Below are 72089 nucleotides of genomic sequence, written 5' to 3' on the forward strand. Positions count from 1 at the left end.
CATCTAACTTCCTCATGCATTTACCCATGTGTCATGACACCCACATGTACACATATAAATACACCCACAGTGATATACAGAAATCACACAACACACACACACACACACAATGTATCATTAGTTAAGTGAGACAGAGAAACCTAGAATTTCATTTTAGTTTCACTCTCCATCCTGTGGATCCTTGATTTCACTCCCTGGATCTTCTGAGTAAATCATCTGTTAGAAATAATTCATATACTATATTTATAAATGTCAGCTCTCCTGTTACTATATAGTAGCCACTTAAGTCATAGGTTAGAAAATAATGATCATAGAAGCTCAGATGAAGCTTTGATCTTGCACACCATTTTCCTACATTCATTCAATAGGGAAGAAAGACAATGTTTTGACCCTTTATGATTCAGCATAACCTTTCAAATAGCAGTCCTTATGTTAAACAAAAGAGTTACCAAGATATAATGCTGAAAGTTTTCCAATCAGAGATTTCCATCCCAGGTACAAAACACATCACCAATATTTGGGAAAACATCATGGCAACTGCCAATGGATTCTGGTGTTTAGTAAAATCTATACAATTCTGAATATTTAAATATTGATTATTATGCCTATTCATTAATGTTTTCCTGTTATGAATTGATGGGATAGATAAATTTTGTACAATAGGAAAGGAGTTTCATGATGTCTACTGTGTATTCTGAAATTGGTGGACAGACTGAGGACTTTGGTGGAAGTGACTTAGTATCATACACTTCACAGTTTGTATCAGACCCACTTTCTATTGTACTCATGAAATCAAGACCCATCCTCATCTTTTTTCTTCTGTTTTGAGGCAGGGTCTCAATGTATAGCCCAGATTGTCTTCAAAGTCATAAACCCCTTGCCTCAGACTCTCAAGTGCAGTAACTACAAGGTCTACCATAATGTTCTGCTTCAAGAAACAATTTCAAACTTTTGATTGTCTAGCAATTTACATTATTTGAAGCTATGAGTCTCCATTATCATTAATGTTATATTCTTTAGTAGGAAAACTCACAATTAAGCAGTATCTTATAGATGGGAAAACTAACCCTATAGTTATTAATTAATTTATAGTTATTATGACAGCAGGAGAGATGGTTCAACAGGTAAGAATACATATAGCTCTCCCATAGGACCTGAAGTTCAATTCTCATCAGGTTCCCATCAGGTTTTACAACATTCTGAAACTTCAGAGGATCTGATGCCCTCTTCTGTCCTCTGTGGGTACCTGCAGTACATTTACATCACATACAGAAACGCAGCTGTACACATAGTTAAAAAAAGAAAATCTTCAGAGCAGGTGGTAGAACCAGATGATTACAGACTCTCTTCCACTGAAAATCAGGTCTTTGTAGTCCACTGTGGCATTATCCTCTCCTAATGCCACCCACTCCATTCACCACAGTTCTCCACACACAGCTCTAATTGACTGAATATGACTTGAGCAAAACAAAATGCACCTTCCATTCAATTCCTGCTATTAGTCATTGTTAATAAAGCTGCCTATATTTGAACCTCAATTCAAGTACCAACCATGTGTCCCTCTATCATGGCACAGTCTTTAAGTGGTCAGCCCCATATTTACTGGGACTCTGAATATGTGCCACCCTGATACCCATTGAGGTTTCTCAGCCCATCATGTTCCAGCCTGGAGGGCTGACATTAAGAGAAAGTCCTCAGTCAGGTGACCTAATTTCCCCCTGCTATTCCAGACAGATGTACTGGACAACATGGGGAACTGACTGTATAGCAATGGGAGACCCAGTCACTACAACTGAGCTGATAAATGTTCAGTTCCCTTCTCTAAGAGAAGCTTAACATCCTCTACATCAGCGGTTCTCAACATGTGAGTCACAACCCTTACAGGGGTCACCTATCTTGCATATCAGATATCTACATTACAATTTATAACAGTAGCAAAACTAAAGTTATGAAATAGCAATAAAATAATTTTATGGTTGGGGGTCACTGCAGCATGAGGAACTATATTAAAGGGTCCATAACATTAGGAAAATTGAGAACCACTACTCTATATGGTAACTACAGTAAATTATTGTAAAGGGTGTTGTCTGTCTATATTTCCATCAATGCATAAATTTTGTTTTCTTCAAGTTATGTCATCTGTTTCCATTGTTAAGCAATTTATTTAAAAAGCTATTGCACTGTATTGATGTATTAACCACCAATTGTTCAAAAAAAGTCACATACCCGCAACAACAAAATCTGAAATGGTGAGCATTTCAAAAGGAAGTGGAGATCACACACTGATTAAGAATTCTACCACTCTGTCACTCAGGTTATGCTGTATTCAGTCTATAGTGGGCTGGTTTAATGTCTTAAGTCGTGAACCAAAGAAAAGATCTATTTTGAAAGTGTAGAAAAAAGGCTGAAGGATTTTGAGAGAATTAATTGACTTTAAAAAAATAATATAAATGTAAATCCTTAATGAACAAATTATGGTTGTTATTAAAGGTAATGTTTAAACATTTTTAAATAAAATTTTTGGTTTATAATTGAATAAATTATTTCCTTGGTTGGTATAAAAACTAAAATCTTTAAATTTTAGTTATTCTTTGTATATATCATGGCTCACAAGTAAGAATGCATGCTAACTTTATTATTTTCAATGTAACTTTGGATTAGACAACCTGTGTGCCTGATACATGACTCACATATACTTTATCCTACTTTTCTTAGAAATAAAATAATGAATTTCAAACATCAAATGCAGGCTTGAACAATTCATGACTCCAATTATCTGCCACGCTTGAATTCTTCAAATAGCTGTATTGGTGCCTCCTTTCATTCTCATTTTAGGGCAGCACTGCATTTTATAATTGAATTACCAATATATTTCTATAAAATTGTGATCTCTTTGTGACAAAGGTCCTCCAAATATCCTTTGCATGAGAGATCACACTAACTTTTTAGAATGTTCTTTTCAATAACTCAAAAGGCCCTAGAGTATTCCTAACACAATACTGAATTTATAAAAAGAGATCCAGTTCCTAAAGTAAATATATCAGTATATTAACATGCAACAGGCAGTAAGTTTCAAATCCAAAAGCATTTAGCTTTTGCCTTTGTGTTCCTACTTTTATGGCAGCAACAATCCAATGGGAATATTTTATGCACTTTAGTGAGCAATCTAGAAAAACATCCCAGAAAATCTCAACATCTTTAACCAGGAGTTCTAAGAGAAAAGTTGAGATAATTGATGCAAAAATAGCCAATAAGATTGCAGTAGCTACCCACTTATAAATCTTACTAATTTTTTTATAGTTATCTCCATGATTTTGTCAGTTTCTGAGAGCAAGGTCAGGATTTTCTTTGATTTATTGAGGAGTTGACACAATATGATCACAATTCTTTCATTGTTTAATAGCTTTGTGTACATCTATGCAATAGTTAGGGATTACATTGCCAATATATCCCAATAATGATGATCTCAACCTCCCCCAATATTTCATATCCCTCTCGAAGTTCCTAGAGCCCTGCAATTTACACAGCAAGTTTTTATTATATTACTATGTGAGTCAATGCTGAAATATTTTAATGAATGAAGAGATGGATTAATGTATTTTTTTCTGGCTGTAGTTTTGGAAGTATAGTGAATTATATTAAACAATGTTTATTAACAGTGTGCCCAAGAAATACCATATCTCTGGATAAAATTTTCAAACTTTGAATGACTAAGTTCTCTAAAGGATATATGGTTACTCAGAATGTCATGGCAACATACAATATTGTGGCAAATACATAGACACTGCATGACATCCTTTAGCCTTCTAATTTCTAGTCAATGTGTGGCATCCTGTAGTTCGCTTCTCATTTCATCCATGTTTCTGACTTTTCTCCTCACTTTTATTACAAAGTTTATGTACAGCTGTTAACTCCTCCTTGGAAGCTACATAAATAACAATACATTATTGTTAATATTTTCTGATTTTCAGTTCCTAGGATTTGACTGATAATTTTTGGTGTATATATTAGTAATGTTTCATTTCTTCAATGTAGGTTAAGAAAGTTTGAGTATATAGCATTAGCAAGAGACATGAGTAGGAAGACCTGCCTTGGATTAGAAATACTATATACTCAAGGTAAATTTTGGCTTAGCATCATTCTATCTGTGATCTTAAGCAAGGCGTTTTTCTCTTGTTTCCAGTCTTATATCTAAATATCAAGGCAGTAATAGATATCCTTGAAGTACATAAAAATAACCAAACTGTGTTAGTAGCATCATGTATACACCTGAACCATGAGCGATGATTGTTTATCTTCTTATTTACTTGTCTGAGCACTTTCATGTCTAGAAATCTCATTAATGTATCTATGGTGAAAACATTCAGTAAAAATGCTTTACATTGCTGGCAATATCCTATATACCATTTAAGATCTAGTGATGGATTAAAATAGAGTCTCAGTGTGCCTTAGACTTAAGTGGGAGGTTATTTCCATGCAAATAACATAGCATAAATCGTGACAGAAAATAACTGTTAAGTGGAGGTATAAGATCACTGCTACATACAGGTATAGAAAAAGGGACCATCAATTCTGGCTAGGGTGACTAGGGCTTTTTTATTGAAGAGCTCACATTGAATATGAACTCAGAAAGTCTGAGAAAGATTTTTTGAAGATGTGTGACATAAAAGAAAGAAACTCTTGACATAAAAGTAATAGACTTTAAACATATAGGAGTTACAAAGTGTTTTCATAAAACAATGTGTGGTTTAGATGCTGAAGTCTGAAATCATTATGGGGGATGGTGCCAGTTTATAGAATAGCAAACTATGAAAGACTGAAAAAAAATCTAACATTTCTAATTGAATTCCTTGATTCTTAACTTCCCACAGGTTTACAGTTTAAAAACCATAAAATTATATTTATATAATTGTTAATTTGGAGTAAATACATCTGCATTATAGTACACATCAAAATAGGCCCATAAATGTGCATAACCAGTGTACAATGAGAACAAATGAACATGGGAATGTTTTTAAAGTATAAATGTTAAAAAATCCCACAAAAAAATTGAAAGGCAAAATATTGAGTTCCACATAAATAGCAAAATGTTTAGTATTTAGGAAATGAACAGCTTTTATAAATCTGTAGAATGAAGTTATCATTCTTGAAGCAAAACCCCTATAAGATGCAACAGTTTTACATTAAAGTTTTAGAGATGACTTTTAGCATTTATAATGTGGAACAGGAAACTTCAGCTGATAAATAAAAGGGACAAATTATACAAACACTTATAGGATGTTTAGCACAAATTGTGCCCTGTATCCTTTATATTATTATATCTTCTTGTTTATTTTTAGTACACATATCGTATATTTCTGGGGTATCATACAATGTTTGGATATGTGCATATAATATACAATAAAACATTACTGAGCATCTTCTCATAGGATTCTAGTTTCATTATGTTGGGACTTCCAAAATCCTTTCTTCTTGTTTCTTTGAAAATTTCCATGTAGTGTTGTTAATTATGGACACTTTAGTACAAATAAAACAATATCACATTTCTACTAATTATGGTTGAGCTTGTTGACCAACATATTCCTCATCCATAGCCTTTACCTAGCAATTCACAATATACACATTATGACACATTAGGAACCAACAGCAAGGGAAATTATAGCATAAAGGAATTAAAAAACTCACTAATCTACTACACTCTAAATATTGACTTATATGTTTGATATCTTATTAGCTAATAATAGTATACAATTATTTACAAAATTATGTCATAATAGCATTATATAACAATACATTTAAACTCTTTTTTACTACACTGCTGTTACCATTAAAACATACAAAAGTATATATATGTACATCTTACATACACATATACCTTAATGTATATATTATGCAAAACTGTTCTTATATGCACACACAAGGAATATTTGAAAGTATATACACAACAACATGGGTATTTTTGAGATTATCATTTCTGTCACATTATTATCTTAAATTTTATCTTAAATTTTAATTAAAATTCAATTGATTCTGCAACTTCAAAGTATTTAAAGTATTCTGTTTGCTTTAAAACATGTCTTCTAATTCCTGGTACATAATTAATTGCTTTAATAATACTATGTGTGGTTACTGCTCTCTCCTTTTTTATCTCCTTGAAGGGAACATTAACAAGCACATCAGTCTACTGATACATTCTATTTGAAATCATGAACAACCACATGGATTTGTAGATATGGATCTTATTTTGATTTGTATATTAATTTTATATTTTGTTGTCAGTCATTGGGACATGATGTGCTAGTTAAAGAAGCATTCTCAAAAAACTGACTGCATCTGTTTACTATAGGAGTCAGTCAAGTTTCCTGGGAAGTGTGGTCTACAAATATTCTGCTAATGGGGATGGGAGTCATGCTTTCTTGCTGTTACTGCCCTTATTTTGTGTGCTGGTGATGAACACAGGGCTTTGTACTTGTTATGCAGCCAGCTGTATCATTGAGCTGCCCATCAGCCCAAAATTTGCGTGCCTTGATTCTTGCAGTGGGGAGAGTTGGGAAAGCCCTTAAAGTCAAATCTCCTGTGATCTGGTGGTTTCACATCATCACACTTGAAGAGAATAGAATAAGGAGGGATTAATAATAAATTATTGCAAAGCCAATAACACAAACTTTTTCTCTCCTTATATGGGATTAATACCTTTTCAAGCAAATGAAAAGAAATTATTTCATTGTGAAAATATCTATGTAATGTATCTGATATGTCTAAGGAAGACCCCATTTATGACACTGATAGTCAGACTACCAGTTTGAATAACATCATGTGAACATTCTGAAAGTTTGAGGGATATTATTTTAGAAATAACATGCAATAAAAATGGCTTGTGCAGAAATAATTTGTATGTTTCATTACCTGTGTTTACAATTTACTTTAAATTTATGTCAATAAAGTATCCACAGTATGCTTTCCCTTACCAAGAGAGGGAAGCAGGAATGCTCGCCTGAGAACTAGCACGGCAGATCATACATTTGCAGGTACAGAGTGATTACAAACACCATGGGGGATTTTTTAAACTAAAATTAGAGTTAGAATTGATAGAGGATATTTGAGAAGGATGATTAGAGGCAATGTAAACAGACCCTAAGGAGTCTGACTGTTCAAATAGAATATATTTAAATTTAGATAAGATATAGCAATGAATGTGACGAATATGAAGATTTTCACTTTTTTGGTAAACTTTACTCCTAAAACTGTACTTGATGAGAGACAAGGAAATCCTCACTGGTTAGACCATATGGCTCAACTTTGATTACTTTGTTTAGCAGTTAAAAATCGATGTGCTGTGTGAGGCAAAGAAGCAGATGCTGCCTTATAAGCACTCAGGAAATGAATGGGACAGAAAGATGCATCAGGTTTCAGACCAGGTTGGTCTGTATAGATTTGTGGGCCATCCAAGGTTACAAAACCTCACACTGTTTATTGAGATAAACACACACACACACACACACACACACACACACACACACACACACACACACGATATTTATTTGCAGTCTGTGTATTAAATACCAAGTCTTAGGGTTTCTATTGCAGTGGTGAAACACTGAGGTTAAATCAGCCTGGAGAGGAAAATGTTTACTCAGCTTATGCTTCCACATCACAGTTCATCATCAAAGGAAGTCAGGACAGGAACTATTGTAGGGCAGGAACCTGGAGGCAGGAGCTCATGTAGAGGCCATGGAAGAGTCCTGGGTACTGGGTTGTTCATCTCAGCTTGTTCAGCCTGCTTTCTTATAGACCCCAGGATCAGCAGCCCAAGGATAGCACCACCCATAAAGGGCTGTGCCCTCCCTCAAGAATCACTAATTAAGGAAATGCCCATAGGCTTGCCTACAGCCAGATCTTAAGGAGGCATTTTCTCATCTGAAGCTCCCTCCTCTCTGACTCTAGCTTGTGTCAAATTGAAGTATTAGCCTGTATAACAGGGAACAACATAGTACCTGCTTTCATAATGACAAGTTAAGTCTTAAATTAACAAAGGAAAAGGCAGAGCCTTAATACATTGTATAAAACCTTTCAAATAGTTTAGAGCGTCAAGTAGCAACCAATAGATCAGACCTCCAGATTCTGCCTAGTTGAAGGAAAAACGGGTTTATTTTTTTTTTATAATTTTATTTAATTTTACATAGCAGCCACAAATTCCCCTGCCTTCCCTACTCCCACCCACCCCACCTTCTTCCCAGCCTACCCCCCATTCCTATCTCCTCCAGGGCAAGGACTCCCCTGGGGATTCAGCTCAACCTGGTAGATTCAGTCCAGGCAGGTCCAGTCTCCTTCTCCCAGGCTGAGTGAAGTGTCCCTACATAGCCCCAGGTTCCAAACAGCCAGATCATGTACTAAGGACAGGTCCAGGTCCCACTGCCTTTCTGGATTTAAATTTAAAGGGGTCCTTGGAGGATGGGTCAACGAGGAAAGGAAAGAGCTTCTCTTACAGGGGACTGTATAACACAGTTGCCTCGATAGTATAAAAGGTGCTGTTGGGTCCTGTTGCAGATGCGGTTATGTTTATGTCATTGCCATTTATCATGGAAAGATGTGGTGATAAAGTGGCATGGTCAGTAATGATATTTTGAGAATAACATAGACTTGAGAATGAGTAAAGTCAAGATCTATAGAATGAAGAGAAGTAGTAGTGAATTTCTTTTTTCCTAAAAATCATTGTGAGAAGGAGGTTCTTTGATGCCTTATATATAAAGAGAGATCTGAAGGAGGTGAGGAATGCCTGATATAGGAGAGGACATATTTTAATTAGAGAGAACAAAAACAAAAACTATACAAATGAGAGAGTATGTCAGTTATGCGTAAATAGCAAGGAGGAAGCAATCAGAAATGCTATGGTCTGAAAGTTAAAGTACAGGGCCGGTAATTAAAGGTAATTTTGAAACTGAAGGGATAGCTTTCCTGTGATATCTGAGGTCAGGGAAGTATAATATGAGCATTTACAACAATGCAAGTAAGATAGATGTTAGAGTTATTGATATCTCTAACTTCTGTGGAGACCTAGCAGGGATCACCATTAGTGGGATATGGAAGATACACAGAAGGTAGATTCTGAACATGATTCCACGATTATGGAATCTGAGGATGATTCCATGATTTGGAAACAGGAATAAGAGAGTAACTCTCTATCCAGATGGCAAAGTGGGGATATGGGGGAAAATATGGAGCAAAACTGATTTTGTTTTGGACACATGAAATGTATGCACAGGCCTACATATCAATGAGGTATTCCTAGTGTAGGAAGTAACATGTTAGACTAAGAAATTGTGTATGTATGTGTGTGTGTGTGTGTGTGTTTATGTATGTATGTGTATGAGTGTTTGTGTCTGTTTTTGTATGCTCTAGTGAAAGGTAGAGTTTATAGGCAAAATTCACAAATTCTCATTACAAAGTTTATTTAAATTTTCACAATTTAATAGCTGTAAATGCACTTACTCTTTTTGTTTGTTTGTTTGTTTTTTGAGACAGGGTTTCTCTGTATAGTTTTGGTGCCTGTCTTGGTTCTTGCTCTGTTACCAGGCTGACCTCGATTTCACAAAGATCTGCCTGGCTCTGCCTCCCAAGTGCTGGCATTAAAGGTGTGCACTACCACTGCCCGGCACATTCTCTCTTTTATGACGCAGTTATCTACTCTCTTGCTCTCTTGTTTAAAATAATTTCATTATCTCCTTTGAAATGTGCACTTAGTGAAGAGTCATTCACCTTCTCTTCATGACTCTCTGGAAACCATCTGTGATTTTACCTATAATACTTCCTATAAATGGAATTGCACAAGGTTATTTTATCTTTGTATTAATAAGGGTAACCTACAGTAGAATATGTATATATATATATACACACACACACACACACCATATGCATGCATTACCCACAGAGCACAGAAGAAAGCATAAGATGCCTAGAACAAGAGTAACAGGTGGTTGTAAGCTGCTACATGAGCATTGGTAACCAAACTCATGTCCCCTGTAATAGCAGCAATAGCTCTTAACGACTGAAAAATCTCTATAACTTAAAATTACTGTGTTTTAATTTAGAATATAAGTCACAAGTTGGTTAAATGAGAAAAGCAGTAAGCATTTCATTAATTCCTAAAGGTCAGATAGTGCAATAGGATATAGTTATAAAATGCACAGTGTTGAGAAATAATTTCTACCTGAAACTTTTAATGTTTAAAGATATTTGTAAGAGTCACTGATATATTAAAGTATAGAAATATAATAACAGTGCTATATTACATTTCTGGCATTTGTCAAAAAATAATTTAATAATTTAATAAATAATTATAGAGCCAAGATCAAATCAAATTTAGTTTATTTAAGCATTACTCATATGACATTATACAGGAAATCTCATATATATGTATATTAGTATTAATATACTCAAATTTCTACAAATTGCTACAAATTGACTTAGATTCAATTATTGAAACCTAATATCATATTCTCTTAAATTAGAACTAAGGAAGTAACTATAGATAACATTTCACCCTTGATGTGTGAGGGGGAAGGGTTTGATACAAACATTGCTCAAAATAGTGGTGCCATAAACCTATATAAATAATGTTCACAAAAGAAAGCATGCCCACCTTGATCTTCCTTCCTCCATCCTTTGTATTTTCTCTAAAACATCTTGTTTATTACCATGGACAAAATTGTATTGTACCACTTCAGACTTTATATGTTGAAACCCTGTATTTCCTAATGTTAAGGTACTTGTAGTAGACCCTTAACAATATGGTTAGCTTCAGGTGACAATATTATGGTGAGTTTCTTATGAGAAGAACTAACAAATAACTTTTGACCATACTCATTCTACTATCTATCCATCTATCTATATATCTATCTTTATTTCTATCCATCCATCCGTCTATCTATCTGTCTATCTATCTATCTATCTATCCATCATCTATCATCAATCCATCTCTCTAGCTAGCTTTCTATATACCATTCTATGTTCCATTTATCTCTCAATCTCTTAACCACTGTATCACTCTGTATCATTTCTTAAATTATGATAACTTCGCACATATATACTGTGAAATATGATAAATATATATTTCCCCTCTCAAATTTTCCACATATAGCCTCAAACTCACTTCTTTCCAATGCCATGACTTTCTGTTTGTTCATCATAACTCACTAAGTCTTGTTTATCCTCTTCATACATACATGGTGTAGGGCCAAGCATTGGAGTGTAGGAATCCTATCACCCAGTGGCTACATCCTCAAAAAGGAATGAATATCCAGAACCTATCAACTATCAATATCTCCTCAGTAACAGGTTGGACCTGTAGTCCCCATTTATGATGGACATTTGGCTGGTTTGATTTTGTTCAGGTCTTGTACAGGTTTGTGATTTTACACAAACCTGTATGGATGTGCTATGCTATTGGTTTGTGCTATGAGTTTGTGATTTCATAAGCTTGTTATGTTCATAAGACAGCTTTTCATACTTTTCATTTTCTAACTATTATGTTCTTTCCACCTCCACTTTTGTGGTATTTTCTGGACTTTGGTGTATGGGTAGGAGGATTTATTATAGGTGGCTCCTTTAGGGCTAAGCACTCATTTTCTTATTCTCAGTAATTTGACCTTCCAATAAAAACTGCTGGAAACTTAATCTTAGATAATCCATTCTACTCCTGAAAGAAAATAAATTATTCCTTAAGTCATACTTGTATTTTGTGATTGTACCCTGACCATTACAATCTATATATGCATTTATACATCTCTATATAAACATACACCCATGCAGACATGTGCATGCGTGCATATTTGAAACTTTATATTTTTTGTAGATTTTTTGAGACAGGGTTTCTCTGTGTAGCTTTGGAGCCTATCCTGGAACTCATTCTTTAGACCAGGCTTTCCTTGAATTCACAGAGATTCATTTGCCTCTGCCTCTGGAGTGCTGGGATTAAAGGCATGCACCACCACACTTGGCATGAAACTTCACATTTTATAGTATTATTAACTTTAGCAGTATGACAAAAGAAATAGTAAATGTTTTATAGTGAATTTATCATTTCAATAAGATACAATATTTTCCTTGGAAAGCAAAGGGACAGCTAGATGTATAAAGTTCTATATTCTTAAATCATTTAAAATAATCTGGAATTAAAATCTAAAACTCTTCCACATTTAATTTTTGTGTTTACTGGTGTCTAGGGTGAAAGTCATTATTCAAAAGCAAAATAGATTTTTTTATTCTGTGTTTTGTCAAAATTGTCACACTGAAAGAACAATTAACTCATTCCTCAGAGAATGATCCCCATGTAGGAAAACTTATACTATTATAGGCATGCAAAAAAGAGGATTTGCTGAGATGGTAGTTTAGGCCCAGAAAGGACACACATATAAAAAATAAAACAAAATCAAAAACAAAAACAAAAAAAACTATCTTGCTATTTATCAATCCTCCAAAATAGAGAAGTCAGAATGAGCTCTCAAACTTAATTTGACATTTATTTGCTTTTTATTGGGCATGTGCATGGGATCGCAGAGCAAGACATGCCACACAATGGAGGTCAGAGAACCATCTCATTACCCCTTCAAATGATCTTTCTTTTGAGAAGAAAGATATTTGGCTCATTTTTAATTTTACACTTTCCTTTTTTCTGTTCCAAATACTATTATTTATCTGAAAATTTTCCCAGCATGGCTAACATAAATCCATATAGGGATTGGTAAAATTATGTTCTATAGAGAAAATGGCACATATAGAATTTGTAAGAATGTACTGACACGGATAAAGGGAATGTCTTTATTAGAGCTGACTTATGTCTCCAGAATCAGACAAAGCACTAGATGCACTTAGTGCTGAGTGGAATAACATGAACCTCAGACACTTAAGTTCTCTGAGATCCCGAGCTAAGGGCTGCTATGTCATTTTGAACTGATAATGTGGAACAAAATGGATTCAGTGAAGATGGAAGCCTAGAAATTTCTGCCGATATCATCTTTCAATGCCAGGCTGACAGATGAATCATTTGCCCTTTCTATATCAGTTAGCAACTTTCCCAATTCTTCAATGGAAAGTAAAGAGAGGAAACAGGAAGGCCACTGCATCTGGAGAAGCAAGGTTGTCTTTCATAGCAATAGGAAATTTCATATTTTGTGAAATAACTACAGGATTCCTTAAGAAGATTCTCCATTTGTAGGAGATAAAGACCTTGAAATCTTGTATTGTACTTTATTGGGGCAGGAAGATGGTTGATTGAGTACAGTACTTATCACACAAGTTGATCACCAGAGTTGTTTAATCCTCAAACTCATAGTAAAAGGAGAGAACCTGAAAGTTGTCCTCTGACAAGCACAAAGTATGTCATAGTACACACACACACATACACACACACACACACACACACACACACACACACACACACACACACATGAGCATACTCAGATACATGCATGCACACACATACAAATAATGATAATAAATACTTTTTTAAAGTTGTCAATCACACTTTTGTAAAGTGGTATGTATTTTCAATATATCAATAGACTATGAGACAGAGGCACAGGCTGTGAACCCACAAAGCAAACCAACATGAGAGTGGGTTAGAAATCCAACAGGAATCACTAACATTTTATGGATGTGTCTATTTCTCTGATGAAACATACAAGTGCATAATTTCAAGTAAAGTATATGTTTTATGTCAGAGTCCTTACCCACAGTGAAAACAAAGTCTTAATTATTAAATATCTACATAGAAAATGTCAGTTAAAGCACATATTTTAATATTACTAATAAAATAAGCAGTTATTTATTTAGTACATATAGAGGATTTAAATTACATAAGATATCTGAAAACATTGAAAAAGGATGAATTCATTTTATTTGAATAAGACATTAATGTAATAAAAATATGTAATTTACATCTACATCTTTACCTTCTTTACCAGATGGATTTCAAGTGAGAGATGAGTACAAATAAGAAGAGGCACAAATGCATTTCTTACATACTTTGGGGGACAGAAGAGACATATGCTACTTTGTCTTATTCTGCTAAGAGAGCCAATTCGTGGTCCTCATTTGATAAAAAGATATTCTGGAAAACATTGCTCTGGATTGCCTGAATGCTCTTTAGAAAAATAAATCTGTACTCCATAGAACTGAGTTAATATTTGGTATGTCTGCCAAGGACTGGCCCTCTGACCAGCCAGAAACGACTTTGTCATTGTCAAAAGCATGAAGTGATGGCTATTGCTTTGTCAATCATGGATTAAAGAACAAAAATAAATGATGTTGAAAATTCCCTTTTGGAAAATGAAAAGAACAACTCATGCAGAGAAGAAACAAGTATAAAGAGATAATGAGACTGGCATTGATTGGAAAAACAGTCTTATTATATAGTGATACTTTCCTGCAGTATTGATTTCTTCATCCATAGCTCTTCAGAAGATCTGAAAGTACACTTTCACAAGAGTTCTTGAATTTTCCACTATTCTATCACCTTTCAAGTGTATAGATCTAAAAATTAATCAAGTATCAGAAGATACTTGAGCTGTGGTTTCACTTAAAAAATACTTACATTTATTTCTTTATTTTAATACATATGTATATGTTTGTGCCTATTTTATAACATATAAATGTGTTATAACATAACATAAAATAAAATGTGCCACTGTACTCGTATGGCAGTCAGAGATTTTTGGAGTAGGTTCCCTTCAGGGAGTGAACTCAGGCTTTTAGATTTGGCAGCAAGTGCCTTTAATTAATGAGCGATCCAATGTATGGGTTTCTTGTTGTTGTTTGTTGGTTGGTTGGTTTTATCAACAATTTCCTCAAAAGCTGAAAAGGCTTAACTTTGTGCTTATAGTCAGTTCCACGGACCAGAAGGTATGCCATTATTTTTTCCCTAGACACGTTTTTAATTCTTTTATTTCTTTGCTCCCTCCTTTGTAGAAGTCTACTTTGTCATTTAATTGTGGATATCTTGAAAATATCTTCAATAATATAACGTAGAATAATTCATTATGTATTATAATTTTGTGGTGATTTAGTGGAACTTTGTTGGCTAAAGCTTTTGATATCATTATGCCTCACATAGAGGCTAACAATCATCATCTCTAACTCCAGTTCCAGAGTATCCAACACTTTCTTCTGGCTTCTTATGCCACCAGGCATGGATGTGGGGCATTGACATGCAGACAGGCAAAAATTCATATACATACAATAAATGTTTAAAATAATTATAATTAAATGAAAATTAAAAAATAACCAAACTGTTTTGCTACTTGAAGGCACAGAAACCTATTTCTCCCTTAATGTCCCTTTCTCCAGGCTTTATTTATTTCCCTTTATCTCTGTCTGAATTCTTTAATTTATATTTGAGCCCCTGCCACTTTTCTTTCTAAAAGTAATAATGAAAACTGAAATAACAATCTCTAATTGTTAAATATTTCACATAATTGAATGTTTCCTTGTTCATCTGAGCCAAGCCTAGGACTCTGTCCCGTGTAATCCATCAGTGGACAGAGTAACTGCAGATGTAGTTTTCTGTGAAGGTCTGAGGTCTAAGGTTTGAAGGTTGACATGGATGCCAATATCAGGCTTGCAGACACTGAGAGATAGGATGGAGAGGAAAGCATCATGTCATATTTCTGAATATCTTTCTTGGGCATATGTTATTTCCCTGTTATCTTTCCAACAAGGAATTGTAGAGTGGACTTGACCTCATGTTGTAAGGAGACTAAGACTTGCAGTCCCTTTGCTTGGGAACTTCAAGTCTAGGGCTTATTTGTACTATCAGAAGAGCCATGGATCTTTGGGCTCAGTTAGCCATCTCTGTTCCCAATATTAACTTAACAATTACGTTCAGTATAAGCTTTGTGTGCTATTTCATCTCATTTAATGTTTACAATAAACTTTGATATAGGAGTGAAAAAAAATCATCTTCTTGTTTAATCAAATAGAAGCTTAGGCATATTAATTTATTAACTGTGGTATATTCTATGTGGTAGTATAGAAAATATTGGGGTGAGAACCCTTACCAATGTTTTATAGATTCATGTTATTTTTCTAGGTACTGTACAGAGAACGGTAGTTTCCATTCTTTAAACTGTGTGGCAAAAACAACTTCCTGAGTCTTTATGCAAATTCATCCTGTTTCCACAGCCACAATTATCACTCATCAATACTGAATGTCTACATTATGCCAGGGACTGTGTCAGGAGCAAGGCTGAAGACGTTAAGTAGTAGATAAAACTACTTTGAAGATAAATACTCCGATATATGACTCTGGAAGAATGTACAGCTCCATTGGAAAAGGTCAGTCTAACCAAGGATAAACAATGCTGATCTCAGGAAACTCATAAAATTCTTGAGGTCATCTCATTTATCACAGAAGCTAAATCTTCCCATTCTGGAGTGAAATGGACTGAAATTCACTGCAGAGCACACTACACAGTTGAGATAGTCTGTATATTTTAACATGTTGTTTCTAACATTCCAGTTTTCTCTCATATGAACAAAAATACAAGACAAGATAGCAGAGTAGGCAGTTGCAGGAGACCAGAAAAGGTGTAGGGCCAGGCTTAGGTAGTAGAGATCTTATTAAAGTTCACACTCTCCTGAGAGTTCTTGTCTTTTTCCCTTTGAGAGAGAGAGAGAGACAGAGAGAGACAGAGAGAGAGAGAGACAGAGAGACAGAGCAGACCGACAGATAGAGAGAAATACAGACAAAGAGACAGAGGGGCAGAGAGTCAGACAGATATGCAAAGACAACAGGGACAGAGAGGGAGGAAGAGGTATTTTTATTCTTCTAGAGTTTTCCTTTTCTACTGTTTTAGAAACCACAATCTGATAAAAAAAAAAAAGACGACTCTAGACACATACATAGCTTAGATACAACTTCTTATATACATTATATCAGCTTTATTCTGACTGCTCACTGATACAATCATACTTTGATGTAATAGGAAACAACACAGATATGATTTACCTTAGTAAAATTACATATTCACAATTATTTTTCATCTTTCTAACATTTTCTCATTCGTTCATTCATTCATCCATTCATCCATTCACTCATTCTCCAATATGCTTAACTGTCACTTTGTATAAGTTTCATGTAAGTTAATTATGAGGAACATAGAGACATATGAAGTTTGGAGACATAAGGAACAACAACAAACTTTGCTCTTAGGAATGAAACAAGCTTGCAGGCTAGTTACAGAGCAGAAATAGGATGGTATAAAGGGTGAATTAAAATGAAAGATAAAAACACACTGAAAGACAGAGAGTAAGCCCAGGATTCCTAGAAGTGACAGCTAATAAAATAGCCCTCCACCATAGAGAGTGGAACTGTAAGAGGACAGCCATTCTGCATGAATGGGAATGTGAAAGAGAATGATATAACACGAATTGCTAAATGGTCTTATTAATAATAATCCCAAAGCCAGATATTGGGGTGAAGGCTGAAAGATCAGAGAAGCAGAAAGAAGCCACCCACATTCTTATTGCTAGGAAACCCTCAGCCCAAGAGAGTGCTACTTCCTGTATACTCATACCTTTCTGTGCCCTGCCATCTTACATTCTCTCTCTGCCCAGCTACATCACTTCCTCTTTCTACCCAGCTCTATCACTTCTTGTCTAGCTGTACAGACCTCCAGACCTCTATAGTTAACTAGTGCTGGGATTAAAGGCATGTGCCACCATGGCTGATTCTGTTCCCAGTGTGGCCTTGAACTCAGAGATCTGGATGAATCTCTGCCTCCTGAATGCTAGGATTAAAAATGTGTGCTACCATTGCCTGATTTCTATGTTTAATATAGTGGCTGGCTTTTTCCTCTGATCCCTAGATAAGCTCTATTGATGTGCACAAATAAAATATCACCACAGAATGACATGAGCTAAGATGAATATGTTTCAATGTTGCCTTACTATCAGTGGAAAGGACATGAATTTGGGAACAAAGCCATGGACCATGACATGGAGTACTCGAAGAGATTTGTATCTAACTTTTCAGACAACTTGGGGGTATATATAATGTTGTTGCTCCTCTGGGGCTGATACTTGCCAAGACATGTGAGGTGGGAGTAGTTGGAAAGTTTTCCTGTATTCTGGCTAATCTAATGTGTTGATGTGAGAATATCCATAGTTATTACAAAACAGCAATCTACTAGAGGCAAGTTGCTTAATGGAACTTTCATACATTAATGACCAAGACTCACAAGTGTAGCATTTCCTAAGAGAAAATCATTAATGCACTGGTAGCAAGCCATTAATTATGATACATTCTTTTGTTAAATTCTGGTATTCTTAAGCATGTAATTTATAGGTCAAATCTCACACACACTTGGTTCAGAATAACTGAAGTACTGCTGAAAGATGCACTGCTCATATTTGTAAGCTCATTAATAATCTTAAAAATGATGACTAGACATTTGACATAATCCAAATGGATTTCAACCCTGGTGATTCTCACATAAACAAATTGCCACACAATGTTAGGCTTAGGTTTTCTCCTCATATGTGTTCAGTGCCTGAATTTTGGGACTCCATAAGTGGTTGTAGCTGTTATAGAATGAAACAATTTGAATTAAGGAAAGAGAACAAGATCAAGGTATAAACATCAGGGTGTCCTGGAGAGCTTATGACTTTAAAATAGGTCAGAAACCCCAAATGGTATGTATACTGTATAAGAGGAAAGGATGGGGGCTGCCCATGTGTTCTCAGCTTCTTCATCCCTTTCACCCTAGTCTTAGCTCTAGAATATGCTATATAAAGAAAAAGGAGTTTAAGTGGTCCTAATCTGAGCAAGGTGATTGGAGGGGGAAAATCACATTATTTTTCTTCAAACAGAAAACTGAGAACAGTATTTGTAAAAAAAAAAAAAAAATGAAATAGGTAAAAAGAAAATGATCCAACATTGTACTAGGGAGGCATGATGTAAAAAGATATCATGAAGTAGTAAGTTTGGTGTGGTAATTTATTGTCTCACAGTTTTGCAAGATAAAAGGCTAAGATCAAGTATCCATGGATTTGATTCCTTTGAGGGACTGAAAAGTTGAATCTAATATTTGAGTTTAGCTCAGATGTCATTCTCTTTCATATGCCTGTCCCCTCAGAATGGTTGCCCTCTTACACCTGAACATCTCCTACCTCCACCTGCATGTTGCGGCTCTTGGTTGATCAGCTGCATTTTCTGAGAATGTCTAGTGTTCTTTGACTTTCATTTATGCCTCACCTTTACCAGATGTTCTATATTCACATCTCTATCCAACTATATACTAATATACTGGATTGGAAATTTCCCTAATGTAGTCATTTTAATTTAATCACTGTGAAAAGTCCTTGTCCACAAATGAAGTCAATATTGAAGTACAATCTGTATCTTTAGAGACTCTCATATGCTCACTTAATGTAGACAGAGGACATTTGAAGCAGTGAAGTAGGGAGCTGGACAACACAAAGTAATTATACTGTAGTTGCTAGTGTTAATTCAAGTTCTAGTCTTACTTATAGATCCTAACATTTACTAAATGCTTCTTGTGAACTCAGGACACTATTAAATATTTTATAACGTGAATACCCACAATAGCCCTATTAAGCAGTCTGATTCTCAACTACCAGGGAAATAGTAGAGACAAGTGGGAGTCAGTTACCCAAGTATCAATGCTATTACACTAGTGAGAAACAGAGTCAGGGTTAAGGTTTGCCTTAATCTTGACTTAGCTTAGAACTCATGCTTACCCCTTCCACTCTGAATTGGCTTTAAGTTTGTACTATCCTCTCTCTCTCTCTCTCTTTTTTTTTATTCCAGTCCATTTGAAAAGTAATCTGTACCAAACTGTGTCTATTTTTTGTTTAAATATATTTTAGTCTCACAAAGGGACTTAATGTATTTTTGTATTACTGTAGTAAAGAAGAAAAAAGGGGAGAATGGAGAAAAGAAATTAGAGGCAAGTGTATTTGAAAACCAATCAGAAAGACTTCGATAAAAGAGGCAAATGATTCATATAAACTGAATGGGCAAAGGGAAAACAAATGTGATCTACTATGTCAGGTGACTGCAGTCAAAAACTAAACTAGAAGTACAACTGGTACAAATCCTATTCAGAGGATTTTCATCTGCTTGGAATAAATGATTAACAAGATTCTCTTCTAAGCCTTTAATCTCACAGTGTAAAATTATAGCCCCACAGATTTGAATAATACTGAATAAATTATAAGAAATAATTGCAGTTCACCAGCTCACTAAGCCATCAGGTAACACACAGTGGTCACGAAGACTAAATTTGTCTCCAACTTAGACTTTACAATGGATACTAGCAGTCCCACTAAGTCTAGAGACCACAGCAAAATCAGTAATTACCCCCACAGTAAATGTAAGTACTTCATGATTGCAGACTATATGCCAAGTACCCATCATCTGATACTCTCTAATCCTTCCTAACATTATCCAGGATGAAGAGAAGGCTTATATATCCCATAAGATGAACTAATTGTATAACTCTACCATTGCAAAATTTACCTGGATTTCCCACAAATAATTGAAAAGTTTCACCTGTTGCCAATATTCCAAAATCTGTCCTTCCCTCTGCCTCCTCCAAGTAGTTGAACTTAGGTTGCTAACATATAGCTTCTACACTTTTATATGCCTCACTTGAGAGAGAAGTAGCTGCAAGACTTTTGGGTACTAGCTTGAGCTGCACAATGGTTATTGCTAATCTGAGTATAGTCCCACCAGTGAACAGGAAAACCAACCAGTCAACTTAACTAACTATAAGGTCAAAACATCCATGTATCCCACAGTTCCCTTCTCTATTGCTTTTGTGTGGGATGGAGGAAATGTAATTGTGCATCTTAACACTGTATTGATACATTTCACAAAGTTCCTCTCATATTTCCTATGTCCTGTGGGCCACTTTCCACTAGCCTATGACTCTAGCACTAATGCCTCCCCTTTACGTGGTGTTAATTATATTACATTTCCAATGGGCACAGTGGAATAATTAGATAAAGTATGCAATGACTTGTTACCTCCTAATCTTTCATATGCACACAGCCCCTGAGACACCTTACCTCCCAACAGAGCCAGTCTGGGTCTCGGGATCTGCATTTTAACAAAAGTCTAGCCCTGATCTTGTGCTGAGAACTGTCCTCCCATTCCTAACTTGTCAACCTTCACTCTGACTAGCACCCAGATTAATAGTTATTTAAATGCTGAACCATTATGACAGGTGATTAATTCATCTCAAGGAGCAGCCACTTGCACTGCTATTAATCAGCCCATCACCAGACAGAAGGAGAAGGAAAGCAATCTGTATTTGTTTCAGAATGGGCTAGGCAGGCATTACTCAGGCAATAAGAAAAGGTCATTGCAGAGCTGAAAGCACAAGAAATAAGTTTGGTGAGATTGATGAGAGAGAATTATTTTTTGTATATATTATACTGGGGGAAAAATCTGCTCAACACAGTGTTTAGAGAAACTTAATGCATAGAGAATGAATTTCTCCAGATGTGCAAACGACTTAAATCTTACACCCTGGGCATAAAACTGCTATTTCTGAATTGCACCATAAGATAAGGTGGTTGACTGTTGTCCCATCAAGTCTGCAAATACCATAATGATTTCAATTGTTGTATTGAAAATTACATAAATAATTCATTTATGCTTAGTGATCTGTGCCAGAAACCCACAAGTCACCTTTCGTTTTCTGATTGTCCTTCTTCACTGCAACCTGCCTCAATGCATCTCTTTAATGGCACTCAAATCTCCCTAGGGCTATTGTGATATCACTCTTACAATTACATACCTTATCAATTTTTCTGTCAACATCAAAATAACCTTTTTCTTGACTAGTTGTTTTGTTTTCTATATTATCGTCTTGGGGTTTTCTGTTTCATTTTCTCCCTAAAATTAAAATTAGATAGTGGTAACCTTCTGATTAAACCTATAAATGAGATCCTGCTCTTCTGCACACAGCCCGTGATTATATTGCTCTGAGATCTAACTAATTGGCTTGAGTTCTACATCAATTTCTTTTTAGTTGTATGACTTTTATGTAAGTCTCCGCCTTCACTTTACTTATTTGGACAAAAGAAGTGCTATATAACTTGAATTGGTTAATGATTTGAGTGCACAGAAAGGTAGGTGCAGTACTGTAGGTCCCTTGTAGGTTGTTATTTAAAGCCATGGGCCATGCCTAATTTTTGTGACAAACCATGCGAATTCTCAACCCTCACCTTTCTTCCTGAAGTAAACTCTACTACTCATTTTAATTTCCTTTGAATGTTTATGTTTGTATAACACTGCTCTAGGAACATGGTTACTTCTGTAAGATGTTTGTCTTGAACTCCCATTCTAGGTCTTTGGAACTGAAACTCTTCACCCCTCACATCACCTGATGTCCTACTATGAGGTTTTCCTGAGCCATCTGAAACATGGGATTATGCTAAACATCACTGGTTATAGAGATTCAGATGTTTGTGGAGAGGGATATTTTCTCCAACAATATTGCTGTACACAATTAAATTATCATGTTAAAAAAATTAAAACTAATATGAGTACATGAATGCAATATTGTTTGAATGAATGAATGAATGAATACTGGAAACATTTTCCTGTCAAGGAAAGATGATATCTGGAGGAATAATCATAGCTCCATCAACTAAAGATGAATCAGGGAGCTGAGACACTAACTGATCCAAAAGCTTAAATGGATATTGACTCTCTTGGGCATTGCTGTAATTGGGCCTCTGAGAGAGTATTCTAGATTGGAATAATTAGCAACTTGAGACAAATTCTTTGAATTGCACTGTCTATTAAAATTATCATCATGCAGGGAATGTGCTAAAAAATAAAACTAAATAGATGAGGCTTCCTTCTGGCAAATTGTCAGATGCTGCTGCTCATTACCAGATTGCTGCTTTATGAGGCTCTTTGGAGACACAAGGGACTATGGGTTATCTACAGCAGGGGCAGGTAGTAATGGGAGCTTAAGATTCTCATTTAACCTAAGCTAAGTACAGAGGGCTTCTTCTGCTCAGATATGCCATCATGACAACCAAAGTGTTCATCTCTTACTTCCCTCACTTTTTTTTAATCACCTTTCTGGTTTGATAGTAACACCTGTGTGCAAAAAGCACTTTTTGCCCTATTTTCCATATTAATTATAATTTATACAGTGAACACTTGGTGTGTCACAAGAACAAGCATATGACTTCAGGTGGGTAATAAACAGCAGAGGCACATGAACTTTATATAAAAAGGATGCTATTTTCACATGGTTCAATTTACCCCTCCCTGTGTGGATGGGTTTAACTACATTAGAATGACTTCTTGCAAAGCACCTAAGGAGGTACTTAAGCTTAATTGTACCATGTGCACCATTCTGGAGTACTTAATCAGATGCAAACTAGGACGAAGACCTTTTGGAATTACTCTTTCGTGGAACTCTATGTCTCAGAATTGTGTTACAAGCCAAACCATATATTGACTACATATAATATTAAAAAGTAGTTAAGAAAGTGTATCTTTCTTCTTAATGGTGATGACCATGAAGAAGACGTGAAATGAAATATACTAATTACATTAAAATAGTATAATATATAATTTACTTATTGTATGTGTATATATGATGTGCACACAAGTGTGCATGCAATGGTGCATATGTGGAAGTCAGAGGACCATGTATGAGAGTTGATGCTAGCCCTCCACCCTGTGAGGCTCAAGGGTCAAGCTTGGGTCATTAAGCTTGAAAGTAGATACTTTATCAACTGAATTGAGCAATTGAAGATACCACCAAGACAGGGAGATGGAGAAAAGGAAGGAGTGGGAGAAGAGGAGGAAGGGGAGGGAGAAGAGGAGAAGGGAGGTTGCAGAGGTAGAGAAGAAGGAAAGAGTCAGTATCTGTTCCTTATTTGTCCATAGGCCATACTTACAATTGGACTCTGAAAAATGCTTTAAAACCAGAACAATAGCCTTCAAACTCACACAAGTCATGATATTTTCATCACAGAATTTCTAACAATTTCTTAACAACTGTATGGCTTAGGCATTATGGAAAGAGATAAAGCTTATCTGAAGCCTACTCCACTTTCCATTTATCTTCATTTACCCTTTCTCTTCCATGATATCCTGTGACTGTTTTCTATCAATGCCATGAGGTTGTGATCAGCAAGAGGGCCATGAAGCACCTGAGCTTCCACCTGGATCCTGTTTGTGAGGCATACTAAAAACTGCTTATGCAGATAGCCTGAGAATTTAATAACCTTGCTTCTCCCAACACTGATGAGTGAATAGCACCTCATGAAGTGGTGATTAGGATCAGGTGTGTTTCATAGGCCACACATCTCGGCTTATGAGAAGACACCCACAAATATGTGATCACCATGTCCTATGTAAACAACCTCAAAGCAAGCATCCCAGTAAGAACTTTGAACAGGAGTCCTCTACCTCTTGATGAGTTGGCTTTTCAAATAAAGTAGTCTTCCTTGCCTCAAGGCTTGATTCTCAACAAAGTTTGTCTACCCTATGGTGAGCATAAATAGCATGGATCTAGTAATAAAGGGAAGATCTATAAAACCAAGTAAACCTAAGAAGAAAAAAATTGAATTTTATTGACAATTACACTATTATATTAACAGACTATTATTGAATTTTATAGAAAATAAATAACTGGATTTTAAAGAAAACCATTGAGTATAATTGAGAAGAAGGTAACAATCTTTGTTTTTCATTATCTAACTAGAAATGGATATCATAAACTAAATATATAGGTAGGTAAAAGAGATACATAGAGCTAGAGAAGATCCTTAAGTTCTCTGCAATAAATGGCAGAGCAAAAAGTTTTATTCAGGATCGTCAGACATTAGAAGTCATGTACAAATACCTATGAAAAGCTGCATTTAGTTGCTTCCACACCACAACCTACCTCTCTATCATGCCTGATCCTGTACATCCTTCTCTAGGGTCTCTCCTGGTGAATTCAAAATGGACCTACCATCAAAAGCCTGCTGAGCCCATCATATGTAGTCTGGGTCCCATCTCCAGTGTACCAGCTTACTCTGGCCACTCCTGACAACCTCTAGTATTCTGCCAGGAGCTGCCCTGCAGCTCTCCAACCCACAGGCCCTTCCCACACCACATTCAATATTTGCATCCAGCCAGTTCTAAGATACACATCTTGCACAACAGACCTGTCCCCTCTGTCCACTTGACTTCATTCTCCCTAAGCCATTTCCAACCCATAGAGTCAACCCCTTCCACCTATCTTCCTTATGTTCCAACTTGGTCTGTCCATATCAGACATAAAACTAAGCAAAGAAAATCACAGATGCAGATCTTATCACAAATATACCAACAGCAATAAAGAGCAAGCCAATATCTTTTTTCCCCAAAACCTACTAGTCTTGTGGAAATATTTGACAATGAGAATTACTTATATTAACATCAGGACACAGGATTTAAACTTCATGAAGAAAGTCAAGGAGTGTAATAAAGACACAAAGAAACAGCTCAGTGAAACTAAGGGAAAAAAAAACTTGAGAATAAGCTTTTGAGTTACATGCAATAAAGCAAAAACATAAGGCTGAGGGAAATTATGAAGACAACCCAGGACATGAAAATGGAATTCAATAAAGTGATAGAAACATTGAAGAGGAACCAGGAGAAATGAAGATGGGATTGAAATAATCCAACTAAAAAACTCAAAGAAAAGCTTTACAAGTATAGTGAATCAAGAAGTAGATAGAATTTCAGGACTCAAGGAGAAAGGTTCTAGACCAAATAAGCAAAGGATATGAAAAACTAAAACCAAAAACACAGGAAAGAAACATTCATGAAATATGAAATACCAAAACTACAATTGAAGTTTGAATTATAGGCATAGATGAAGAAAAAGAATCCCAAGATAATGGTATAGACCAAGTCTTTAACAAGATCATAGAGAAAATTTCCACAAACTAAGAAAAGACACAGCAAACAAATACAATAAACACCAAATAGACAATGTCATAAATGAATATCTCCACTGAATAACATAGTTAAAACACTAAGATATACAACAAAATGTATTAAGCTACAAAAGAGAAACACAGTTACAAATAAAAGAAAACACATCAGAATAGGAGATGATTTCACCATTATTTTTTTGAAGGAACAAAAAAATAATCTCTTTTCCCTTTTACCTCTCTCTCATTCCCTGGTTCAGCACCCACATCAATCCATAGCTATTCTATTACCTATCCTGGGAAGATCTATCTATCCCTTACTTCTACACTCTGTACACAACCTCTATGGTTCTGTGGATTCTAGCTTGCTTGTCATTGATTTAACAAGTAGTGTCCACATATAAGGAAAACATGCCATATTTGTATTTATGGATGTGTGATACATCAGTCAGGATGATTTTTTCTGGTTCGTTCCACTTACCTACAAATTTCATTTTTAATGGCTAATTTTCCTTTGTGTAAATATACCACATATTCTTTATCAATTCATCTACTGAGGGACCTGTATTTTTTTTCTAGCTACTGTCAATAGAGCACGTTTGAACATGCTTACACATTATGGTAGGATGAAGCTGAAGTATCCTTTGGGTATATGCCCAAGAGTGGTATACCTAGATGCTGAGATTGATTGATTTCCATATTCCTGAAGAACCTCCATACTGAATTCCATAGTGGTTGTACAAGTTTTCACTTTGACCAGCAATGGATATGTGGTTTCCTTACTCCACATCCTTATCAGTATAAGCTGTCACTTGTTTTATTGATTTAAGCCATTCCTGTAGTCCTTTTCCACCTTGTGCTAGAAGTGCTAGCTAGAGCAATAAGGTGAGAGAAAGAAATTACAGGCATACAAACAAGAAAGAGATCATCATACTATCTTCATTTCCAGATATTAATATACTATACAGTAGAAATGAAAAAAAATCTACCAGAAAACCTCTACAAACAACAAACAAATATAGCCCTGTGGCAGGATATAGAATCAACATGCATAAATCAATAGCTTTGCTGTACATCAGCAACTAAGCAAAAGAGATAGAAGTCATGGACACACTACAATTCAGGATAATAGCCTTATATAAAATAAAATATCTAGAAATAAACCTATCTAAGGAATTAAAGGGTTTCTACAATAAAATCTTTAATATTTTTTCAAGGCAGAGATTGAGAAAGACACCACAAAGAGGAAAGACAACTCATGCTCATGGATTGGCAGAATAAATGTTGTGAAAATAGCCATTTTACCAAAACTACTTAGAGATCCTATGCAATCCCAATGAAAAGCCCCATCTCATTATTCACTGAAATAGAAAATAACTACCCTAAATTTCACATGAAACCACAAGACATCTCAGATTAACAAAACAGTCCTAAGCAAAAAGAACAGTTATGGAGGATTATCATTCTGGATCTTAAGATATTCTACAGAGACATATAGTAGTATAAACAATATTGTACTTCACAGAAACAGACATGTAGATCAATGGAACAAAACTGGAACACCAAACATGAACACATGTGATGTGAACCATTTCATATTTGACAAAGATGCCAAAAGCATATGTTGAAGAAAAGAAAGTATCTTAGACAAACAGTGATAGGAAAAATAGGTATCTAACTACAGAGCAATGAAATTAGTCCTATCATTACCAAATTGCAAAGTAACTGCAAATGAACAAGACTTAAATATGAAACACGAAATACTGAAACTGCTAGAAAATGACATAGGCAACATGTAGGTGTGATATAGGTATAGCAATGTACTTTCTGAAAAAGACCCTATTTGCCTGAGAATTGAGGGCAATGATTAACAAGTGAGACTTTATACAAATAAAATCTTATACACAGCTAAAGAAACAATGAACCCAGTGAAGAGAAAGTCCACAGAGTCAGAGAGAATATTTGCTAGCTGTGTATCTGTCAGAAGATTAACATCCTGAATACATAAAGAATTTAAAAACAAATAATTAAAAAACTAAATGACCCATTCCTAAAAATGGGCCCATCACTTAAACAGAAAGTTCTTAAGTGAAGGAAAAAAGATGGCTAATAAATATCTACAAAACGTTTCATCTTTCTTAGCAACTTGGGAAATGAAAATCAAATGACATTGAATTTTCATCTTAATGCAGATATAATGGGTTGGGTCAATTAAACAACCAACAATAAAAGTTGAAGGGTATTTGAGGAAAAGGGAACCTTCATTCACCATTGGTGAAATTTCAAAGTGATCCAGCCAATCTGGAATCAGTGTGAAATTTGTCTAAAATCTAAAAATTAATCTATCATACTACCCAGGTATACTACTCCTTGGTATATGCCCAAAGGACTCATCATCCTACTCCACACAAACATGCTCAGTCATTTTAATTGCAGTTCTAATGACCACAATATCTAGGAAACACAAACAACCTAAATGTCCTTTAACTGACAAGTGTATAATGAAAATGTGATACATGTACATTATGAAATACTATACATCTGAAAAATATTGAAATCATAAACTTTGCAGGCAAATAAATTGAACTAAAAAAAAGATCATATTGAGTAAGGGAATGCAGACCCAGAGAGATAATTGCTGTGTTTGTTTGTGTGTGTGTGTGTGTGTGTGTGTGTGTGTGTGTGTGTAATATTAGGCTATCTCTAATTCTCAAGTAACTGTAGAAACAAAGAAAGTAAAAAAAAAAAAAGATCATTGTGAGGATAGGACTTGGGGGAGGTATAGAAAGGAATCATAGGGTACATTTGATTTGATGGGACAAAATAGAAAATGAGGTGGTGGTTCTAACTATGGTCAGAGAGTTAAATACAGGAGGCAACAAGATAGTAAAATTATAGTAAACAGGTCTGAAAAGTTACAAGAAATGATATGCCCGCACTCACTACTGACAGCTTGCCTTGCTGTGTGCGTTCCCCTGGTACCTCAGAGAAATGCTTGAAATCCCCTAGTCCTTCACCAGATGAGACCAGTATCCAGGGTACTGGCTCTTTATCTCACCTGGACCTATGCCAAAAATCTAAAATGTGGTGTGGCTGCTAAGCCTTAATGCTTCAAAGTGTAGACCTTTGAGTCAATGCTGAAGCTGTTAACAGTGGGGCCAACAGGAAGAACAGTGATTATTGAAGAGAGTTGGGTAAGTCTCAAAATTACTAAAGATGGAGGGGAAGGGACATTGTTGCAAAGTCAGTTTATTTAAAGGATAAATACAAAAATATAGGAGCTAAAATTGTACAAGATGTTGCCAATAACACAAATGAAGGTGCTGGGAATAGCACTAACACTGCTACTGTTCTGGCATGCTGTATTGCCAAGCAGGGTTTTGAGTAGACCAGCAATGGGGCTAATCCAGTAGAAATCCAGAAAGGTGAGATGTTGGCTGTTGATGATGATGTAGTTGCTTAGTTTAAAAAAAAAAAAAAAAAAAGACTCTAAGCCTGTAACAATCCCTCAAGAAATTGTTCAAGTTGCTACAATTTCTGAAAATGGGGACAAAGACATTGAAACATTATTTTTCATGCAATGAAAAAGGTTGGAAGAAAGGGCATCATCACAGTCAAGTATGGAATAACCCTGCATGATGGATGCGAAATTATTGAAGGCATGAATTTTGATAGAGGATATATTTCCCCATATTTTACTAGCACATTGAAAGGTCAAAAATGTGAATTCCAAGATGCCTATGTTCTGTTGAGTTAAAAGCAAATTTCTAGTGTCCAGTCTACTGTACCTGCTCTTGAAATGCCAATTCTCATCAGAATCCTTTGTTCATAATTGCTGATGGTGTTGATAGAGAGGCTCTAAGCACACTGGTTTTGAACAGGCTAAAAGTTGGTCTTCAGGTAGTAGCAGTCAAAGCTCCAGTGTTGGGAACAATAGAAAGAACCAGCTTGGAGACATGGCTATTGCTACCGGTAGTGCAGTATTTAAAGAAGAGGAGTTGATTCTAAATCTTGAAGATGTTCAAGATCATGAGTGAAGCAAAGCTGGAGAGATTACTGTCACCAAAGATGATACCATGCTTGAAAGGAAAAGGTGGCAAAGCTCAAATGAAAAGTGTATTCAAGAAATCACTCAGCAGTTAGACATCACAACTAGTGAATATGAAAAGGAAAAGATGAATGAATGACTTGTTAGTCTTGCAGATGAACTAGCTGTGCTGAAGGCTGGAGGGAAGAGTGATGTTGAAGTGAATGAGAAGAATGACAGGGTTAAGGATCCTCTCAATACTACAAGAACAACTATTGAAGAACACATTGTTACAGGAGGGGGCTGTGATCTGCTTTAGTACAGATCAACCCTAACCTTGGACTCATTAAACACCGCTCATGAAGATCAGAAAATAAGTATAGAAATTATTAAAAGAACACTCACAATTCCTGCAACAACTATTGCTAAGAAAGCAGGTATTGGATGATCTTTAATAGTTAAGAAAATTCTGCAGAGTTCTTCAGTAGTTGGTTATGATGCTATGCTCAGACATTTTGTGAACATGGTGGAAAAGAGAGTCATTGGTCCAACAAAGATTGTGTGAACTGCTTACTATGTGCTGCTGGGGTGGCCTCCTTGCTAACTACAGCAGAAACTTTAGTGACAGAAATGTCTAAAGAAGGGAAGGACCCTGGAATGTGTGCAATGTGTGGAATTAAAAGAGCTATTGGAATTGACATGTTATAACTCCTACAATAGTGCTTTGCCTTTATTAGTGAACTGTGACAGGAAGCTCAAGGCAGTTTCCTCAACGACAACTTCAGAGCAGGCAACTAAAAAAAATGACTAAGGAGAAGGATTGCAGACTGATCACTATAACTACCAGTTACTGGTTTCTTTTGACAAAATATAATGGTTTACTGTCATCATTGTCCATGCCTACAGATAATTTATTTTGTAGTTTTGAATTACAAAAAGACATTTGTACATTCCTGATACTGGGTGCAAGAGCCACATCTCAGTGTCCTGCTTTCAACGCAAATCAGTGAGTGGTTTCTACTGTTCTATTACAGTCAGTGTTGTGGCACATGTGTCACCAGATGAGAAGTTCTGAGGCAGTGCTTCCATAGAGAGTGAGAATAATCATTTAAAGTAGAGAGGTACTAAATTGTATGACAAGCTTTGTGTAATAAAAATGTGTTTAAAGTTCAATAAAGTACGCTATTAGCTGTATACCTGAAAACACTACAATCCATGTAAGTCTGGGTATAAATACACATCTATAGTTTAAATGAAATTTTCTTATCTGGGCTGACAATGTTCCTTCCAATAGTCAAAGAGGTTGTAACAAACCCCCAACAGGAGGCACGAGAAGCACTCTCTTACGGTATTGGTCAGGCTTGTCCAAGAGACTCACAAAATATTAAAGACTAATGCATTTTCCCTTGGTTTTCCCCAGTGGTGGTAGTTAATTCATTATTACTGAAGACACCATACCCTTAAGACTTGGAGCCCAAAGGCCCCTGTACTGGAACTGACTTAAGAGCCTCTTCCCTGTGTAACAAAAATTAATTTTAAAAAAGAAGTTATAAATTTGAAAGAGAGCATGATGTGTATATGGGAGTCTTTGGAGAGAGAAAAGATAATGAGGATATGATATAATTATATTATATATAATTTTCCTGTTACAAGAAGATGCCATGCAAGCTACTGAAAGAGGAGAAGAACCCAAAGTACTACACAGCTGTGAATCTTATGAGCCACAACAATAACCAACATGGCATGATAACCCTAAGGGTTCAATAGAGGCACATATACCTCAGCAGTAACCAACAACTCTTTAATTAGACGCAAGACCCAATCAATAAGAGCAAAATTATACCTTGTACTAGAAACCTAGAAACCTAGCGAACTATTCAGGACTAGTGAATTCATGGGTCTTGGAGAACTTATAACCACCATTCACCAGAACAACATAATTCTTGATGACTTTCTAAATATTGGTCTTTATACCCACAGATAAGTGTAATCCTCACCCTTTATTGAGTAAATTTTCTCTTTCCAGCAGAGGATTACCTTTACAGAAAACCACAACAATCCAAAATGTGAAGTTATGGGGCCCAGTCCCAATGAATGCATCTAAATACAACTGCTGTATCTCAGGCTCAGGGGTCATTGTGGAAAGGGGACCAAGGAACATTCTATGAGCCAGGGGAGCAAAGAGTTTGCTATGAGTTTGTGTCTCCTACAAGTGTCAGACGCTATACTCAGAAAGTCCCACCAATATGACTACATAAACACTAGCTAAACCAGGAATGTAGAAATAGACATGCTATTTGGATAGGGAAAAGCACAAGAGGTCTCAACCCTACACTAAAATCTACAGGCAATTGAGGAATGGCGAGAGCAGAAGATATGGTGTTCCTCAGGGAGGACACACCAATTGGTTATCCAACACCAGATGATCAGATCCGAAAAATACATACAAGTAACATCACATAGACTGTGCAGGTTGTATTTATGTAATTAGGAATATATGTGTATATGTATACATATATCTCTGTAACAAAAATTAATCAAAATAAGGCTATAATTTTGAAAGAGAGCAAGGAGTTATACGTGTGGTGCTTTGGAGAGAGCAAAGTAAATAGGGATATTATGTTAATATATTATAATCTCAAAATTTTATTTTATTTTTATTACTTATTTTTATTTTATTTTTATTACTTATTTTATTTTTATTACTTTTTTTTTTTTTTTGGTTTTTCGAGACAGGGTTTTTCTGTGTACATTTGTGCCTTTCCTGGAACTCACTCTGTAGTCCAGGCTGGCCTCGAACTCACAGTGATCCGCCTGTCTCTGCCTCGAGAGTGCTGGGATTAAAAGGCATGTGCCACCACCGCCCAGCTAAAATTTTATTTTAAAAAAAGTAAAAATTCTGTGCCTCTCAGACGGCTCACAGCTTTCTTGAGTTAAGTTGGCATGTGATGATTTGGAATTAGAAGTAAGATAAATGTAAACTGATGTAGTGACCTGTGAGTCTACTCTAAGTTATCTGGTAAATATCAAGGTATAAGGAAAGATTGTGATGTTGAACCCTGAATTCATGGATTTAGCAGCTGGCTGAGCTGTAGGTAATGGGGACAGTAACTTGATATGAGGAAACCCTGTCTGACATTTGGCAGGCTTTCTTAATACTTGCTCTGGATCATTATGAGCAGGTGCAAAGCAAACATATCTAATATCATCTTAAATTCCTAACACCAGACTTTCTGAGCTTCCATACTGTTGTGAATCACTCAGATGCTCTTATTGTACACCCCCAGCCAAGGTCCCATGGCCTAGCACAGTCAGCTGTCAGAAGCTAAGATTTTGGTACTAACAGGCTAGGTAAGGGAGCAATAACTGGGGTTTTTAACTTTTCTCAATATGGATCTCTTGGTAAATCTTGAGACGGTTAGGGAAATTTTCTGAGAAGAATGTTCATAAATGTTGCTAAGTACATAAAATAAAGTGTATGAAACAGTTTTGCTTTCTAAGATACTTATCCAAATGCTTCTGGAAAATCATTAACAGAATTTATCAGAATGCTGACAGATTTCCATACATCTTCAATAGTTGTTATAAGGGAATGCCAGTATTAACCATGCTACTGAAAAAGCCCCAGGTCATGTGAAGGAGGGTGTCACTTGCATTATCTATATGCATAATTGAAAGATTATTAAGTTTTCAGTGATACCAGTGAAACTGTAAAGTGGCATTTTTGCATGCATGTTTTCTAATAGTCTGAATCCTACCTGGAGACTTCTAAAAGCCCTGAGGCCTCTGGCAGTTGCTTTAAAAGACATTTCACATCCATTATTGCTCATACTTCTTACTACTTGTGGGATGGGCTTATGTAATAGTCCTTTAACAGATGGAGATGTGAATCTCAGATGTAAAGGTAAATAGCTGAAGTTAATTTCATGGTGTTTTAACTAAGTCTTTTCTTATCCTAGTCTGCGTTTCACTGGTCCACAGAACCTGACTCAACTTTCACAATTATTCTCTACTTACATTGGTCCATATGATGTACATATACTTCTATACCTAAAACCCTCAGGTAGTGAAGTAATGAATGCCTATGGTTTTACTTATAAGGCATTGTGCAGATTTCTGTGAACAAAATGCCATTTGAACTCAAGTAAAAGAAATACTTGAGAGAAGAGGGCTTCCTGGAGAGATCAGGTGAATCTTCTAGACATGGGATGTACCAGCTACTTACTACACAGAGAAGTAACACAGTGCATCTGAAGCCAAAGGTAGAACCCAGTCAGCAGCGCTGAGATCTGCAATAAGTGAACCAGAAATATCACAGTGCTCTTGAAATTTTAGTAAGGATGTCTTTTCTCATTATCCCTGAAGATGATATGGTAATTCCAAGGGGTTATGAAAACGGTTCTAAAGTGTACTTGGGCATTACAGAAGGCATGACTGAAGGGAGAGCCCATTCTCACATTCTCAGTCATTTACTAATTGTGTTACCTTGGCAAACTGTTTAGTTCAAACTATTCTATAATTTTCCAGTCAGAAAAAAAAGCAAACAAACATTTGATATGATTTCAGTGTATGGAGTGAAATGTGCACATTTAATTTTTCTGTCTTCATCTTCAAACTGAAACTAAGTGAATACCTAATTGAATTGTTGTAGACTCACATAGATACAAGGCCTGGGGCTGTTTTCAACATACAAAAAGAGCAGTATATGCTTTACCTGTTAGTATAGAATTAAATTGATGGTGTGATCTTAAACTTGAGTTAATTCTCTGGACCTCAGTTATCTCAATTGCAATGTAACATTGAAAATTTCTATTTTGTTCAGATTCTGCATTAAGATAAGCAAAAGTATCAATTAGATTTGAATATGTGTTCCTACAAAAATCCACATTGGCATTGTTTAGTATCTACAAAATTACTAGGGCACTTACACACATGCTATTAGTTTTTCTTTTTTGTTGTTTTCTATTATACCTCATTCTGACTGATTATTGTGGTCTTGGAATTTATAAAAACATCTGAAGACAGTTGCTCTTATTTTAAGCATTTACAATGCTTTTAAGGCTTGCTGCTTTCTGGAAATACTTATCTGATGGATACCATATTTATGATGGTTTTTTCCTCAAAAGTTTTTCCATGCCATCTTAATTTCTTCTATGAACTCGAGCACCTAGCAATACCAAACTTATGCTAAGGTAATGACATCCCATGAGTTCCAAACAACTTTAATCATTAAATATAATACATACCAATATATGCACCTATATGATTTCGTGTTTATATCATATATATGTATGTGATATATATGTATATATGTGTGTGTGTGTGTGTGTGTGTGTGTGTGTGTGTGTGTGTAAATATGTATTTATATGTGTATGTGTATGCATGTGACTATGTATATGTGTGTGTGTTATATCTGGAAAACCACAACAAAATGTTTGAGACAACTAATTTTTTAAAGACTCAAGTTTCATTTATTTCACAAATTTGGAGATTGAAAGTGCATATCTGCTGTAAACTAGACAAGGACACGACTGTGCTCCCTGACAACAGGTGCCAGTTACAACTGTGTGATGCAGTGGTGCATGTATAGAACAAGCACTTTTACCACCAAGAAGAAGAAAGTGAATACAGTTGAATGCATACTTTTATACCAGTCCTATACCAAGGCCAATCCTATACAAAACTGATACTTTTGAAAATGCCCCCAGTGGTACACTGCACATTTACTATCAAATCTTGTTTATATTAAGTACTTTTTGGCAGAAATTTCAAGTTTGATCCTTTTGATCCCAAGCCACTATAGCTATTAGTTTTCATAAAGCAGATGTTAACATTGTGACCTATGTGCCAAATAGATACTTCAGTCTGGTTGACTCACATCTGTTTAACAAAATGCTTTCTCTAAGTTCCATCTTACTGTGGAGCGAAAATCACCCTCTGGATGCTCTACCTGATACCTGTTACCCACTTATACTGTCATATTTATTGATATGATTTATGTACCTCAAAAATGTTGATTCCTTGATTCCTCCAACACTCCAGGCCTAGTAATACTTCCCAATTGTCTTCTTCAATGAGTAGATGTCATCTTTCCTTCCCTTAAGCTACCCTATCTCTTTCCTCTGTATCCATAAAATACTACTTTGTTGTTGTTTGGATTTTTTTTAGCTACTTCAGGATCAAGACTACCTGCTAAACTCTGATTACAATAGAATGCTTCATCTATTAATCTCACTGGACCTGAAATTCGTTGAAGTAGCCATGAGTTATTCATCTATTCAATTCTAGGTCTCTACAGTGCTGACTCACAGTAGATACTAAATATATGACTTTTAAAAAGTAACTGGCTGAATGGACTGTGTGTTAGTAACCTTTGTGTGCATTTCAGTAGCTGATGGGTCTTTGAAATGCAACTGTGGTGTAGAATAATTGATATTTTCAGATAAGTTACTACATAGTGACTCACAGGGCAGTTCAGCTGTTTGCTAGCTCACTCTTAGGAAAATGGGACAGTTGGTTCTTCTTTGATGTGAGGAGGTGTTTATTTGTCATTTTGTTTTGTGTTTCTTTTGTAAACAGGCAGATTGTCGCCTATAATATAAACAGTAAGTTGAATCTTCTTAAATTGTATCCTGGGAGCAGTATCAAAGAGTCATCAGTTACCACCACTAGGAAAATATGTGTCTCTTTGATGCCTCCAGCAAGGAATCGATCTCCTTGTTTCTCAGCAGGGTTTTATTTGCATTTGAATGCTACTTCATCATGCTTCATAAAGTCCTAGGGTTCTGTTTATTCATGGTCCTCACAAACATTCTTTAAAGTCTCAAAAAGGGAATCAGAAAGTGAGAAGATTCTGGACACATTTGTAAGCAATAGAAGGACACAGGTCAGAAGATCTGCAAGATTCCTCCTCCATACTTGTACCTCCCAAGCATCTCTTGTTTTGTCCCTGGCTCTTTTTCTCCAGGGCTAGACAATTATTGCTGAACACTGCTTTTTCATTTTCAGACAGCTTTGTACAAGGAAATTGCTTCTATGTTATAAATTTGTTTATCTCCTCTGTTTTTATAATCTTTCTCTCCTATATACATAGTTCACACATGGGGGAGTTCTGCTCTGTGTGTGTTTTTTTTTTTTTTTGTTTGTTTTTTGTTTTTTGTTTTTTTTTTTTTTTGTTTTTTTTGTTTGTTTTGTTTTTACAAGACAGGGATGCTCTGTGTAGTTTTGGTACCTTTCCTGGATCTCACTCTGTAAACCAGGCTAGCCTTGAACTCATAGAGATCTGCCTGGCTCTGCCTCCCAAGTGCCTGCTCTCTTCTTTTTAAATAGAATGACTCAAATGCCCTCAAATGTGTACCTGTACTGTTTACTTTACAGTCTTCAAGCTGTAAGTAATGGTTTGACATTTTTCCCTAAAGGGTTTGTGATATTAATCCTGTCTGTTCAAAAGTCACACAAGATATATATGCTTCAGATTACTATTTATTGCAGATCAGAAATACAAGGAGATGTGGAAGGTTTTTTTGCATAAACTTTTCCTATGGCACTCTAGTGTTTTCAAAACAAGATTCACTTTTCATTGATATATATTGACATTAATTTGTAAACTCATTAGTATCATCTGTGAGAACAGAGATAGACATAAGTGTGAGATAGTTATGACAAATAATTATTAGTACATAATAATTAATTGATGTGGAATATAAAAACACAGGAGTTGTCAATCAAATAGTCAACTCTGAAAAAATACAAACAAGTATCAGTATACAGACTGTGTAGTTTATATTAACATTTATGCAAAAAATAATATTCAGTGAAGAAAGAGGTCATGAATTTGAAAGAAAGTAAGGGAAGGTATATGGAAGGGTTTGTAGGGAGAAAGGAGAAGGTACAGGTATTGTAATTACATTATAATTTCAAAAATAAAAAGGAAAAGAAAGTCACTTTCAGATTTTGTGCCAAGCATTTGGATGGAGGCACCATCTATTGAATTATGGAAAAAATGATAGTGGAAAGTAGTGAGGAAAATCTTGAACAATGGCTTAGAAGTAGAATATCCATTTGGGAGTACACAACATCAGAAGTAGTCTTATCCATGTAGTATGAATTTCATTCATGATGGCAGCAACTGACTGAAGTTGTTGCCATTGATAAGAATCCTGTAATAAATATGGATGGTGAGATAAAATAAGCCTTAGTATAAATTCTAAGAAACCATAATTAAGGTTCCTAAGCAAAGGAAGATTATCTCAAAAAGCAATCAATTAGTTAGTTTCTCTTCTGCTAACATCATTTTTTAGAATGAAGAGCCCCACACAAGATAAGACATTTAGATCCATCAATATTCATCTGCTATGCTCTGGGTTTCACATTATCTTTTCACGTTTTTCTGCTTGCCAAGGCCGTCTCCATTCAAGAAGAGTCTCCACAAGTTGTAAAATCAATACTACTTCCTAAAGTCATTATAGATGACTGCATCTCTGATTAGGTTGCCCTGAACATTCTGGGACTGGATTGTGTAGTTTTGTAGTAGAGCTTCTCTTTCTTACCTGATTTTGTCTTAGGGATTAAAAATATTTTATAACTTTTTATGCAATACTATGAATCAAGTATCACCTTGTTTTATGCACAGGAGAGTTCAGAAGCAGAAATAAAGCAAGGGGGCAATTATCTCTTGATTAATCTGTTTATTCACCAACATGGATATGCAGATGTACACACACACACACACACACACACACACACACACACACACACAGGATGAAGGGATGGAGGGAGGGAGGGAGGGAGACAGTGAGAGAAAGAGAGGGGGCTGGCTGCACAAATTAGCAAAGAAAATGCCATTCCAACTTTGTTACTTTATAAAAACTAAATTAAGCAATCATAAAATCAATTAATCTTCTCTGTACCCCTACAATGCAAAATGAAAATGTCAGGCTAATAATTTATTGATTTGTGGATTAAAAGTGTTCAAATGTTTGTGTGATGATACCAATTTGTTTAGCATCTCAAATATGTCAGAGATATTAAGAAATCACTCAGCTCTTTCTTTCAGCATTAGAGGTTGCTTTGTGGGTGGCAATGAAATGTTCAGTTTCTAATGAGATTGCCTGCCTGTAATCATTCAGTAGGACAAGCCTAAGATTTAGGTCTGTCACTGTATTTCTTGGTGCAGAAAGAATGCATTTCAGTGATCCAGACTCCAAGTTTAATTTTTAGCTTAATAACATGTAAAGACAACATATTCAGAAGACTTTAGATATCTCATGTCATCAGTATTTATTCATTATCTATCTATCCATCTGTCTATCTATATTTATCTTCTATTTATTTTCTATCTATCTATGAATCTATCATCTATCTGTCATCTTTCTCTGTAGCCCAGGCTAGCCTCAGACTCACAGAAATCCTCAGCCTCTGAAATGTAGGGGTTTACAGCTATGAGCCAATAGTACAGAGCTTGAGGGAGTCATATTTTGCATATTACACTGTATACTACACAGTTAGAACAAAATGCCAGGGATTGTTCTTGGCTGTCCTTCCTTAGTTGCCTTTATTGGGCTTTATTTTCCAACTAAGTTACAATCCCTGGTGGAAATACCAGGTAGTCAAAGAGCTGGCACCTTTAGATTGACTTCAGATCTTGAAAATAAAATCTCAGCCGGGCAGTGGTGGTGCATGCTTTTAATCCCAGAACTGGGGAGGCAGAGATAGGTGGATCTTTGTGAGTTAGAGGCCAGCCTGGTCTACAGCACAAAATCCAGGACAGACACAAAGCTACACAGAGAAACTCTGTCTCAAAAACAAACAAAACAAACAAAAAACACACACACACACACAAAAAAAAAAAAAACAAAAAAAAGAAAAGAAAATCTATTAGTGGCTTTTGTAATTTTAAAATAATTTTGTCACCAAGTAACAACATAATACCACCTTTGATAAAAAGTTTTATTCTCCTTATCCTTTCCTGTATTTGTATACCTCAGAGGAACAAACACTTTTTTAAACTCTGATTGTAAACTCACTTTTGTAAACTCACTTTTGTAATCCATCTCCGATTCTCTGTTTGTATCTCCTGGCCATTTTCTTCAAGTTGTCCTACAGATATGTTAAAATGAAAGGCCTTCTTAATGCCAAACGAATGGAAGCACATGAATTATGAACCAAAGGCTGTGGAGCCCCCAGCTGGATCAGGCCCTCTGGATAAGTGAGAAAATTGAATAGCTTGATCTGTTTGGGAGGCACCCAGTCTGTGGGACCAGGATCTGTCCTTAGTGCATGAGCTGGCTGTTTGAAACCTTGGGCTTACACAGGGACACTTTGCTCAGTCTGGAAGGAGGTGACAGGACCTGCCTGTACTGAATCCACCAGGTTTAAATGAATCCCCAGGGGTGCCTTGATCCTGGAGAACATGAAAATGGAGGGGAGGGGCTGGGGGGAAGGTGGGGGTTGGGGCGGGAGGGGGGAGGACAGGGGAACCCATGGCCGATGTATAAAATTTAAAACACATAATAATAAAGAAAAAAAAAAATGAAAGGCCTTCTTAATGCTTGGTCATAGTCTTTGCTGGCCCATACCTGGACTTTTGTGTCTGCCTTCTTAGTAAGCAATCCTTGGAATTACTCAATACTCAAGTCAGAAATAATGCTGTTATCTTAACCTATTCTGTTACATTTATCATTTTTTCTAGTTCACACATTTTTAAATGTTTTGCCTCATACACGTCACTTAAATTCATTCTACAACCTTAGTGAGAATACCTAGCACTCTAAATCAGTCTTGGCATCTCTTCAGTAGAATACTGAGCTCATCTCTTGTGGCTCTCAGGTATAAGGAGAGCTTTCCATTAATCTTATATACCCATAGCTAAAGTCAGGAGTCATTCTAAATTTCACAGTCAAAAATCACATGTAATTGAATGCATTCACCATTTCTGACATTGTGAAAAATGCAGAAACGTAACAGTTCTACTCCAAGACATTGCTATTTTCTCTTTCTTAGCTGATAAGAAGGGAATTTTGATGTGAGGTGAAATGAAGGTAGCACTGTGGTGTTTTACAAAAGGTGGAGATATTCACAAGAGGCTATCTCTTTCTTAAATCCAAAAGAGAGTGCCCAAGAAAACTCAATCGCAGGACTGACTCCAGGGTGATTACCTGCTTAGTATACAGTGGTTTTTTACATATCTGACATGGGCACATGTGGAGAGGATGGATGCAGAGAATCGGAATGGAAGGATGCTACAAGCAAAAGTGTAAAAAGCATACGATAAACTCCAATTATTAGGTTTCTCAGGGACAAATCAGTGTTATAATTATTTTTCACAGTGCTGTAACAAAATGTCTGACCAGCAAGTTTGTGAGGGTTTGTTTACTTGGGCTGATGTTAAGACATGGTAGAGAATTTGTGGTAGTGGAAAACTGAGAGAGTTGTAATAATTACATGAAGCTATTTACTCACATTTTCATGGATGGGGAGCAGAGAGGGATACTGGCTGAAAAGGAGGCCAGAAAACAATCCTCAAGAACTGCCTGCAGTGGACCTTTACTTCCTCCAGCTGGATCCTACCTCCTAAGTGAGGAGTGTCCAGCTTTTTACATTCCCTGTGCAACATTGGACAGATATCTTAAGCCAGCCTTTCCATATACTAACAGTAAGAAAAGCTGACAAGCTAAAATCTATGTAGTCTTGGTGATTATGGTCATCACAAAGAAGCAAAGTAGTCCCTATAAAATAATCTTTACTATGCAGGGCTTCATGTGGAGATGATTCCAGCTTAATGTGTCTATAGTACACATGAAGAAAATGGCCAGAAGTATTTGTCTAAAATTCTAGAACATTCAGAAATGGAGTCTGGTCTACAAAGGCATTTGTCCCTTTGAAGGAACATCAATTAAAATCAGTTAAGTCCCAAGCTTAAGGAATAATCAAAATAACATAACTATGTAACAGGAAAATCTTTATGGATGCCTTTGGCCTTTTTATTATGAATGTAAAAAAAAAAAAAAGAAAAGCAACATGGAACTAGTGCAATATTTAACATTGGGTGAGAAATTAACACATCCTTATGCAGTTCCTTAGCAACACTTTCAATTCCCTTAGTTTCCTCTCAAACTGCTTATGAGAAACTCTGGTTCTGCTTTGTTCTTAGTGTGCTTCATTCTTAAAGATGGCTGATGGCACATGTAGGTTTGCCAAAAGGTAGTGGCATGAGAAAGCTGTGACTGGGACAAAGGAGATACTGATATCTTGGGAGAAAGAATGTAGTGAATAAACATGACCGCATTTTCATTCAAGTTAAATAGAAATCTTCAGTTCTGTGCACCCCCACCTTAAAAATTGTCAGGTAAGATATTTATGGTAACTAAATATAGAATCAAAAATATATACTAAAATATTATTTATTTTCTTATAAATATTTGTTGTTTGTAATTTTTGTTTTTTTATCGTATGAATCATTCTTTATTATTGTCTCTTTTTTGTTCTTTCCCTTTTTAAAAAAATTATATTTGTGTTTTAACTTTACACATCAGCCATGGGTTCCCCTGTCCTCCCCGCTCCTGCCTCCACTCCGACATTCCCCCCAGCACCCTCCCCTCCATTCCCATCTCCTCCAGGACTAAGACACCCCTGGGGATTCATTTAAACCTGGTGGATTCAGTACAGGCAGGTCCAGTCCCCTCCTTCCAGGCTGAGCAAGGTGTCCCTGTGTAAGCCCAAGGTTCCAAACAGCCAGCTCATGCACTAAGGACAGGTCCAGGTTCCACTGCCTGGGTGCCTCCCAAACAGATCAAGCTATTCAATTGTCTCACTTATCCAGAGGGCCTGAGAGAGGCACAAAGTGAGATGGGAGGGCACCTTATAAAAGCTAGGATGCACCTGCGCACACAGGCCCATGAGCGGAGATCATGCCATGACCTCGTAATGATGGGGTATGGATCATGCTTGACATATGACCCAGAAACGATAAGGCAGAGATGACTAAGTGTCCCACTGGGCATGCAGGACCATGGGGCATGGTTGGAATTCCTATAAACAATGAACAGCCCCAGAGAAGCTAGCTAACTAGGAGGGCTCAAGAGGGGATGCCCAAATCTCCTTGAGAAGGAGAAATAAAAAAAGATTTTGTGAGTGGAATGCAGGTGGTTGGGAATGGGAACATGAGTGATCAGGGTGGGAGAAGTGGAGGGAGTAAGTACTGTTTTCAGATAATTATATAAAAAAGTTTTTATAATTATATAAAAAAATCAGGACTACACAATTTTCACTGTTCATGGTTCTGTCATATGCCAGTGTATTGAAATGCATAAAAATTAGTTTTTTTTCTTTTAATTTGAGCTTGCCATAATTTGTTTCAGTTAGGTAGCTGAAGCATTGTCTTGATAAGTTGGATTTCACCTTGAAGATACCTGTTTTAACTCCTGTGAAGAAATGGTAAAGTCAGGCTGGAGAGATGGCTCAGAGGTTAGGAGTACTGGCTGTTCTTCCAGAGGTCCTGAGTTCAATTCCTAGCAACCAGATGGTGGCCCACAACCATCTGTAATGAGATCTGGTGCCCTCTTCTGGTGTGCAGACATACATGCAGGCAAAGCACTGTACATGATAACTAAATCTTTTTAAAAAAATGGTAAAATCTACTGAAACAGCAAATCTATAGCCAGTCTCAACCCCCCCCCCACTTGGTTTTTTTGTTTTTTGTTTTTTGGTTTTTTTTTTTACACCAAGTTCAGGTATAAGTTTTGTTTTAGAGTTTTAGATACTACAAAATAAAATGTGGTAGCATTAAAATAGTCCAAGAATTTGGCCTCAACTTAGCTGTCTTACCTCTCAAAGATACATGTCAACTCTAAACTCAGCATCAACACTTTTAAGAAATTCCTGAAAGCAGTGATAATTTAATCTCATGTATTGGTGAAATTATTAAGGCCACTCCACGTAATTCAAAGGGAGGTTTATTTTGTGGGGTAACTTACAAGTGAAGGGGTAGGTTGCAGGGTCTGGGAAAGGTATAGCGCAGTCCGGCGGTGTTCTCTGGAGAACTCTGCTTGGTCTCTCTCCAGCATCCAGGGTCCCGGAACCAAGAGAGAGACTTCCTATTGATCCTCCGATCCTCTGTCTTCAGCTCCCTCCTTTGCCCTGCCTTGTGGGCGTGATCATTACCGAAGCCTCAATGGGGGTTGGAACTTCCAGGCCAATGCCGGGATGGCTATCCACTATACTCATGGCTCTTATGAAATTCAGTCATGATCATTTCCATGGAGTTATCCATTTTTAATAGTTTTTGCATATACATGTGCTTGATTGCGGCGAGCTCCTCGACCAGCGAGGAAGAACGACCACCATTTGAGGATTCTTCTCAGATCACACTTTATTGGAGCGCTTCTTGGTTGAGGGAGAGCGGGAGGTGAGGGGCCCCCCCGACCACGGCAGTTGACGGGCTTTTTATGCAGGATGTGGGCGTGCTCTGCTGGCCTGATACACTAGGCGGATTGGGATTGGTGTATTGCTGTTACTGGGCGGAGTTGAACGGGAGAGCCGACTTGGTAAACAACCCAGGGCTCCGCCCTAGGAGGAAGTCAGCGCCATCTGAGCAGGAGAGCCGATGTGGTAAACAACCCAGGGCTCCGCCCTGGGAGGAAGTCGGGAAACCGGCCGTCACACTTGATGTGCTAGACAATGATATTAAATGAAATATTAAAAATTAAATATAAATATTAAATTAACTACTAGATAAATTTTAGGTGTCAAATGTAGTTTTAGTAATAATTGTTTCAATTTAGAATAATATAATTAGCTCATTTCTTGCCTAACTTTTTCCCCTTCCTTCCCTCCTTCCTGCCCCCCTTCCTGCCCCTCCATGGACCCTCCCTCCCTCTCAAATTTATGACCAGTTTGTCTTTTTGTCTTTCATTGTTCTTACACACACACACACACACACACACACACACACACACACACACGTACATATATATTTCAAAATATATAAATATATGTGTCATTTTCTTTCATTTTACAAGTCCTCTTTTATTTGCCCATCACTGGCCACCACTTTTGACTATACCAGATATGTTGACAGTAGACAAAGAAAATCATCTTAATGTACTTTATGTTGCTTTTTATAAACCTTTTTTATATAGTTGCATCCTGTATATGTGAATGTGTATGTATGTCTTGTCACATTCACACCTGTGCTTATTCATTGTATGCTTTAGAGTTTGTAAAAGGCATGATCCACATCTGAGGATCATAAGACAACTTCACTTCTCAGTCGTTGACCTTTACCTTATGTGAGACAGGATCATTGCTTTTCACTATGTATAACAGGCTAACTTTCCAACAGAAATACAGAAATATCACATACATACCTAAATAAGTAAAATGCAGTAATAAAATTTTAAATGTTATCATTAGCAAATAAGTGGAGGCATATGCAGATGTAAAGACCATGAGCATTCAAAGAAACATTACCAAAAAATGTTGAATACTCTTCTGAAGAAAAATAAGGTTTTTATTCAAAACAAGGTCCTTTGGTGGAATAAGTGCAACAGCTAAAATGATATTTTAATGGAGTATTTAATGTAAAAGAAACAACTATGAACCTTAAGAAAAAAGAAGAGTGTATGAAAGAAACAGTATAAAGGTGTCTGTGAGGAGTAAAAAATCAAAAGGGCTTTAGACAACCATCTCTTGCCTAATGGGTTATGCACCTGTTTCAGCCACATTGGTATATTATTATGAGGAACTGTTAGTGGCCTTTGCTCAGTTTTCACAGAAGTGCACAGTGTTCTCATCTAGATATGTCAGCTGTTAGCTAGCTGACTGACTGTCAAATCTGCTGTGCAGTAGAACCCTACTGGAGGAAATTTGTCAAGAAAAATTGCTTTCCTGAGTATGCAAATCCTCTGAAGAAATAGGAGTTCATATGGCCTTTAGGGATTATTATTATATTATTATTAATTTGAGAATTTCATACAATATATATTAAAAATTAAAAAATAAGTATTTTTAATTTTTTTGAGAATTCCATATGTAAGTACCATATTTACCTCATTTCCCCCTCCCTCTCTTCCAATCAACTCTTCTAATGTCTTTTTACACCTCAAATTCATGGCTTCTTATTCTTTAAGTGTGTGAATGCATTTGTGTGTGTGTGTGTGTGTGTGTGTGTGTGTGTGTGTACATGTTTATTTATTTATTAGTAAATACCACCTGCTGAGTTTATTTAGTTTTTTTTTTTTTTTTCTCAGCTGACTACTTGGGATTGAATAACCTATTGGGGAATCCATCCCTAGAAAAGACTGATTCTTCATCTTTCAACAGTCATTAATTCCTTGTGACACTTCATCTGAGCCATGGAACTTTGTGATATTTCCCCTACCCACATTGACATATCTGTTGGTATTGTCATTTTCCAATTTCTATTGATGCAACCATATTTTGATTTCATGGGTACACCCTGCCTGTCCTATATATAAGACACTATCTTTCAGCAAAAGTCCTAGTCCTCTGGATTTTATGGTCTTCAGGAATGGCTCCTGAGCCCTTGTTAGGTATAATACTATGCATAGTGATTGGGCCTGGGTACCCCATGGTCAATTGTTCATATCTTGACTTACAGATTTTTGTAAAGATCTCCCATGCTTCAAAAACAGTATTCTTTGAGAGGTGAGATCTACATCTATCTGTGGGTATGGGTACATATATATATTTAGAATATAGTCAGAAATTGTATTGACTTAGGGAAGTGCCAGTTGTAGGTCCTCACTAGGGTTCATGGCATCACCTGCCATGAATAGTGTTGCTTTACTGTACTAGACATGGAGTCGCTTTTATTAAGCCTGATTTAAATCCAGTCAGGTACCTGACAGATACCTCTTCGATGTAAGTTTCACTACTGGACCTTTAGGTTTATCTTGCCATTCTGGTCATTGCTGTGGTTCATAGGCTTATAGCTGGGTGGGGCCATTGATTGCTTTTCTCTTTGGACAGCTTGCATAGCTTGTTCTGGTAAGATGAAAGCTAGCCCTCAGGGGAAAGGATTATGGATCAATTCCTACTTTATTTCCCAGAGTCCTCAGACTAAATTCTATGATATCTTCAGCAATCTACAATAACTAAGCAAGGGCAATCCCAATGGTCAATATTGTTTGGAAGTCTCTTGGACTCTGCTAATCAGGAACTCAAATGGGGTTTCACATGCACTGCACTGAGGATTTTATTAGGTAGCCTATGAATTTTAGGAGGATGGTTCTTAACTCATTTAAACTATATGCACACACCTTTACTTACACATAAGTAATTTTAAGTAATTATGAAATAACATGATTTCCTATGGCTCTTTCAAATATCCTTAATGTTCTTTATTCCTCCTCCCTCTACACTGACTTCCCTCCTCATTCCACAGGCAAGCATCTCCTTCCACCTGTTTTTGTTTCATTTCCCGCACCATAGCAGCTGTGTACTACTCTGCCACTCTCTACAGTGTCCCTGCCCTCTTTAGAGTCCCCTACCCTCTTTAGAGTGTCCCCTCCCCTCTTTAGAATAGCTCCCCCCTCCTTAGAATGTCTCCTTCCCTCCTTGGCACCATTGTCACTGTTCCTCCCTGGGTATCTGCTGTTACTCCAGGTTATGTACTCACACATAAGGATTTGTAGCTATGATCCACAAATGACAGAGAACAGTGAGGAGTTTATCCTCCTCAGTCTAATGCAATACAATCTTATTCCCCACCCTCAGTGTCAGCTCTTCCCAGAACCATCCACTTCCCTACCCATCCAATTGTGGGATCTCTTTTTTTTTTTTAACCTACAAAGTCCAGTATATTCTTGGTTGTATGACCAGACACTTCAGGTGTGTTTAACTTATCAAGGACAACACTCTTAAATAAAACCAACCCTCCCTCTCTGAGAAGCTATCATTTGCCAAAAGATTTTCTACTAGACATGGGACCTTGTGTTCCCTTACTCTGCCCATATTGGGATTTCGTCTGCTTTGAGCTTGCAATGCTTGTTACTGCTGTCCTATCCTCTGCAAGTTCACTTATGCAGCTGTCCGGCCATGTCAGGAGAAATTATTTTCTTGTAATCATCTTCCACATCTGGCCCTCACATTCTCTCTGCCATTTCTGCAATGATACCTGTTGGAAACACTTACTAAAAAGAAGAAATATACATTAATTTATACCCTATCACTCTCTATACCATCAGTTCCTTCTTTCATCTTAGATATTGCCTCATTTCACAACTACACTAAGCATACTAACTAAATTTGTGTTAACATAGTTGGAAAATTACATACTCTTTCAAGCCTTGTTTTCATGGCTCAATATATTGTGGATAGCCCTCTATAAATTAACAAATGAATAATGTCAAAACACTGGTAAAGTGTGTAATTGTATATGTTTGACAAAAGTTATCTAGCTAGGTGGCTTTTTTTTTTTAACTTAAAGTGAAAGTTATACATGGGAAAAAAATCTTTAAATCAATGTAAGTACATATAATGTAAAATATTCTATCAATTTTCTGTATTCAGGTTTGACTTAATAATCTATATAATATAGTTTTGATGATTTGATTTAAAGTTAATCTTGAATCTTTTCCACTTTTTTTTACTTCTGATACAGTTAAAATGTCATGATAATATTTATCTTCAATATTTGTTTCTTTTGTTTTCTTCGCCTAGATATTAGTTAATTGTGAAATATCTACAATATTTTCATTATTTATATCTTTCATTTTCAAACTTACTGTAAGTTTATTGTTCTTTGGTTTTGCGGTCTTTGTGGGGTTTTTTGTTTGTTTGTTTCTGTTTTTGTTGGGTTTTGTGTGTGTGTGTGTGTATGTGTGTGTGTGTGTGTGTGTGTATTAGGTATGATGCCACTGCTGATAGACAATCAAAGTACATTTTAATTGTCACATGAATCCAGAAGTCCCATCAATCACTTTAACAAATGTCATGGGAGTCTCTTTCTCTTTTTCTCCTCTCACTCTCTTAGACTACATTAATTATAAGTTTTATATCCAATTCCTCCAAACTAGGCTCTTGGTGATTTTAGGTAATAGAAAGTAAAGACCATGAGGCTCTAAACGACATTACCTGTTAAATGTATTTTAGAAGGAAAAAACAGTTGTGTGTAGGAAGATTGTTTCTACAGTTTTTACAACAGGAATTGCTTTTGACTTGACTATAGTTGTTCTCCTGTCTCCTAGAAATGGCATGTAATTTGTACTTTGGGGGAAAGAAAAAAAGATTGTAGCTATTTTTTTCTTCCTCTTTTATGCTATTGAAAAACCTCTGTGTTTGCATGTACCTACAAAAATGATATTTAGCTTATGTGCTATAAATGGACTGTGGCCCACAAGCGTCCCCAAGTAGTATTCATCATTTGGCTGGTGTGCGTGAATATGCAAGGCATGACCAGGAAAAGCACAAACTTTGAGCTTGGTGGCAGGGGCTTCTCATAATTTAAAATGGGATGGAGATAAGCAAACCCATTTCTGCAGGACCTTTATAGCTTGCCAGTGAATTATTCCTGTCCATAAAATAGAGAACCTGCTGTGTGGTATTTGTAAACAGTAATTTCGTTCGTAAAAACAACATAAACCTTTTATGTGCCTGATGCCCATTTCCTAACTGTTTTTTCGCTGAATGTGTCTCACATTCAAATGAACGCTAGGGCAGAAAATAGATGCACTATGCAAATAGCGTCTCCCACTAGTTGCTGTGATTAATCAAATAGGGCCATCTATCTAATAAAATTACTTCTCATGCAAATTCACGCTGCCTGTGCCGCAGCTGTCTATGGCTGCTGTTCTTTCTGTTGCTGCTGCTGCACAGCATGTCTCAGCCACTTGTTTAAGGAATGCCTGTGTGCTTGGTATAATACATACAGTTAGCCTAGGGACTCCCAAACACTTCTTTAACTGTCAATGGTTCCTGCAGGAGTTTATCTAGAGAGGAGGCACCATCTCTTCTGTTCTGGGGATTCGATGGCAGCTCTGTCCCATGTGGTGAAATTAAAGGGGGGAAAAGGGGTTCTCTGAGCCTCATTTTTTACCAACATTACATTGCAATCACTATAATGAGAATTAGTGAGCCAGTGAGGTAGCTGCCTAACTGTGCACATCTGGCCTGTTCATCTGTTTTTGGAGATTAGACTTCATATGGGGCCTCAACACAGAGTTCTGTATCAAGTCTTGGTAGCTGAGATTTGCTTTCCTTTTTAGGTGGTATCTGGATCAACCATCCACAATGCACTAGCAGAAATAGCAAGAACTTCGGATTGTACCTTTGCCAAGTTCTAAAAGTATATATTTATTAATCATTGTCAGCCCACACATCTAAGAATTCTCTAACACACCTAGCTTCTTACTGTACTTGAGACCTACCCGCACTTTTATCTTTCACCAATCAGGCAGCCTTCACAGATCATGAAAACTCAAATAAATTATACTTATTTCATGTCGCTTTATATTTATCACCTTCAATACTGTATTCTTTATTGTCCTATATTACATTATCTATGTCATTTCCACTTTTGGTCTTGTTGGTATAATGGACCATTTAAAATCTGGATTTACACACAAATCATGATTTTTATACTTCATGCCTTGAAAGATTTGTAGAACATTTTGGCTGTCAGTGTAAGATTATTAAATCGATGTGTAATAAAAGTGGATATTTATCAAACAACTCAAGTTGCAAAAATTAGTAAGTTAATCTTTCTTAGATTCTTGACTCATTCAAGTATGTATTTCTATATTCTAGGATAGCCTCCAAATTCTCCTTAAAAATAGTGGAAAAATCAAAATTCCAACCCAACCTTCATATAAAAGTTCTATAGTCTTAGTTTCATTTACATATGAAAAAAGCATTGAATGTTTATAAATTCATGACTATCACAAATGGGCTCTTACATTCACTGGACTCGAGGGACTTTGTTGTTTCACTCTCAAAAGCTAGCTATGCTGCTCTCTTCTGTGACTTAGAATGGAAAAACCTTAAAAAGATTCGGTTGGCCTCATAGTTTTAACTCCCTGTGGTGCTATGGACAAATGATGCTCAAGAATCTGTGTAAGAATGAATACCTTGTGCTCCAAGATCATGGTGTAGCAAGGATTCCCCAATCAATATGATGGCTATCCCTGCCATCAAATTGTCATCTTCCATAAAAATCCCAGCTAATACTAGAACATGTGAGATTATAGAATATTGTCTTAAATATATCTACCAAGCAGAAGGATACCAGTATACATCCCATTACGCTTCTGATAACATAACCAGTCAGAACAAAAACACAAATTTAGAAGAAAGAACTTTACTCCTATAAGAATAAGACCATTCAAGTTTCAAGAAAAAAAAAATAAACTTGCTGTGAAAAAGCAAATTTATTAATCATTGAAATATAATGGCTCTTATCACAGTTGCAGGGTTGATCAAATATGATACACATGTCTTGTCCTCACCTGTTCAAAGCACCCAGCATTGCACACAGCATTCTCATTGTGCACAATATGTGTACAAGCATGCTGCATCCCTAGTTATACTGTGTCTGTGTACATTGCACCAGATGTTTAGCATGCTGCTCAAACTCCCAAAAGTTTGAAGTTTTCCCTGAGAATTCATTTTAATCATGTGCTACCTACATTTTCCTAAGGCACTAAAATCCCCTTTGAGGGTACTGATATTTCCAATGCATTAGTGACAGTCTGGAAGATCATTATCCACAAGAACTGTAGTCGTAGTGGCAGCAGATTTTAGACAAGTTGAGCTTCAGTTTCATACAGATCTGAGTTTTCCCTCAACTCTATTACTTAGTGAACTTTTAATGTTAAACAAACCAACACAATCTCTAAAAGTCATTTTCCTTACTGTTCAGTATAATTATAGTTAATTCATACAGTTTTAATGATAATGACATAAGAATTTTACATTGTTTTATCTTTGAGAGTTTCTTACACATTTACAAAACTATCATCACATCTCACCTCTATCTTGTGTTGATATTGTGTCCTGCAATATATTGTGCACCCTAATAAACTTATCTGGGATCAGAGAACAGAACAGCCATTTGATAGACATAGAGGCAAGAAAATGGTGGCGCACACACCTTTAATCCTAGCATTCCTGAATCAGAGATCCTCTGGATCTCTGTGAGTTCAAAGCCACACTGGAAACAGCCAGGCATGGTGACGTGTCTTTAATCCCAGGAAGTAATAGCAAAAAGCAGAAAGGTATATAAAGCATGAGGACCAGGAACTAGAGCCTAGTTAACAGCAAGCAGTTCAGCTGAGATCCATTTGGATGAGGAGAGGACTCAGGCTTGCAATTTGAGAATTTGTGGAAACAGGATCAGCTGAGAAGTTGGCAGGGTGAGGTTAGCTGTGGCTTGTTCTACTTCTCTGATCATTCAGCATTCACCCCAATATCTGGTTCCCATGATTTTTATTTAATAAGGCCTTATAAATCATGCTACAATATCTCCCCTTCCACCTCCCATATATTTATGACAAACAGCCCCATTCCCAATTTCACGTTTTCCTTTTTTTTCTAGATAGTCTACTAAATCTAGTGAGTGCTCCAATATGTTTACAACTATGGGCTATTAACTGGAATGTGGGATGCCTACCAGTAGCCACAATGAAAGAAGGAGAGAGAGAGAGAGAATGACTCCCCCTTTCCCACTAATGATGATATAAATAACTTAACAATGCTTGCTACCTGACACTCATCTACTATCTTATCTATGTCAAAATTTTGTCTGGATTAGTCTTGAGCTGGTTATGAGAGCTTCTGTGAGTTTGTGGCTGCATTACCTATGTCATTTCAAGAAGACAGCATTTCACAGCTCTCCAAATCTTCCAGCTTTAACAATCCATTTATCTCTTTTCTGTTTCTATATTCTCTAAGTCAAGGCTTACTCTAGCTGACAATGGTACCTGTTGGAGACATGTCACTCAACAGGTGTGTGTGTGTGTGTGTGTGTGTGTGTGTGTGTGTGTGTGTGTGTGTATTTCCTTAAAAGATGACAGTTATCTCCAATTGTCATTCTGGCAGATATTTCTTTTCATCCACTGGAAATGAGTCAAGAAAAAGACAATCTTCTAATGTAGGTCTCAATGTGTCACAAACTGTGCAGAAGACAGGGTTTATGTAATGAACAGATTTTGAAGATAGCTATATGTATAGATCTTAACATTCTTCATATATAATATATATGAAAAATATATACATACATACATACATATACAAGCAGAAAATGCCCAGGTAGTACAAAGTGACATATAAATTTACGGGGGCTATCTTTATAATAAAATCATTAACTTAATTTTACTAACAACAATATTAAGTATAATAAAATACTCAAAGAACTGAACATGCTGAGTGTAACTCCTTTCTGTATTTTTACTACACTATTTTATTTTTATCTTCATTCATCTGTCAATGGATTTCTAGGTTGATGCCATTTCCTAGCTATTGTGAATGGCTGAATGGATGAACACTGCTGTGAGAGTTTCTCTTCAGTGGAATGTAAAAATCAATTAAGTATATACCTGAGGGGTTAAGATGTGTCTTATAGCGTTTTGGTATTTCTATTTCTATTTATCCATCTATCTATCTATCTATCTATCTATCTATCTATCTATCTATCTATCTGGAGAACTCTCTGGGATGATTATCAAAGTGGTTTTACTAGTTAATACTCCCAGAAACTGTGTATAAGAGTTCTCATTTCACATATTCATGTCAACATTTATTATCAATCTGATGATGGTAGCCATTCTGATTGGCATGAAATGGAATATTAAAGTAGTTTTAATATAGATTTATCTAATGAGTAAGGATGTTTAACACATTTTAAAGTGTTTGCTATCCATTTGAATTTCTTCTTTTTGGAATTATTTCCTGTAAAATTTCACATTCCATTTAAATTAGGTTGTTAAACTCCTTACTATATATATATATTTAATTCTTTGTATATTATAAACACCAGCTCCTATGAGATAAATACTTGGCAAGATTTTTTCCTGTCCTATGAGACTGTTTACTCCACTTTTCTTTTCTGTGAGAAAGGCTTTTAGTTTTGTGAGATACTATTTAATGATTATTGGTCTTATTTCCAGATCTACTGGAATCTTATTCAGTAAGTCCTTACCTGAGCCTGTTATTAATAAAATCATGCTTGTTATTTTTCCTGTAGAAAATTTAGGGTATTGTGTATGATGTTGAGAACCTTGATATAATGGCAGTTAAATGCTGTGCACAGTGAGTATTGAGGGTCTATTTGCCATCACTGGCTGACATCTATGTTTAATCTAGCAGCTTGTTCTGTCCTCTGATCTTCAGGCAAAATTTATTAGGTTACACAATATATCACCACAAAAATAAGCTGAAACAAGTGTGGGCAAGTCAAGGGATGTTTCATCTGATACAAGGAAGAGTGCGCTTATAAAAGCAGTAATTACCCAGCCTGTGGTCTTACTGAAATTTCTTGAAGTTGGAGTTGCAGGAAGCTGGGCAGAAATTAGTAACATGTACCTTGCTATTTATGTTGATGTAATTGCTAGTAAATTGGTAAATACATGAATGAGACATCTACATCTCAAAACTAAATATAATTTTAAACAAATCCAAAAATATTTTGTTAAATGTCAGTCATAGACACCAGGTTTTGTAGATTCTATATTTTATCATGCGACATCCAGTCATCCCAAGATTTTATACAATATTGTCTTAAAACAAAAATGCACGTAGGAGCACAGAAACCTATAAATTGCCATTTTCCCGTGACTACAAGGACACAAATAAGGAAAGCAAAGGCTGCCTCTGTTCAATATACCTCATCCCCTCACTACTAAACAAATTATGTGAACTTCTGGCCCAATATCCTTATTATCTTAACCCCAGGAATACCTCTGATTTCACAAGGGAGAGTGGATAAATGCCAAGGAAAAAGAAACCAGTGGAAAAGGTATGAAGATACATGACCCTGGAGAGGTGGAGTAGGTCCCTGTGGAATCTCATCAGGCGACCTGCCCACTGGCAGAAAACAAGCCTGAGGAGGGGCTATTGCAGAGAAAGATGGGCTCATGATGATCAATTGCTGAGGAGAGCTAAAGGGCAGAGACCTAGTCAGTTCCTCCATCTCCGTAATAATATTAGTTCTGAGGGTGTTCAGTTACGCGGTTTATTCTCATTAATCAAGGAAGAAAACACTCCAGTGAGTCTATGCAATGGCTCAAAGTAAGACTTAGAGCTTAACCAAAGAGGCAGAAATGATACATTAATTGACCATTTAAATTCATTTTTGTACTGAAATAGGGCATAAATCAATGAGAATTAAATAATCTCTCTTCAAGTTTGATTTAATTTCAGACATGTACAAAGGGCTGAAACGGGGAAATTATGTAACAGGAAGTTTCATGGTTCCTGCTTTCAAAGAACTTTATTTTCCAGTTCCTCTCATCGAGTGCATTTTCCGTGGCTTTCTCAAGCTCTCCCAGTATCTCTTTGCCATTAAGATGTAGTCAGAAGAGGAATCATTTCATGTGAGAGATTCAGTAATTTTTAGTTTTCATCTGATATCATTCGTGTCTCCTACTACCCTGTCCCACTTCTGACAGGCTGAAGCTGAGGCCAGCCAACCACTGCAGGGTCATTTCCTTAAATACTGCTATATTGGACTAAACTGAACAGGACTCCACAGCTTTTGGTTCATAATTCATGTGTTTCCATTAGTTTGGTTATTTGTCCTTGTGCATTTTCCAGTCTTGGTCTCAACAATTCACACTCTTACAATCCCTCCTTTTTCTGGGGTTCGGGAGACAACAGGGGAACCCATGGCTGATGTGTAAAATTAAAACACAAATATAATAATAATAATAATAAAAACTGAACGGGAGGAGGAAGCTTTAATTAGGGTTTGCAGTACACGTGTTCTGCTCCAGAGGCAACAACTTCATGAATAAAGCAGCAGGAATTCATTAGAAAGCAAGTAAATAAGGCTTTGTTAAAGACCAGATATGGAGGAGATGGTAAAACACAGCACCTGACTTTTCAAGTTGAAAATGAAGAGAACCGCCATCACTCCACTGAAGAATTTGTGAACCTTATCTGTAGTTGGCTTCTTTTCACTTCTGTTTTCTTTTAAATAAGAATGCTGATTTATAATTTGTGCCTCTTGTTCAAAATACACTGAATCACGGAAGTGCCTACCATGTAAATTTGGTTGTCTTGTAGAATAATTATAACTACCTTTTTGTTTACTGTATTCTCAGTCTACACCAGCCAGTATTTTAGAGTAGAGAATTCACAGTATTTTTGCATAGGTTCTCATAAATATTATGTGAGAGATATATTGGCATACTATTTTTGTCATAAAATGGATTAAAAAAAAACCCGATATAGACACAAGATGCCAGGTTTCAAGTTGTTGAGTCCAAGATATAGATGAGAACTTGGCTGCATTTTTTGTGACTCAGGACTGAAGAATCATCAGAGAAATGGAAGTCATTAATCTGGGTTCCCCTCCACTTGCAGGTAGCTCATCCTTCAGATCTTCTCATTTAAGTATTGATCTACAGGATGTGATGGACACTATCAGTAGGTATTTGGACTTCTTTGAGAGACTAGAATGCTCATCATCTACCTACATATTACAATTTTCAAATTAATGTGAATATTTGGGAATTACTTTTAATTTATTTTGGTTCCACCCATATTTGCAAACATTTTTGTCATCAGTCATAATATGATCCTATTCTGTTTTCTTTTCAGTTTTACATATTAGACTCATTTTCTTCCAAGAATTATTTTCTTTCAAGTAGAATTAAATAAGAAAATAATTCAATATAGAAATCATGCCTTATATTTTAGGAGTGGGGACTATTAGACCTATAAAAATGATAATTTACATCATCTGATTTGAGATCAAATCATCGCTTATTTGGCAAATTGAATCTGGGAACATACGTCAAACCTAAATTAGTGTGCTTCTGGAAGGTCTGGAATCAAATTAATTAATTGAATTTTTATTTATGTTTGCAACAAGAGAGGGAGTCTGGCACTGACATGGAATGCACTCCACATCCTGGAAGATTGTACTCTTGACTTTTAAGATGGTGCCATCCAAGTCTATAACAAGTCTTCCAAAAGCCCTTCTATCCTTCTGCCCTGCCAAGAATTTGAAAGTGACAATAAAAATGTGGTACTCATGAGAGTAAGATATTGCTTATACAGTTTGATTACTTTTTATTGAAAAAAAGTATGTGGTGTGTTGCTTGTATATATGTCCATAAATCATATGTGTACTTGATGCTGAGGAGGAGTATTATTTGCTCATTTTCTACCTGTTTATAATATGACATCTCTAAAATTAGTCTTTGCATATATATGTATGTACACATGTGTGCATATAGAACTATCTGTGGTGATATTAGATCAGAAGATCAGCTTGCAGAACCATGCATTGGATTTAGGAAATTCATCATTAAAATTCTATGTCCATTATATGGTATGAAATTCTATATCATCCATGTATAAATTAGAAAATTAGATTTGCTAGGAAATTTTAAGATACATGGATGATGATTATATTGAGGGGGTGTATGCATATGTGTCTGTGTGTGTTGCATCCTTGTATGTATGCATATCTGTAACCATGATGGACACGTGCATATATATGTATGCATATAAATATGATGCATACAAAGATTAATTGTAAGATTTTAATATATTACACTGTGGAAACTCATCACACAGTGCCTAATATTGATTTCTTGGACTTCAATTTGGAGCCATGATGTCAATTGCACAGACAACTGACAGGAGAATATATACAGGATGTGGCAGAATCTAGAAAATCTGAAAGCTTCAAGATCATTTTATTATTTAAATCTATTATTAATTTAAATTTCAAATTTAAATGTTGAGGTTATTCTACAAAAAGAGAGGTTGGTACCCTTCAACATAAAACAGATTATATGCCTGACCTACAAGGCAGAATTTGTAGACCTAACTGATAATTTACCACCCAAGGTTAAAGTCTGCTAGCAGATTAGTTACAGGTCCAGGAGGTACAGACATCCTAGTGCCAGACAGTGGCCCTCTGAAGGCAAAAGTAAAACTCTTGCAACTTGATTCCTTCCTTCCAACTTTTATGAAAAATATATGGTCAAGAGGAGCTACCACCAAATGCAGCCTAGCTAAGCAGGGCCACACAAAGAAAGAGAATTCTGAGCAATTCAATTTATGCTTAGCTGAGATTATGCAATACAAATCCTTGTTGTCATATTTAGTGTCAAAAGCCACTATTGTGTTTTCATTGTATTCCAGACATTATAAATCAATGATAAAATCTAAAAAGCTGTATTAAAAAATAATACTATTAATTCTTACACCAAAGCCAATTTTGTAATTCAGTGCCACAAAGATTAACAACCTTGAGAATTCATACTATAATAAAGCAATCTATTCCTGTGCTTAGTTTATAGCATTTTCTCTCAATACATAGGTACTGTAAGAAATGAATATAAAAATATGTGAATTAAAATGTTCATCACTTTCAAGACTGAGATTTTTAAACTTCCCTTCAGTATCCATACAATTTTCTATGCAATTTGACTGTGACACAAAAAAATAAATGGCTCAATTAAAGAAAATAAAAGATAAATAAAACAAAGTAAATTAAAGAATTCCCTGGTGTGTCAAGCTCCAGGTTTGGCAACAAAGGTTTCAGTATATTACTATGTAGCAAAATAATTTATAATAGCATTTGTCAGTAAGAAGAATCTCATGATATGTGAAGTTTGGCCTCCTTGGCAAGGCATGACATCACGTAAATCTGGATCTGCTTTCACCCTGCCTTACTTGTGTCTGTTGCCTCAAGAGAGTGATTTTTGAGCTTCTCTTTGCTTACTTCGATTGATATACCACATGGAAAGAGAAACTGTTAGTTCTGAGTCTGCTGTCAAAGTAATTACTTAATTAATCCTCATCACCAACTAATTTTCTTTTGTGAGCAGGATTGAAAGTGTTTACAATGTGGTTAAAAAAACAGACAGGTGGATCTCTGTGAGTTCCAGGCCAGCCTGGTCTACAGAGTGAGTTCCACGACAGGCTCCAAAGCTACACAGAGAAACCTTGTCTCAAAGAACCAAAACCAGAACCAAAACCAAAACCAAAACCAAAACCAAACAAACAAAAACAGCCAGTATTTTTTTTTATCAATATTTTTCTCTTGATCTGTATATCTCAGAAAATAATGTGGGGTAAATCAAACATGAACTTTGATGTCAGAGCAAATGGGTAGAAATTCTATCTGGGTCAACTGCTATGTGAAGTTAACAGCATCACTTACTCTCTCAAAATTTCTGTCATAGTTAACATGGTATAGTATGGTGGCTCAGATAGGATTATTTAAAATATTATGTGAATTTGAACATAAAATAACAATTAATTGTATAGGATAGGAACAGCACCATCACCTCCTATCAAAAAAAAAAAAAAATCTCACCTGAAATGTTAGCATACTGTCAATTTTATTGTTCCTTTTGAAATAACTAAGTGAAGGTATTGAGTCATTATTCAAACAGAAATATCTAGGGAAACATCTAATCTAGAAATATCTAAAGACAAACAAGTACTTGAACATTCTTTGAAACTAATGCCTCCAAATATATCCTATTAAATAAAGTCATTCCCATATTTGTACAACATTCCTTAATGAAGAATATTTGGTAGTCTAACTGATAGTGAGTAAAATATAAAGGCTTAATGAGGAGTGAAAGATTATGCAAAACTGGCTAAGTGAAACAAACAAACAAAAAAACTATACAAGTTGTTATTAGTACAGTTGTGATTGGGGCAGGGTGGTTCATTATATATTAAATATGCATCAAAAACACCAATGACGTGCCTACCCTGGGGAAGTTAATTTTTTGCTGACTTGATATATTCTAGAGAATTTTGGGGAGTGGGATCCATTGATAAAAAGGTCTCCATCAGATTCATATGTGCAAGTCAGTAGGTCTTTTTCTTGATTAGTTGTTAATGCCAGCAGGCCCAGGTCACAGGGAGTAGTGTTACCTCCAGGAAGATAAAAAAATAAAGCACACACATTCACACACACTCACACTCACACACACACACACACACACACACACACATACGCTCGCACGCACGCGCGCGCACACACACGCACATATGCACATACACACATACATATGCTGAGTAAGCCGTGGGGAGCTAGCCAATAAACAGCTTTTATCCAACTCTTCTTTAGTTCCTGCTTCCAGGTTCCTGCCTTGAGTTCTTGCCTTGGCTTCCCTCAGTATTGGAGTAGGACAGAGTTGGAAACTAAAATAAACCCTTTTGTCACAAGTTGCTTTGGCTAATGGTGTTTTATCTTCGAAACACTAAGACAAGTAGAGTGAGATGCTTCCAAGACACCAGGAAAAGCCACCTACTCTTAGGTTTTCGGCGTCATCTAGAACAGCTTCTGTGCTGTGTGAAATGTGAAAAGACCCAGGTACACAGAATCCAAACTTGTTTTCGTTGACAATCTGCATAGACTTATTAAAAACTGAGCCTCCAGTATTAAGAAATTGAAATATAATAAATATTTTTTCTTTCTCTTCAAGGAAAATAATAATTTTGTAATTGACGGCTAATTCAAGTGTTTGTTGTAGTTCAAAATCAGGAGAGAAAAACTATCTAAAAAAGGGCTAGATGAGGAAACTTAAGGGAGGCAGACAGACTTCAACATTATGGTCATGGAGATGGTTTTCTTGAAAAGGAGACTGAAAAAACAGCTGAAAGGAAGAAATGAGCCTTGAATAAATTCTGTAGCATTAGAAGCATTTGGCAAATGGTAAGTTGCAAGACAAGAATGCTCATTGGTAAAAGTGTGAAGGATCTTTTACAGTTTGGAGCAACAAGTTGAATAATTTGGCTTGTACAAAGTTGAACTACATGAAATTTGTCATTTTTATGGTCAGATTATTTAATTTGGACAATATCTTCTATTGTGGTGTGTGTGTGTGTGTGTGTGTGTGTGTGTGTGTGTGTGTGTGTATCCCCTTCTTTTAATTCTTCAGAATACTCTCCCAAGAGAGAATGGAGAAGTAGACAGAATGTGGACTTCAGCATCAGACGTATATATTTAGATCCCAATCTTTATTCACCATGATGAAAATCATTAAAACTTCCCGAAGTTGGTTTGATTAATTAAAATTGGAAATCATAACAGTACATTTTATGAAGACCAAATGAGATAAACATAAATAACAGAGCAAAGGGGGACTTCTTTTAACCCATCATTGCTAAAATTATCTCAATTTCCAAAATTAATTGGAAAAGTTGTCCACAGAAAAGGATTTATCAGAGTTTTAGAACAACATCTACAGTCTTTCCTTTGCCCATTCTTTTTATTCTCATCCCTGCAGCCCCAACACATTCCCAACAGAAGACTTTTACCACAGCTGTGTGGGAGACTTCAAGTTTCAGGGCTCCGGCTGTTGTGTATGTTTGAAGTGTTTTCTTTTATTTAACATTCTTGCTAGAAAGTTAACAACTTCAAATTTCTACCTTGGTTGCCAACAGCTTTGGCCTGCAATTTACTATTCTGGAAATATGCATGACTAAAGTTCCCTTATTCTTCTGGCATCATCATTATGACATTGTTTATAATACACCAATACTATTTATTTTGGTGACACTGTGGATATAACACACAAAGGAGGGGATTGGAGCCATCTCTATGTTTTCAGAACATTTTTCTATTCAAGTTGTGCAATTACAGGTTACAAATTGGATTCATGTATGTGGAAGAGACAGGTGCCTACACCCTTTGTACAACACAGACCAGAAGGTTGAACTTCATTGTGTATTATATTAATTTTCAATTATTAAGCTATTATTTATGCACATGGTATCAGTCAATACATGAAGCTTCTGTTTGGAAGGCTCCGTGTTACTTTCCCATTCTATTCTCCAAAGATGCAGTGTAGTTGAGTCTACTTAACAGTTATAATAGTGTTGTCAAACAGTTAATACAATCACAATCAACTAGGACTTATTCACATACACTATATTTATGTAAACACTGTAAGTCAGAATAAAGACAAGTTCTATATCTTAGCTGTGTTTATCAAAAGTGAAATAATTAAGTATACCTGATGTCTCTTATTACACAGTGAGTAGGGAATAGCACTTACAAGTCCTTGTTAGCAACACAAATAGCTCCATTAATAAAAGTTCACCCATCAACATTCCAATATCTGAACAATAAGGACAGGAGCCTTTTTTTCTTCATGGTGATTACACAAATGTGAATTAGCATGTTGAGAGGCAGAAAGAAAATGTTCCAAGTGGCTACAAGACTGCAAATTTAAAGACAAGTTATTATATTTTCATGGAAAGCTATAGTTTGCACATTAAAAGTTTTAGTGTGTACCTCTTTGAGGGAAGTGTATGACATAGTTAACTTATATAATATTAGCCAATAGGATAATCTAGCAGTATATAGAGAGGAAGCAGTGTGCTTTGGGGGAAGCCTCACTACTTCATTTCATTTAAGCATAGTACCTGGGGGTAGATAGGTATTTTTATATACCATAGGAAGAAAAGGCTGGATCACATTATCTCAGGGCCTGATTATAAAAGATACTATGAAAGAATATTGAAGTATAATAAACTCCTTTCTTCATGAAATATCTCTTTTAAAAAACCTGTGTAGAAAAATTGAGTCAGTGACTTAGATATTTGTCTACATGTAATTCAGTTAAACACTATTTCATATATCATGGGGGTCAAATGTGTATATCTATTTTTATTGGGCTTTAGATATTGTTAAGTCTAAAGTCATAAGGAAAGTTGAATTTTCTGAAGCATATTCTTTTTCTCAGAGTTTATTATAAGTGGCTTTTCTGACAATGGAGATTTATAAAGGCAATAGTCCTTTCAAATATACATAGATATTTATTTACAGTATGATACAAATTAAACTAGTAGGTATGAATTATTTATATTTGTGGGCTTTCTTTGCAATAAAAAGTCACAAAATGTGTAGGTTAGAAAACAATAGTCACACGTTACAGCTATTCTTAGTGACATTAGGTGTAAGTGAACATGTATAGATCTATCTAAAACAGTCTTTTTCCTTCAAGAGAAAAATCCTTTCTATAACAATTGAAGTATAGATGCTTTGAAGTTATTAGAGTTGTTGCCAAATTGCAGCCCCTTCCACCAAATGTACAGGAGAATAATCTAATAATCAACGAGTCTGATTTGGGGAGTCTGATATTTGAATTTACTGTAAAAGAGTTCTAAAATATCTAGATTCTGTGTACTTGCTTTTCTGGAAATGTAATGGGGCAAATGCTCCAAAGATACATATTTACTAGCAGTCCTCCCAGTGGCCTCCCCCCTTCTAAGTCATGGTCTCCTTGTTAAGGGGTAGGAAACAATTTTTTGTTCTAGGCAGAGGTTGACTCTTATGGCATGTTTCACAATGAGAACAGCAGTATTGTCTTTAAGAAGCATTTTCACCAAGCATATATCTTAAAAGTGAAGACTTCGCAATTAGTTGAAGAGGATTTTTTTTTTTTTTTTTGGGTTTTTGGAGACAGGGTTTCTCTGTGTAGTTTTGCGCCTTTCCTGGATCTCGCTCTGTAGACCAGGCTGGCCTCCAACTCACAGAGATCCGCCTGCCTCTGCCTCCTGAGTGCTGGGATTAAAGGCATGTGCCACCAACGCCCGGCAGGATTTGTTTTAATATAACATAGTAAGTCTTCACACTCTGTTACTTCTGATACAACTCCAGAAAAATCATATCATAGTTTAGAGAAATAATTTAGCATGGATTTAAGAAATTTTATTCTCCCTTCTTATCTCTCAGTATCTCTTCAGCAACTAAAGGTTGAAAACCTTCAGTAGAACATCAGGAAAATATGCACATGTCTGAGAAGTTTCACTTCTGGTGACTCAATGCTATGACAGGTATAAAATGCAAATGAGAGCGATTCAAACAGCTACAGGAATAAGAAAGGTAGGATAATGCAGTCTTGAAGAATATAGAGACCACGCCTTGAAATGTTCTAGTGGTCCGATGTTAGTGAAATCTTTCAATACAGACCATCAGTGGCTTATATTCTTATATTCTGGTTATAGTATATGTGTTATGGGGGACTTTTAAAAGTGGCTATAACTATTTATAACAAAATATAAGAAAATTATTAATAGTAAAAGAATGTTCTAGAAACTAAACAAGTTACTAATATCTATTTATGTTATACTTAATTTTTTATTACTTTTATAATCAAGGTCACTTCACATACATTTGAAATTTGTCAGCATAAGAAAATAGAAAATAAGAGCTACTGTAGTTACATGTCCCTTTTTGAAAATATGCTAAGCTTTTTTAATTCATTAATTAAGAGATGCTCAACATTGAATTATAGTACTAGTCAGTATGCCAACACGGCTCATTAAAGTCCAAATTTTATTATATATTACATGCTTTATGCTTTTCACACAAACTTATTACACCACTCAGATAAGGTGATCTCTGAAAGCACATTAGACTAATGTTCCTGAAACTCTGGCTAATTTAAGTTTTATTGGATCAATGTAGCCAAAAAAAGGTCACATAATGATTTGTTCTGATAATGATTTACTAAAAGAAGAATGTAATTAATGACTTATTGTTACATGTTTAACCTTGGAATAACTTCTAAGTCATTGAGATTTATTAACATCACATTGCCACAGAGAGAGCAGAGGATTAGATGATTTTTACCATAGAGTTTTTAATTTCCCAGAAGTAGGGAGAAAAAGCAACAGTACTGAATGCTTACCTCCTACCTGATTGCAAGGCAACAGTTTAACATTTCTTGCTCACAAAAACTCCTGGAGCTTACATCATCCAGGAGATGTAACTTTCCAGAAACTTAGAGAGACTTTATAACTAGGCCAGTTACACAGCTGCTTTTATGCAAAGTCCAAATTTAGACCCAATCCTTGGATGCAAAGCTTGTCTACTACATGGGAGGTAAAATTTGAATTTTTAGAAATAGCAATCATTTACAGAAGCAGTTAGGACCTTTCTTCTTTGAAAGTAATGTAAACAGTCTCTGAATTGGATTCTTAATAAAAAAAAATTTTTTTTTAAGGGTCAGGTAATGAACACAGTATAATAATTTACAATAAGACTAGGCACAAACCCTCATATCAAGGTTCTACTAGTCAACCAAGTAGGAGGAAAAGGGTCCCAAGACTAGGCAAAAGAGTCACAGACAACCCCCACTCTCACTGTTAGGAGTCCTATAATAACACTGAGCTACACAATTATAACATATATGCAGAGGACCTAGTCAGACCCATGCACTGCCCTGTACTTATTTCCAATTTCTCCAGAATAAAGTTTCTCTGATGATGGCTTAGAAAGACACTGATCTATGAGTATAGCAGAAGGCCATTGGTGTCTTTTTACTGCTGTGTCCCTTTAGTGAAACATTATTATTTAGTTTTCTTCTAAGTTCCTTTCCAATTTAGTCTCAGATTTTTGGCCATCTGAATCATGTCAGAGATGACTTTCATCTCATGGAGTGGATCTTAAATCCATTCATACATTGGTGGGTTAGTCCCATCAGTTTTGTGCCACAATTGCAATAGCACATCTTGCATGAAGATCGCCATTGTAGATCAAAGAGTTTTTAGCTGGGTTGGTGTTTACATTTCTCCTTTGGAGAGTATTTTCCAGTACCGTGAAGGCTCTAAGTAGGCACCAGCTTGACTTCTCCATGTTCCATTTGTTGTGAAGTTGTAGGGCCTTACCATCAGTTTTTGGATAGCAAACAGGAGACTCTTGGCAAAAACCTGAGGGTGTATTGGTTCCTATATGGCTCCTTTAGCCAATAGTTACATTAGATATAAGTCATTCCCAGAACTAGAGGCTTCATTTGATGATGAGAAGTGTCCAGCTATGAATCCATTTTTCTTACTATTTGGCAATTCCATTTGACCACCTTCTGCTATTTTAGATTTCTGTACACTCATTCAAATAGCCTTTAGTTTTAGCTGAGCCTCTGTATATTCCCTCCCTGATACCCCTTGTCCCTTTTCCTCCCCATTTGATTCTCCTGTTCCATCCCCAGTCCTATCCATCTAACTGTATATTCTACTTCACCCTCCTTGGGTGTTCCAATTCTCCCTCACACCCCAGAAACTTGCTTTATACTTAGCCTCTGTGCTTATATGGATTATAACCTGTTTATCAAAGACTTCACAGCTAACATCCACATGTAAGTGAATACACACCTTATTTGTCTTTTGTGGTATGGCTTACTTGACTCAGACTCAGTTTTCCTATTTACCTGCAAATTCAATTATTTCATTTTTTTTTATGGCTGAGTAATAGTTCATTGTATAAATGCACAATATTTTAATAATCCATGTATCCATTCACATACATGTAGTATTTTTCCAATTTTTAGCTATTATTAATAGAACAACAATGACTGTGATTGACCAAGTGTCTCTGTGGTGGGATGTGGAGTCCTAAAGTTTAGTTTTTATATCCTTTTTCAGAGAGGGAATATAATTGTATCTTGTAGTATAAATGCCTGCTATTGTTAGAATTTGTTGGGTTTATTACAAAAGATTTTTGTTTAGAATCAGTTATGAAAGGGCAACTAAGGACTTCAGAAGAGAGAGCTACATAAACTAAAACTGTTGAAATAGTTAGCATCTTCTGACTGCCCTTACATACTGTACTTCAGCATTGTCACTGTTATAGAAACATCTTTTGGAAAACAACGGACTGCTAGCAAGTAGCTTGAAAATCTATGGGACATGTTGGATTCAAATGAAATAATTTGTCACAACCTATTTCTTACTCTCTAAAGTGCAAAAATAATAACTACAGCATTCTTAGTCATAAAGGAGACATCTGGATAGCCCCCTCTAATGCCCAAGGAACACCATGGAAGAGGGCACAGAAACAAGAGACCAAAGTTACAGAGATTATAGAGTAAAAAACCATTTTCTACAAATAACATAACTGTTGCACTTGTGAATCCTGAACTATAATTATTTGCACAAGATGTATATGCTGTATGAGCATGTTAGCATGTCATCATGGAGAGGGATACAGGAGCCCTCTAATACCATTGGTAGTTGATGGTTTCTCAGGAAAGTTTTCATTTTCTCCAGTAGTATAGCCATTGATAAGTCTCCCATGCTCTAGTAAATAAATCTCAAATTATGTTTATGCAAACAATTCTAATTAAACTTGGTGGGTGGCACATAAAATTAAGACATGGAAGTAGGAGGGGCCTTGAGAAGAACAATGTCATCAAGAGAGTGAGGGGACATGAGAAAAGGTAATGGAAATGAAAATGACTGATTCATTATATTCATGTATGAAACTGTCAAAGAGTAATAGTATTACTACCACTAGGATTTATGATTTTCATAATTTCTGATGATGAAATTAATGATTTCATTAATCATTAAATTACTGAAATATTAATTTAAAATTTCTTCCATTTTTCAGAAGGATAAGATCTAATTGATAACCACATTCACCCATAGTAATACCACCTGATTCCTCATTTTGGAAATTGCAAGTCTTTTTTGATATTCCTCCTTCTTTATGCCATCATAAAATCAACAGAGTGTTTAAATATGAGTCAAATTTTGCTAGTTAGATATTGTTATAAATCTGATGAAATCAGTCCTTCATATCATTTTGCCTGGATTCTATAGCTAGGAATATCTTCCAGTTATGGGAAGAAACTAGCTCCAGAACTGAATACAGTAAATTGGAATGGTGACATAGTTAGCAGAATTTTTAAATAGGAGGTAAGAGACCCATATTCTCATTTTGTTTTACTCATGAGTTGAGTATATGGAAGTTTGACTACTTTTCATGGCTCAATTTTCTTACTTGGTACCAATGCATTAGTCTCCATTGATAAGTTGATTTCTCTTTTTACTAGTGAAGCCTAGTGTTGTTTGTGTTTACTGTTTTAATCTCTTCTTAAGGAGGTTCAGAATTTTTAAATTTTAAATTGGTTAAGTTTTATATCTGCAAAAGCACAGTATAACGAAAACTCATACACCTTAATGTGACAAAATAGCCAGAACAGCACTGAAAAGTGCAAATGCTCTCATCTCCAGGGTTCAGAAGTTTTTCTCTTTGGATCTCTGAATGCATTGCTGTGGGCTCACAGTAAGAAAAACAAGACAAAACAAAAAACAAACAAACAAACAAAATAAACCCCACCATCTTGAGCAGAGGGTGTGGCAGAATAAAAGCCATCCACTTCATACCAGCCAAGGAGCCGTGGTGGAGAGATGAAAGGGGGAAAAAGGAAATGGAAGCAAAGAAACAAGGACAGGAAGAGCAAGGGTGTTAGTGACTAGATACTGCTTCATTCAAAGAGGCTCAGTGACCTATTTCCTCTGACCAGATACAGTAAGAGCCCATTGGCAACTAAATAATAGTGGGACCAAGTAATTGGTGAGGTCAGAACCTTTGTGATCCACTCACCTGTCAAATAACACTTTAACTTTCAACAAAGAGGGGGAGGACATTTCTTCCAAATCAAGGAGATATATTTTAATATGTAGAGTACTAATAGTTTATATAAAATATCTAGTGGTGTATAAACACTAGCAAGTCATCCATATGTTCTCATGATAGATTTGAGTTTGAATAACAGACCTGTTTTTACATTTTTTAGATCATTTAATGATTTGTTAAATTCATGCTATATCCTTGTACATTATAGGCTGTCAATGATACAGAAAGAAGGATGTAATTTCTGCTCTTAAGGAGCTCACAGTAGACCAGACATGACAGAGAAAGTCTTTCATCACAGCACTTAGGAATCAGAGAAAGACAGATCTCTGTGAGTTAGAGGCCAGCCTGGTCTATGTAAGCAATTCTATGCTAACCAGAACTACCTGATGAAACCAAGTCTACAAATAAAAAATAAAAATTTGAAACCAAAAGCAGAGAAAAGAGGTATTTTAAGAATTAAGTTTGTATTATGTGATATAACAAGCTTAGTATAGGCAAAGAGGGCAGGGGAAAATTTAGCCAGAGTAAAAGAAAACTTTTTCTTATTTTGTATTTGATGATGTTACTGTGTCTTGAAGCATGAGGAGGAACTTAAAGATAGAAGGAATATGTAAGGTGAGTAGAATGGAGTGATACTGTATATGGCTACCAAGACAACATAAATACATATAATGAGCTTGTGCACTATAAGGAACCATAATGTTGTTGAAAGAGAAAAACTAGATGGTTTTAATTGGAAAATAAGTTAAAATTTCCATTACAAGTACAGTCATTTGAAGTAAGACTAATATATTTCACTTCATTTTCTTATACATTCCAAAGTTTTGTGTGTATTGAGTTAGCTGTAGATATTACACCTACTTTAATAGTAATCTAACTAGCAACTATGTGATGGTGTGTGCATGTGTGTGAGTGTGTGTGTGTGTGTGTGTGTGTGTGTGTGTGTGTGTGTGTTCCCTAACATAGTACTTCCCTAGGAAATATCGTATTCCTGCTCCATGAAGCTCATTTAAAAATGGAATGTGGACTCCATCATCACTTTCTCTCTCATGAGCTCTTTAGAGGAATGTATTGGGTTTTATTGTTGTTTTTTTTTTTTCCATCCCGAAAATACCACACTTTGAGCAAGGTGACTAATAAATATCTGAATGAGTCAAAGATTCAGAACACATCAGATCAAACCAGAATCCTTGGAAGCTAGTTCAGTGATTTGATTTTAGCTGCACATTCCATTTCATATTCTTCTAAAGCTCTGTCCCTTCTGTTCCCACAGCATTTGTTTTTTGACACATGGTTTCTCAGTGTTGCTAATGAGCTGCTAATTATCTGCCAATTCTTGTGAAATTGGAAGGAAAAGGCAGAGAAGGCCTGTTCAAAGCCTCGGTGATCTTGCTTGTTTATTTTACATGTCAATGATCCTGTAGCACAGAAATGTTAGACCTAAGTGGAACTGAGTCTGAAATCAGATTATGACTTGATTAAGAGATCTCCATGTATATCCTTAGAAAAGCTCTTCTGTAAAGGTGGGAATCTCGTGAAGGAGACTAGATTGGCAGAGCATCCCTTCTTCATATTAGATAAACACATATGATGCTATTCCTCAACACTGGGAGCTAGTCAGAGCTTAGAAACTATTGTTGCTCAGTTGTGACATTTAGTACTCATGATAGAACTCTATTTGTTTCATGTTTCTAATTTTACCTGTAAATGGAAAACAATGTTTGTATGTAAAGGATTTTTTTCAATAAAAAAATGTACATTAATCATTGGCAGGTGGTTTTGCTATGGAAGAATAATCAAAATTTCTAAAATTTAATTTTGTATTTTGGTGAACTGCATACTAAATTCTATGATTATTTCCATTAGACAAATGTGGCATGTATTTTTTTGTGATTATGCCTTTAAACATTGTTACACTGTCTTAATATTTCTAGATTTTTAAAGAATTCATAAATCCAACTTATCTAATTTATCTCACAAATGCCTGGTTTACCAAGTGCACACAATTTCTGCAATTAAGCCTGTATTGCACTTTATGTCTCTTCAAGGTATGGTCCCAATAACTTTGTGAGGCCTCCACTGACATCTTCAGTAAATTTAAGATTCTTGAGGCAGAGTCCTCATCTATGATAGCTTCCCTTTTTTTTTCCCTCTGAGATTCCTCTGTGATGACATTATCTACAGATAGGTGACTATATAGGACAGTCATTAGGCCTAAAGTAGACCTAGACCATGACAGTAGGCTTATAATATTCCAGATATGTGACTCTGTACTTTCTAGCTTATTTTCATTTAGACTAGACTAGATATATACCTTGGGTAATAAACAATGGAATACAATGCTATGTATCACTTCCTGCTTGAGATGGAGAGACATCCAAGCCATAGCCTCAGCCTATCCTTTCTATTTCCTCTATCATAGAATAGGCTTCAAGGCCTGGTGGGTAGCCCTGAGACGATAACTGGTTCCCTCAGTAAGTGATTACACAGTGTAGATCTTCCATTCTCATTCTCCCAATGTCACCCAATCCACCCAGGACCCTCACTGTGAATGTGGGAAAGACCATAGTCATTGTATTAAGATACTGGTGTTTGGAATCAAATTGAATACTACTACATCATAATCTAGTCTCTTTGCATTGAGATCTTTTAAAAATCCATTGTTTTTAGAAAATACTTGTTCTCCTTCCATTTATTTTAAAGTGGTATGATGAAGAAATAACAACTGGTATGTACTGAAACATAATGTTTGTACAAATACATAATAAAATGAACAAACCCATCTCCCACATTAAATTATTATGATTTATTAGATAAAATATGAGAATTGTTTGGTTTGGGCTTATATCTTGTTTAAATATCTTGAACATTGTTAATTTTCAATAGTATTTCCTTTATTTATCTCCCATGTAATTCTATAGTCTTGTCATATCACTTAATGTACATAATATCCTTGCAATTTCTACCTAGACCTCAGTAAGTTAAGTTTCCAGGGAGACACTAAAAGTTATAGCTTCCTATAAATCATCAGAGGGTAATTATATAATCAGGAAAGTTTGAAGATCATCCTTCCTCTTGCAATGCTATAGGCTTATGTTTGAAATTTGTTTTATATATATAAAACTAACATAAACACACACACAGATGCACATACACAGCCATATGCACATAGGCTGGAGAGGTGAGTCAATGGTTAAGAACACACACTGCTCCTACAGAGCACACAAGTTCTCTTCCCAGTGCTCACATAAGACAGCTCTAACTCCAGCTCCAGGAGATCCAACACTACCTTCTGAACTCTGAGGGCCAATGCACATATGTGCAGAGTCCTGCACACATACACTCACATACTCATAATTCAAAACAAAATAAATCTTTACCATAAACACTCACCCCCCAGGAAAAAAAACTTTTCAAGGATAGTGTAGGAAGACAGTATTGATTCTGCTATAAAATGTAAAAGACTTTCATATATTGATAATTACTCAATAACCTCTCCATGAAAAAAAATACTTTTAA

The 72089-nt window shown here is 35.9% G+C and overlaps 1 pseudogene; it reads left to right on the forward strand.

The window, feature by feature from the left end:
• The first annotated feature begins 22879 nt into the window (after positions 1-22879).
• On the forward strand, positions 22880-29961 carry LOC118574138 (annotated as a pseudogene).
• Positions 29962-72089: the final 42128 nt, after the last annotated feature.

Source organism: Onychomys torridus, chromosome 1, assembly GCF_903995425.1.
Source record: "Onychomys torridus chromosome 1, mOncTor1.1, whole genome shotgun sequence".
Taxonomy (NCBI): domain Eukaryota; kingdom Metazoa; phylum Chordata; class Mammalia; order Rodentia; family Cricetidae; genus Onychomys; species Onychomys torridus.